General features: G+C 35.5%; 4 protein-coding genes across 4 annotated transcripts; 1 reads left to right on the top strand and 3 right to left on the bottom strand.

Moving 5' to 3' along the window:
* Positions 1-321: 321 nt before the first annotated feature.
* Positions 322-2,615, bottom strand: LOC132554623 (uncharacterized). Its single transcript, XM_060218944.1, has 3 exons — positions 2,357-2,615; positions 1,565-1,708; positions 322-695 (listed from the first exon to the last, which is right to left on the bottom strand). Exons 1-3 carry the CDS (start codon positions 2,613-2,615, stop codon positions 322-324), a joined length of 777 nt encoding a protein of 258 aa, XP_060074927.1.
* Positions 2,616-11,687: 9,072 nt separating this feature from the next.
* On the bottom strand, positions 11,688-24,618 carry LOC132554609 (serine/threonine-protein phosphatase 6 regulatory ankyrin repeat subunit A-like). Its single transcript, XM_060218929.1, has 10 exons — positions 24,573-24,618; positions 23,086-23,275; positions 22,432-22,527; positions 21,934-22,032; positions 20,755-20,853; positions 20,228-20,356; positions 19,438-19,536; positions 18,391-18,489; positions 14,909-15,022; positions 11,688-12,348 (listed from the first exon to the last, which is right to left on the bottom strand). Exons 2-10 carry the CDS (start codon positions 23,203-23,205, stop codon positions 12,001-12,003), a joined length of 1,203 nt encoding a protein of 400 aa, XP_060074912.1. The 5' UTR covers positions 23,206-23,275; positions 24,573-24,618; the 3' UTR covers positions 11,688-12,000.
* Positions 24,619-42,702: 18,084 nt separating this feature from the next.
* LOC132554602 (high mobility group nucleosome-binding domain-containing protein 5-like) lies at positions 42,703-43,224 on the bottom strand. Its single transcript, XM_060218925.1, has one exon. The coding sequence runs from the start codon at positions 43,222-43,224 to the stop codon at positions 42,703-42,705; it is 522 nt and encodes a 173-aa protein (XP_060074908.1).
* Positions 43,225-54,873: 11,649 nt separating this feature from the next.
* Positions 54,874-67,274, top strand: LOC132554601 (phosphatidate phosphatase LPIN1-like). Its single transcript, XM_060218924.1, is given in 16 exon segments — positions 54,874-55,083; positions 55,439-55,537; positions 55,997-56,457; positions 56,984-57,186; positions 57,458-57,620; positions 58,647-58,658; positions 60,974-61,276; positions 61,780-61,849; positions 62,298-62,499; positions 62,919-63,006; positions 63,429-63,558; positions 64,001-64,149; positions 64,542-64,781; positions 65,462-65,573; positions 65,908-66,011; positions 66,755-67,274. Coding segments are annotated over 16 exon segments (2,721 nt in total). The 3' UTR covers positions 66,930-67,274.
* The last annotated feature ends 3,667 nt before the right edge of the window (positions 67,275-70,941 follow it).

Raw genomic sequence — 70,941 nt, 5'->3', positions numbered from 1 at the left:
TCTTGAATAAAATAGTAGTATCAGAAATTCAATTCAAATTCAAAATATATACATCATGTATATATATACAGATATAAAACAGCCCACAATAAAATGTCAGTTTTCCATTTCAAACAATAATTGCGTCAATGCTCTGAATATGAATGTTTATGTTCTTACTCGATATAGAACCTACATATTTATTCAAGAAAATATGGAAGGATATCCAGATCCAGTTTCTCAAAAAAAGTTTCTGTACTGGCCCAATCACCTGATAGAACATAAATCCTACTTTTTTCTGCGGTAATAAACATTTTTTGAGAAAATGGATCAGAAAAAGAATTAGATATTGATTTCTCCGGGAGTTGTTCTTGTATACCCGATATTGGCGAAAGCTTGATGTTTTCCCGGGATCGGGCTGGAGCCTAAGTCGGGCACTTCCCTTAGCATGTGATATCGGGTGTCATGAAATTCCTGGCAGGTACAGCATGCCTGAATCCACATGAAGACAGTTCCAACAATAGAAAACACAACTCCAATACATGCCACATAGGTGCCATAGTTTAGGGAAATCTCTGGAACAATGTTCAGTACTTTGTAAAATCCAGCATATCGGTTTGGTGTATAATCAGGAACAGGTAGGCCATGCCATTCTGCCTGGGTGTCCGCAAGAACGGACAAAAACACCAGGATGATTGATGCCACTAGACAAACAGCTGTAAATACAAAAAAACCAAATTAATATGCAAGCTATTAATTATTTCAAAAAGATTAAATGGGATAAAATCATTACTTTAACGTTGTTTAGAATATGATATAAGAATTTTTAAAAATATAATAACAAAACCCTTATCAGCTTTGATTAGACATTTCAGTGGTGAACTTTCCCAGCGATACCTATTAATTTTCTTAGTATTGATCAATCACAACAATGCTTTAGAAATTCTGTTTACTGCTTTGAAATCTGTCATTTTTTTCCTTCAGATGCAAAAGTAATAAATGTTGAATAAATTGGTTTTGTACCAAAAGTTTGCTGTATACTCTGTGGTTTTTATCAAAATCTATGTCAGCAGTTTTGTAAGTAACATTTGTATGATGAAAAGAGTAAAATGGCAAAATAACATTTATTGTCTATTCAAAATAACAATGGCCTTTAATCAAACCTTACATCATAATTACTTTTGGGGTCAGTATCAAAGATAGTGTATACTACTGTTTCCAGCACTTTTCTATTAACACACAGTTTTGAGACCAGGGATGTATAATACAGTAATATACGTCCCTGTTTAAGACCAAAGCTCTCGGGCACCTGTTTTGTAATTAAAATCAAAGACTAGACAGAGTGACTTCCCTTCCCATATGTTTTGTCTTTATTTTTTTATGGTACGACAACCGAAATGGTGGAGAAGTTATCTTGTTTAACTAGGCCCTTGAAAATTTTACGAAGCAAACAGCAAAAATGTGAATGAGACAAGTGGAGAATTCCCAAAGAAATAGTTTTGGCATACATCAATACAACTTCATCATGTGAATTTAGAGTTTAGATTTCCTGAACTTAATTTTCGACCAATATTACACAACTTACTAAGAGGTGTGGTAGCCACAGCAAGACAGAGCTCTCCAGTAGTGGAGGCATATTTCCTACAGGCCAGGATAAATGTTGAGGCACAACACACAATCATTCCCAAAGATCCAAGCAGGAACAGCAGCTGGGCTATCTCAAGCATTGCTGTAAGGTAAAAATTTGTGTCATTATCACAGTAAATAAATAAGAATTATAATAAAATCGTTTTTCGTTAGACTTTTCCCTCTAATTCATAGGCAAACATTTCTCTTTTGAGCTACAAGTATACCAAAGATATATATTACATTGTTATATACATCCCTGATGTTTACATAACTTGGTATCCTAATCTACTACTATCTTTACACATGGACAGTTTTCTCGTAGTTACATTTACATGTAAGAGGTTATTATCAATTTTCCAACCGAGGACCTCTTGCTTACCAAGTCTTACTTTCAGCAAATTGAGCTTAACGGATCTCTACAGCAGGGCAGTATAATGTGACTCTCTACCAGTGTAAGTCAAATTTATACTGTTACCACTATAAAAGTACTGAAAGATATCCCCATCAGCTCATCCCACTCAGTCACATTAAGTTGTTAATATTTCCTCTAAAGACTGACAGATCCTAAAGTCTTCATCACCATAAGCGAAGGCTTAACTAACAGTTCGCTTATTAGGTGCAGCGCACTGGGACACCAGGTAAAATTCTACCTGCAGTATTAACCCAGCTACCCACAAGACAATAACTGTAGCTGGTGATCACTGTATTAAAACAAAACATTTTTTATTGTTGATTAAAAGACACTTACGTGGAACCAAGCCCTGGTTGTCAACTTTACCAAGCATCATCATGTTGAGAAATCGTCCTTCGTCAAAGAAAAAGAGACCCGAATTAATTGACCTCGTTATAGTCTGTGTACCATCGTCTGTAAACGGCAAGTTCACTTTCAGGACGAACCAAAAAGGTAGCAAAGCTGACAGAACGCATGCTACACTGCACAGTCCGTACACTATTCCTGTAAGAGCCAAAATTTTGGCTCGTAACAGATTACCGAGGCAGTCCGCCATATTTCAAATGCGCACCAACACTTCCGCCTTTTTCACCTGTCCACAGGTAATTTTGCACACCTGTGCAGTTTTGCCCAAAATATTCACTTGTATATAGATTTACTCTGTTTCCGAAAAGTCAGAAATTCTATGAGGGTGATATTATGATATCATATTCTATGGATATCTCCGAAATTCCTGAAATTTTACAGTGCTGACCGCCTTTCTACACCACCGCCATCTTTGTTTACCGTTACAGGTGCGAATGTGACGCTAGCTTGCGAAGGGGAATAACTCTCGAGAAGCCGCGCCCCAAAAGTGAATCATACAGCAAAAATCTGCGTGTCCTTGTGCAAGTCCTTACTCTATCTGCTTAAAACGAAAGACGGAAGGACCGTAAAAGCGGACGTTATGACAATTAAATAAATGAATTGATTAAAACAAGACATCTGGTATAATTAAATTCTTACCAAATTATCTTCCTATCCTTCAAACCAAATGCAAAAAAATTAAATTATATACAGTGTGTTGTTTTATATTTTTACCATAACGTTAAACCTAAAATCATATGAAAATCGAAATTATAGAACTCACACATAATCATTATATCTAGAGAAGGGTGCATTTCATCAAATGAAGCAACAAATTTTACCAGGTTTCTAGAGCTAATAGTATTATTGTATAAATATGCACTTTTTGATTTGAAAATGATATCCTATTATTTGGTTTTAACATATTTAATTGAACAATTTCAATTTGATTGGGCACAAGTTTTCCAACTTATATTAAGCCCTTTCGCCATAAAGTTTGACAAAATACATAACGACATGTTTAAATAATAATAATAAAATACACGAAGAGAGAGAGAGAGAAGGGGGGTGTAGTGGTGGTGGTTCATCTATACAATTTATGTCTTAAAGTGTAAATCAGTTTCTCCTAAACCGGACAACACAAGTATTAGTTACACTGTACACTTCTGACCGCCTTCGAGCTTTTCTAAATTTCCTCACACCCCTTGCTTTATCCCACATTCTCCAGTTCTATTATGTAAATTATATTGGGATTAGACGTAGACACGCTTGAATGATTTGTACATATACTTTGTTCTGTGATGAAATAACTGAACGGGAAATAAAATGAAATAAAAAGGTGAAATCATGACGCATCAGAATTGTTCTAACATACAACATGGATTTCGGTCATCTCAGTAATTTTATGACTTATTTTGGTCGGAACGAAGGAGAAAATGTGCGATGTATAAAGTCATAGCCATGAACAAAACAGGTTTGGTTTAACATATTTTATTGTTTATAAACAAAAGAATTGGACACCAGTTATGTCAACTGATTTCATATTACGCGTGTTGTGAACATTGTATAAGTCATATTTGCTTCTAAATTAATCGTTATGTTGATCGTTGTTAATTTATTTAGAACGATTCATGACTAATCTACAATGTACATGTAAGGTTTGCTGTTTAACGCTTTATCACACTTTTGTCCCTAATAATATACATTTATATATTTTGAGATACAGGTGCTGTTTCATGGTCATATCAGAGTTCATGCAAATGGACAGTCTTTAGCTAGTCCGAAGCTGATATTAATTATCTGTCAGAGTCGATGTCACGTCATCGGGATAAATTATGACGTCATCAGACGCTTCTGCTCAGTTGGCAGATGGCTGGCAGTCCGCTAACAGTGCGAAAATAGTATCAACGAGCCAGACGAAATGATGGAAGAGGAAGAAAGAAATAAATTTTGAGGACAGTGACGAGAAACAAACGACAACGATTGTAGAAAATATGGAGAAATACAAAACGTAAAACAGAATCTAACCTGGGCGACAGTATCGCGGTTAGCAGTCGTCAACAAAGGTAGGTTAATTCATACAATTCCACCTGATCAGGTTATTTCTGTCTGCCCAGAAAACAAATGGATCAGAGTATGAACCGAAAACGCGAAAGTTTCCAGAGCTGATATATCTGTCCACAGGGACTAGACTGTCAATACACTCGTACTTAAACGTACTATTAACATAAGTCTGGGTATATCGACAGACGAGGCTCCACGCTTTGTTACGTACAACAGTTACTGGTTAGATCAGATTTCTAGGTTTCCCTTGGTACATGATGTCACATTTCTATGTACAACAGTCACTGGTTGGATGAGATTTCTAGGTTCCCCTTGGTACATGATGTCACATTTCTATGTACAACAGTTACTGGTTAGATCAGATTTCTAGGTTTCCCTTGGTACATGATGTCACATTTCTATGTACAACAGTTACTGGTTGGATGAGATTTCTAGGTTCCCCTTGGTACATGATGTCACATTTCTATGTACAACAGTCACTGGTTGGATGAGATTTCTAGGTTCCCCTTGGTACATGATGTCACATTTCTATGTACAACAGTTACTGGTTAGATCAGATTTCTAGGTTTCCCTTGGTACATGATGTCACATTTCTATGTACAACAGTTACTGGTTGGATGAGATTTCTAGGTTCCCCTTGGTACATGATGTCACATTTCTATGTACAATAGTTACTGGTTGGATGAGATTTCTAGGTTTCCCTTGGTACATGATGTCACATTTCTATGTACAACAGTTACTGGTTGGATGAGATTTCGAGGTTCCCCTTGGTACATGATGTCACATTTCTATGTACAATAGTTACTGGTTAAATCAGATTTCTAGGTTTCCCTTGGTACATGATGTCACATTTCTATGTACAATAGTTACTGGTTGGATGAGATTTCTAGGTTTCCCTTGGTACATGATGTCACATTTCTATGTACAATAGTTACTGGTTGGATGAGATTTCTAGGTTCCCCTTGGTACATGATGTCACATTTCTATGTACAACAGTCACTGGTTGGATGAGATTTCTAGGTTCCCCTTGGTACATGATGTCACATTTCTATGTACAATAGTTACTGGTTGGATGAGATTTCTAGGTTCCCCTTGGTACATGATGTCACATTTCTATGTACAACAGTCACTGGTTGGATGAGATTTCTAGGTTCCCCTTGGTACATGATGTCACATTTCTATGTACAACAGTCACTGGTTGGATGAGATTTCTAGGTTCCCCTTGGTACATGATGTCACATTTCTATGTACAATAGTTACTGGTTGGATGAGATTTCTAGGTTTCCCTTGGTACATGATGTCACATTTCTATGTACAACAGTTACTGGTTGGATGAGATTTCTAGGTTCCCCTTGGTACATGATGTCACATTTCTATGTACAATAGTTACTAGTTAGATCAGATATCTAGGTTTCCCTTGGTACATGATGTCACATTTCTATGTACAATAGTTACTGGTTGGATGAGATTTCTAGGTTCCCCTTGGTACATGATGTCACATTTCTATGTACAATAGTTACTAGTTAGATCAGATTTCTAGGTTTCCCTTGGTACATGACGTCACATTTCTATGTACAATAGTTACTGGTTGGATGAGATTTCTAGGTTCCCCTTGGTACATGATGTCACATTTCTATGTACAATAGTTACTGGTTGGATGAGATTTCTAGGTTTCCCTTGGTACATGATGTCACATTTCTATGTACAATAGTTACTAGTTAGATCAGATTTCTAGGTTTCCCTTGGTACATGATGTCACATTTCTATGTACAATAGTTACTGGTTGGATGAGATTTCTAGGTTCCCCTTGGTACATGATGTCACATTTCTATGTACAACAGTCACTGGTTGGATGAGATTTCTAGGTTCCCCTTGGTACATGATGTCACATTTCTATGTACAATAGTTACTGGTTGGATGAGATTTCTAGGTTCCCCTTGGTACATGATGTCACATTTCTATGTACAATAGTTACTGGTTGGATGAGATTTCTAGGTTTCCCTTGGTACATGATGTCACATTTCTATGTACAACAGTCACTGGTTGGATGAGATTTCTAGGTTTCCCTTGGTACATGATGTCACATTTCTATGTACAACAGTCACTGGTTGGATGAGATTTCTAGGTTCCCCTTGGTACATGATGTCACATTTCTATGTACAATAGTTACTGGTTAAATCAGATTTCTAGGTTTCCCTTGGTACATGATGTCACATTTCTATGTACAACAGTTACTGGTTGGATGAGATTTCTAGGTTCCCCTTGGTACATGATGTCACATTTCTATGTACAATAGTTACTGGTTGGATGAGATTTCTAGGTTTCCCTTGGTACATGATGTCACATTTCTATGTACAATAGTTACTGGTTGGATGAGATTTCTAGGTTTCCCTTGGTACATGATGTCACATTTCTATGTACAATAGTTACTGGTTGGATGAGATTTCTAGGTTTCCCTTGGTACATGATGTCACATTTCTATGTACAATAGTTACTGCTTGGATGAGATTTCTAGGTTTCCCTTGGTACATGATGTCACATTTCTATGTACAATAGTTACTGGTTGGATGAGATTTCTAGGTTTCCCTTGGTACATGATGTCACATTTCTATGTACAATAGTTACTGCTTGGATGAGATTTCTAGGTTTCCCTTGGTACATGATGTCACATTTCTATGTACAACAGTTACTGGTTGGATGAGATTTCTAGGTTTCCCTTGGTACATGATGTCACATTTCTATGTACAATAGTTACTGGTTGGATGAGATTTCTAGGTTTCCCTTGGTACATGATGTCACATTTCTATGTACAACAGTTACTGGTTGGATGAGATTTCTAGGTTTCCCTTGGTACATGATGTCACATTTCTATGTACAATAGTTACTGGTTGGATGAGATTTCTAGGTTCCCCTTGGTACATGATGTCACATTTCTATGTACAATAGTTACTAGTTAGATCAGATTTGTAGGTTTCCCTTGGTACATGATGTCACATTTCTATGTACAATAGTTACTGGTTGGATGAGATTTCTAGGTTTCCCTTGGTACATGATGTCACATTTCTATGTACAACAGTTACTGGTTGGATGAGATTTCTAGGTTTCCCTTGGTACATGATGTCACATTTCTATGTACAATAGTTACTGGTTGGATGAGATTTCTAGGTTCCCCTTGGTACATGATGTCACATTTCTATGTACAATAGTTACTGGTTGGATGAGATTTCTAGGTTTCCCTTGGTATATGATGTCACATTTCTATGTACAATAGTTACTGGTTGGATGAGATTTCTAGGTTCCCCTTGGTAAAGTTCCATACAAGGTAATGCATTTAATATGTATTTACTAGTGTATACAATATTGTAGAATATGATTGGGATGACTGCAGACATGTCTGGATCATTTAGCCTTGACATCAAACGCTAGACATTTTGATGGACAGATGTCTCATGTTGTTCAGTCTGTCATTATGTCTAACCTCTGGTGTTGGGGTCAGAGGAAACTTGAAAGAACATGTCTAATGAAGATCAATGGAATGTAATTAGTTTTAAATCTTCACTGGAATTATTCATCTGCTTTGAATTCCAGCAACTCCTACTAAATATATGAATCTTTATTTTCCAGAAATCCATGCTGACTTAAGACCCTTGGTAGGTGAGTCAAATCAACTTGACTGGGCATAGTGCGCGAAAATAGAGCAGTTCCCTGAAAACCAGAATCAGAACAACTTTCATCAACAATGGAATTGTTTGGACAACCTGACAAGAGCACAGACTGGTAGTCATTGATTACAGGATGTGATATGTTTGGTAAGGGAGTAGTGGATGTACTTAAGGAAGTTGTGAAATACTTGAACCATAAGACAAAACATGACTTGTGAACTTGTTCAAAAGATTATACAAAGGAAAAGAGATCCAATGTCCGGTGCAATCGTACGGTAAGTTCAATAGTCCACACAAGGCGGATTCCGCACGGAATACCGAGTCCGGCTCCAAAATCGTAAGAAACAAAAGGAACAGACAGCCAGACAACGCCTTCGGTAGATTTCAGTCGAGTTCTGAGGACGACACACCTAGTGTGTCGAAACATGTAAACCATTAAACTCGACTGAAATGTACCGAAGGCGTTGTCTGACTGTCTGTTCCTTTTGTTCAAAAGATTGTTTTCAAGTTCACAGGGGTCAGATTTTTTTTTAGAAAAATTAACATAAACACCTTTTATTGGAAAAAAAAACAGAGTATCTAGTGAATTCATTCTTGGTTAACTGATAAACATTAACATGATATTATCTCTGATATACATTGACGTCTTTAACAAAGATCATGATTTGGTATTATTGCTTTAATATCCATGTGAGCGATACATGCCCTCTGGACCTCTTGTGATTGTCATGGCTTTCACATGGGAAATGATTTTGACGTTTACAGAAGCCAGATAAATATTACTTCGCAAATAAAATAAAAATGATGATGATTGATTTTATTTGTAAATCTAACTGAATATTGCAGGAGGGGCGGGCTCGATAAACAGAAACATAGCAGGTTCTGTAAGATCTTTCTTCTTTAGGAATGGTAGGATTTTGTCCAAATCTAGTCTAAATCATGATTTGATGATGGGGAGACAAGTATATATGAGCAAGCCTGACCACCTTAAAGGCAGAGGGGCGGGGAATACTATTTGAAATAGAGAAATCATTTTTTTAAATTTTCTGATATAGGAATGGCAGGATTTTATCAAATTTGGTCTAAAGCATCCTGAGGGAAAGGTTAACCAATTTTATATATATAGTTGGTGGGTCACAGCCCCCTGGTATCTGAGGGGCTGGGCTTAAAAAAGGGAGATATATATCATATTGTTTAAACCCTTTTCTTCTGTCAGAATGACAGAAATTTGTTCAAATTTAGTCTAGTGCATCCTTGCTTAAATGAAATTCAGTGAATCATTGAACATAGGTCAGATTGTGGATATTGGCAATCTGAATACAATATGGTTAACAGATACATAGATAGACATCCGCTTTACTCACTGTAAAACATAGTTGAAGGGTGTAATCTTTGAAATACAGCTAAGAGCATTTTACAGCAAAATGAAAATGTTTTTTCTTTTTTTTTCTTTTTTTTTCTTTAAATTATTTGAAATATGAAATAACTGCTCTTTATATATGTATATCAATATTTCTCTCCAGAGGCTGTTTTGCATATTTGAAAATTACTTTTCTCAAAAAACAACACGAAAATACCAACATGTCATCATAATTATAATCAAAACTAAAATTCAATAAAACTAGGGCAAACATGCACAAAAAAAAAAGATCTACACGGGGACCCCTGAAAAAGCATAAGGATAATAAGACCATGCGTACCAGATGAGTAGGCATCTTCTGCTTCATTGACGATAGACGCCATGTAAATCTATGTGGTGTTCTGAAAAGAGACCAAGGTATACAACAACTGAACAAACAGGTAAACTATGAGCACCAAGCATGTCCAATTCCATATTGCACAAAGAAATAAAATATTTCACAATAAGATCTCTATGACAACCATAAAACTTTTTCATTTTCATTAACCTGCATCTTATGAATATTTGTAGGAAATGCAGTAAACAATACGTCGGGCAGACATCCACTACCATTAATACCCCCGTTTATAATCATCTGTACAGCATACATATTAAAGAAGATGACAAACCAGTGGCAGCAACTTTCACATCGCCAGGTCACACCAATAATGACGTCAAAGTAATAGGTATTGTGAAGGACGTCACGGATACCAACCGTCAACTTCGAACAGAAGGAAGTTGGATAGTATCCTACAAACCACAACTCCTGATGGTCTCAAAATAATCTCATCATGGTGTATACCAAAACAATACTGAGAAAGCAGCCAAATACGAAACTGAGAATTTCTTGCATCAACTCTGGGAGAACTTCCTCAACTATGAGGAACCTACGGAGACATGCAGACACAGTGCATGGTCTCATAAAAACCTGCAAATGAACATACGGGCGCAAGGAAACATATGATCGTTTGAAAAACGTTTGAAGATATGTCCAAAATTAATACATTAAAACCTGATGATAAATAGCTATTCGAAGTGCTGACTAAGAACCAATTGGACCTGGTAAAATTCAGAGTAAAACCAGGAAGCACAGTTGGTCCTCAAAGCCGACAGTTCAGACCAGTCCTGGAGGAGGGCATTGAACTGCTTAAAAAGGACTTAGCACTGTCGGATAGAGATAGTGACGACACTGCATCCTCTTCTAAATCATCTGAAGTAAACACACAGGACTACAAGATGTTGGGATACCAGTAGATGTCTACGACCAAATCCGAAGTAGGAGGAAACAGCCAACAATATGAGTCGAACTCTGCTTCTACCATTTGTTTGGATGAACAAATCTTTTAATTTTATGAACTCTGTAACAGTAGTTGCAATCGTTGATAAATCCATTTATGATTGAGAAACTCCTAATTTACTGGTTAACGGGCACAATATCTGATATATACTTGTGTAGAATACATACAATGAACTGTATTAACCGTTACGGAAACTATAGAATGTAATGGAAGGTCACGTATGTGACCCTTAATGTGTACGTCATAATGTAAGGTGCCCACATTTTAAGTACTTCAGAGGAAATTTCATCACATTTGTTGTCCTGATGAAGACCACATAGTTCGGGCGAAACCGCTTGACAAGATTAATAAACCTTCTACCAACTTATCCTGAGCTTGCTGTGGTTGATACTTGCGTCTTTAGTCCCTATTTCTCAATCACCCTGCATACTGGTTGGTATCCCAGCAAGGGATATCAGGAACACCCTAATTTACACATAGCACCACAACATTGGCTCTAATCTGTGTTTACTTATATGAATATTTGTGTTACAAGTTTGCTTGTCAGTTGACAAATTCTTGCACAACAATGAGAGCAGATCCTTGAATATCAAATCAACAGCAACATGTAAACACCACAGGTTCGGGATGCAGCGATGTTGCTATACAGAAATGGAAAATTCACAATAAGGAAACTGAAAAACATCACGCTTATCATACAAGTAGTATGTATAGGCTCTCTATACTACTCATACAGATTGGTGGACAGCTGTTCATGTTGGTTTCCTTGTAGGAACGATCAAGATAAGTGGCTGATGTAAAAGAGTCTGTCGTGTCCTTGATTTCCGATTCTGGTATGCATATATAATGGATGTGGACAATACATTTCTTGTTATTTATTATAGTTTCATTTGAAGGTTACATTGTATGGGACAAATTTTTTATGATAATCCTGATTGTGTCGGATCATTCCTGTACAAAAATTTTTTGCAATATTGAATAAAATCAAACATACACTCATATTTTACATCAAACAAGGGCACATAAAGATGTGTAGAACATGGTTTGCCAGATCTATACAATTGATATAATCTGTACTAACTTTAATTTGTGCACAGAAAATTCAACTTCCTTCTTTCAGGCAGTTATACTGCTCAAAATTTCATCGAGGAATTCTAACTAGTTTTTAAATTATCAAACATCATCGGGATTTTTATCTAATTCATCAGTCTGTTCTGTAGCATTCTCTACTGCTGGGTCCATAATGTTTGTAGGATTGCATGAGTTATCTCCCTTCCCACTGGAACTCTTTTCACAGTTTTGCACATCCGAAGAGTTTGTAGGGTTTACTGCACTTTTGTCCTCCTTGTTAGTGGTATCATTGTCACTGTCTGTGATATCTGAAGAAATATCACTTTTTCCCTCTGAACTAATAATCTCTCCTGTCACAGTCTCCTTTTCTGGAGATTTGTCTCCAGTTTTTGACAAATCTCTTCCACATCTCCCCTCCTGTTTTGTTGGCAGTTCCACCAAATCTGTTTTCTTAAAAACAAATAAACACATATTACCTAGTAAATGATCAGCAAATATTACAGGTATTTTGTCAAAGTATATTACAACATATTTTGTTTTTTCTTTAAAGTTGCAGAAATCATCAACTTCTGCTTTAGCTATATTGTAGTGAAATCAGGAGGACTTATCTCCCTTGGTTGGAACTAACGTGAATGACAGCACACTCTTGACTTCTAATCACACAAGGACATGGACATTTATCTCCAACATGAGTCATTTCACTGTGCCACCTGTTGACTAGGAGCTGGGAACTACCCCTGAGAGTTTAGTATGCAATACACACTGAAAGTATCCATAATATTTAAACATGTTTGCTAGATCTTTTACTACACATGAGACTGTAAGTGAATAGTATTTCATGTCATTTTCATCACTTCAGTTTTTTTTTCGTGCAGTTACACAAATAATCTATTAGGTTAACCCCTAAAAAAATCAAAAAATCAAATTATTACTCATGCTGCTTTACTGCTTTATGAGTCACTGAAGTGACAGGATGTATTGTTAATTGTCATTATGTTGGACAAAACTATTTACATCTGAAGTGATTCCTGAACATCTTGTCACCTACCACAGCCCATAATTAATTTATTGATAGGCACAACCATGTCTTTTTCAATTCAATTAAAACATTCAACCCAGAGAAAAACTCTTACATGAGCTATCAATAACAAATTTGTATTGCTTCTTTTAAGAAGTCCATAAATTTGATATCAAAACACATTTGAATTGTCTGCCTTCCTTATCAATTGAATCAATTTTTTTCAGAAACAAATATAAAGCATATTTACACCATTATTAATTATCTATTGTGAACGGAGATTTTAATCATTTAACAATGCATCACAAATGATAGAGATTCCCTTGCAGTTAACCTTGACATAATCCCAAACAGAAGATCCACTTGTCTGAAGTTTGATTAGAATCCTTCCAGGAATGAAGCAACTAAAGTCTAAACAAGGATTTTCTTTAAATAGTAACATCGACCTTGACCCTACAACGCAATCTCATCTGATATCTTGGTTGTTTATGAATGTATAGTTTGACCTAAATCCCTCCTAGAATGAAGTCACTAGGGGGTGCTGACAAGGATTTTCTTAAATCAGTAGTAGTAACCTTGACCTTATAACCAAATCTGAATTTTATCTGATATCTTGGTTGTTGGTGAATGTAAAGTTTGACCTAAATCCCTAGGTAACAGTAACCTTGACCTTATAACCAAATCTGAATTTTATCTGATATCTTGGTTGTTGGTGAATGTAAAGTTTGACCTAAATCCCTAGGTAACAGTAACCTTGACCTTATAACCAAATCTGAATTTTATCTGATATCTTGGTTGTTGGTGAATGTAAAGTTTGACCTAAATCCCTAGGTAACAGTAACCTTGACCTTATAACCAAATCTGAATTTTATCTGATATCTTGGTTGTTGGTGAATGTAAAGTTTGACCTAAATCCCTAGGTAACAGTAACCTTGACCTTATAACCAAATCTGAATTTTATCTGATATCTTGGTTGTTGGTGAATGTAAAGTTTGACCTAAATCCCTAGGTAACAGTAACCTCCTTATAACCAAATCTGAATTTTATCTGATATCTTGGTTGTTGGTGAATGTAAAGTTTGACCTAAATCCCTAGGTAACAGTAACCTTGACCTTATAACCAAATCTGAATTTTATCTGATATCTTGGTTGTTGGTGAATGTAAAGTTTGACCTAAATCCCTAGGTAACAGTAACCTTGACCTTATAACCAAATCTGAATTTTATCTGATATCTTGGTTGTTGGTGAATGTAAAGTTTGACCTAAATCCCTAGGTAACAGTAACCTTGACCTTATAACCAAATCTGAATTTTATCTGATATCTTGGTTGTTGGTGAATGTAAAGTTTGACCTAAATCCCTAGGTAACAGTAACCTTGACCTTATAACCAAATCTGAATTTTATCTGATATCTTGGTTGTTGGTGAATGTAAAGTTTGACCTAAATCCCTAGGTAACAGTAACCTTGACCTTATAACCAAATCTGAATTTTATCTGATATCTTGGTTGTTGGTGAATGTAAAGTTTGACCTAAATCCCTAGGTAACAGTAACCTTGACCTTATAACCAAATCTGAATTTTATCTGATATCTTGGTTGTTCATGAATGTAAAGTTTGACCTAAATCCCTATAATGAAGTCGCTAGGAAATGATGAGCATTAATTATATGATTCTGAGAGAAGACATGATTTCTTGTTTTGAAATATATCCATATATCCAATATTCATTCAACTTTAAAATTATCATACAGAATTTTAAACTTTAGACACAGCTGGAAATAATGCCTGAAGGTTAAATTTTGGTACATTTTACATCCATTAAATATAGCACAAAATTACATACAAATTACCAACAGCCAATATTTCTGCATTTAATCAAAATTGCAAATATATCATCCTGTGCTGTTTCTTATTTAATTATCAGATAACCAAGGTAGCCGTAAATTTTACACTCCCAAAATCAAACAACTATTTAGATCAAACACTATTGAGTACCTTTGGTTTTCCGTTTCCTTCAAGAAGTGCAAGTTCATTAAACATATTAACAGCATTCATGAGGATATCTTTGATGTCTTGCTTGGAAGTACGATCTGATGCCAGCTCCCCTCTCTGTAATAAAACAACCTTGATACAAAATACACCAACACAAAAACTTTCTGTAATAAAATACTGAAAATTACTTTTGTGAATACCATTTTTCAAGAGCACCCCAGTACCTCTGAAAGACATATTAAAAAAACACATGATTTTCAAACGCTGATCGAGAAATTAATTTACATTTGCAACTGATCTATTGAAGACCTGGGTTTTTCAAGACCCTATAATTGTTAACTGAAGCAACATGGTCGCCGTCTAGATTTAATTTTGGATGAGAGGGATTAGAATTCGTGATTGACACAAAAAGGTGATTTACAGTAATAACAACAAAATGGAGCTGGCATTATCAGGGTTCTTCCCGAAAATACCTACTTGACCCCAAGGCCCAAGTTGCTCAATGCTTGCATAGAGATAATAAATAATACCAAACCATTCTTATCATTTTACAGATTTAGATATGTGGAGAAATATCAGATTGATATTTTTAGCGTAAGTTTTAATTTGAAAGTCATTGATTTTGCAGTCATGTCAATTTTCAGAATAAAATACACTGACCACTGTTTTTCTCTAACTAAGCTTTGAAAAACTAAAACTAAAAACAAAATATATCACTTTTATTTATAGTTTGGTTCTCTGTCTATTACTTCTAAACAAAGTCTAGAGTCCTTGGGTGGGACAGACATTTTAATGGAATAGTCCTAAACAAAACCTGGAGTCCTGGGGTGGGATAGATATTTTAGCTAATTAGTTCTGAACAAAACCTGGAGACCTGAGGTAGGACAGATGTTTTACTGGAATAGGCCTAAACAAAACCTGAAGTCCTGAGGTAGGACAGATGTTTTACTGGAATAGGCCTAACGAAAACCTGGAGACCTGAGGTAGGACAGATGTTTTACTGGAATAGCCCTAAACAAAACCTGAAGTCCTGAGGTAGGACAGATGTTTTACTGGAATAGGCCTAACGAAAACCTGGAGACCTGAGGTAGGACAGATGTTTTACTGGAATAGCCCTAAACAAAACCTGAAGTCCTGAGGTAGGACAGATGTTTTACTGGAATAGCCCTAAACAAAACCTGAAGTCCTGAGGTAGGACAGATGTTTCGCTGGAATAGGCCTAACGAAAACCTGGAGACCTGAGGCAGAACAGATGTTTTACTGGAATAGGCCTAAACAAAACCTGAAGTCCTGAGGTAGGACAGATGTTTTACTGAATAGGCCTAAACAAAACCTGGAGACCTGAGGTAGGACAGATGTTTTACCAAACAGCTCTAAAGAAAACCTGAATCCTAGGATTGGACATATGTTTTACTGAATAGGCCTAAACAAAACCTGAAGTCCTGAGGTAGGACAGGTGTTTTAATGAATAGGCCTAAACAAAACCTGGAGACCTGAGGTAGGACAGGTGTTTCGCTGAATAGGCCTAAACAAAACCTGGAGACCTGAGGTAGGACAGATGTTTTACCAAACAGCTCTAAAGAAAACCTGAATCCTAGGATTGGACATATGTTTTACTGAATAGGCCTAAACAAAACCTGAAGTCCTGAGGTAGGACAGGTGTTTTAATGAATAGGCCTAAACAAAACCTGGAGACCTGAGGTAGGACAGGTGTTTCGCTGAATAGGCCTAAACAAAACCTGGAGACCTGAGGTAGGACAGATGTTTTACCAAACAGCTCTAAAGAAAACCTGAATCCTAGGATTGGACATATGTTTTACTGAATAGGCCTAAACAAAACCTGAAGTCCTGAGGTAGGACAGGTGTTTTAATGAATAGGCCTAAACAAAACCTGGAGACCTGAGGTAGGACAGATGTTTTACCAAACAGCTCTAAAGATAACCTGAATCCTGGGATTGGACATATGTTTTACTGAATAGGCCTGAACAAAACCTGAAGTCCTGAGGTAGGACATATGTTTTACTGAATAGGCCTAAACAAAACCTGGAGACCTGAGGTAGGACAGATGTTTTACTGAATAGGCCTAAACAAAACCTGGAGACCTGAGGTAGGACAGATGTTTTACCAAACAGCTCTAAAGAAAACCTGAATCCTGGGATTGGACATATGTTTTACTGAATAGGCCTAAACAAAACCTGAAGTCCTGAGGTAGGACAGATGTTTTACTGAATAGGCCTAAACAAAACCTGGAGACCTGAGGTAGGACAGATGTTTTACTGGAATAGCCCTAAACAAAACCTGAATCCTGGGATTGGACATATGTTTTACTGAATAGGCCTAAACAAAACCTGAAGTCCTGAGGTAGGACAGATGTTTTACTGAATAGCCCTAAACAAAACCTGGAGACCTGAGGTAGGACAGATGTTTTACTGAATAGCCCTAAACAAAACCTGGAGACCTGAGGTAGGACAGATGTTTTACTGGAATAGCCCTAAACAAAAGCTGAAGTCCTGAGGTAGGACAGATGTTTTACTGGAATAGCCCTAAACAAAACCTGAAGTCCTGAGGTAGGACAGGTGTTTTAATGAATAGGCCTAAACAAAACCTGGAGACCTGAGGTAGGACAGATGTTTTACCAAACAGCTCTAAAGAAAACCTGAATCCTGGGATTGGACATATGTTTTACTGAATAGGCCTAAACAAAACCTGGAGACCTGAGGTAGGACAGATGTTTTACCAAACAGCTCTAAAGAAAACCTGAATCCTGGGATTGGACATATGTTTTACTGAATAGGCCTAAACAAAACCTGAAGTCCTGAGGTAGGACAGGTGTTTTAATGAATAGGCCTAAACAAAACCTGGAGACCTGAGGTAGGACAGATGTTTTACCAAACAGCTCTAAAGAAAACCTGAATCCTGGGATTGGACATATGTTTTACTGAATAGCCTAAACAAAACCTGAAGTCCTGAGGTAAGACAGGTGTTTTAATGAATAGGTCTAAAGGAAACCTGCAGTCCTGGGTTAGGACAGATGATTTATTGGAATAGACCTAAGTACATATCATATATAATGTGACAATTCATAATGGTGGATACAGAACCAGTGTAAAGTGTTCTGTGATAGGTGTGGTCTACTCTCAAAAATTCACATCATGAAACACATCCATATTGGAACTAGACTAATACTTTGTCTAATGCTGTAATGCACAGTCACACGTCACCTTTTCGACAAGTTGAGATGCACTACTTAACTAGTAGCTGTCAACTACATCCACAGCAGATACAATGATTTAATGATAAACTTGTCCCAAAGATCAGGCATCACCACAATACTGATCAATATACTGACCTATCTTGTGGTTTCTTACTAGTTGAAGTGATTTTAGTCGATCATCTGACTTATCTTTGCTAGCATGGCGAAATAAAACTATCTAAACATGATGCTGGCTCTAACTTTAATTAGGTTTGATAACAATGTGACCTACCACAGCACGTTTGGTGGGGTCAACTCCCTCCTCTAGAAGAACGTATACCATTTCCTCGTTGTTGCGATCAACTGCCCAATGTAGTGCTGTCCAGCCATTCTGAAAGGAGACATAACTAAGATGCAACAGTATTACACTAAAAGACATCATGACAGTTTCCAGTATAGTTCTGGAGTGGATGGGGGAGGATGACCTTGAAGAGCAGATTTGCTCTTTGTTACTGCCAAAATGCATCCAGCCCCTCTCCTTCAACAACCTTAAACAAGGGGCCCAAAACAGTCACACACACCATCATCAAAAATTATCCTAAAAAAGGATTGATAACTACTTCCAATAGCAGCCTGCCCTTCTGCTCTTCATTTATTAAATTAAGTTCCTTTCACACAAGGATACACCAGACCAAAATTCCTTTCTTATTTTAAGAAAAATCAATTTAAATAATGTTTTGTTTAAATTTTCAATTACTAGATACCATTCCAATGAGCTCCAGGGAAAATGCCCAACATTTAAACAGAAATTGACTCAAATTTGAATTTGTTCTGCACCTATATTGGGCTGCCAAAAGGGGTCCACAACCAGTGATTTGTAAAAATTCTCTTACAGCTGAAAGTGTTTCATGATTAAAACATTTAATCTAGATACATCTTAGTAATCTAGATGAAAACACTTTAACTGTAAAAATCATACATTTTTGTGGCTTTATAAAAAAATTTCTATTTCATGCGGAATTTGTGGATAAATTTAAATCAATAAAACTGCTTATACTAATTTCAACAGTTCGTGAACATATGAATTTGTTTATTTAAAGTACTCAAAAGAATGAAAACAAAACCCTCATGAATATTTATAATATCACAGAATATCTTTTATAGAAGAAAACTTGCAGAATTTTAAAGAATATCAATAGATTTTTGTTTATTCTATTGGGCCCCGTACCTTGAGCTCTGGGGTTCTTAACCCATCTTTCTGTAAAATTTATTTATTTACTCAAGGACGTTTCAGTATATATTTGGACAAAGTTACTAGTTGTACTATAAACATCCCTACCGTTCCAAAGGCATTTATATCACAGCCACTGTTTATGAACGCTAAGGCCACTTCAGGATGATTGTGGTAGGCAGCAAACATCAGACCTGTGAAATCCGCCTGTACAAAAAGTGCACAAGATCTTAATTTTCTACATCAGGTTAGAATGACTAGATAAAAATGTATCTATTACATGGAGAGAAACATATTCATATTATGATTATTTAGGCTAATCATTGATCTACATAAGCAACCTAATGAGAAATGAAAAAAAATCTCATAAAATCAAAATGAAATGAAAAAGTTAAAATTTAAAATATTTTAAATCATCAATAGGGTTTTTAAACACTGTCAATATTTTTGCCTTACATGTATTCTGAACACATAGAGAGAGGAATATATTGTTAGTTACAACCAACGTCAATAATTTCTTCCATACATATTACATTCACCTTATATGTATCCAAACACGTACTGATAAGAATAACTCACGTTAATCATTAGCTTCAAGGTGTATGTGATGCTTCAATTTCTATCAAGCTATTCAATCAATACTGATGTTTTTAATTCAATAACACTAAATCTAATCGAAATCTACTGTCTTGCAATATGTAGTAGTCCTGTCTAGAATAAATACAATGTCTATATATGTAAAAACACCCACTTTTCAAAAAATTTATATAAGTGTTTGAAAATTCTAAAATTGCAAGATTTCAAATTCATAAGCATGGTTTATCAGCAAAATATTATGTAATATAATTTTTAATGAATTTCTTAAAAATCAGCTTTAAGTTTGAAGTTTGGTACAAACCTCTCCTAAATCACTACTTTTGGCATTAACATCAGAACCTGCATCGATCAGAATGGTAGCAATCCCCCCAAGCCTTTCCTCATGGTAGTCCTGAGATCGAGCAGTTTCGTGAAGTGCTGTTCGTTCATCCTTTGAGAATGAAAAAGAGACAATTAATCAATCTACATGCTTGTTCTGAGTCCTGTTCTACTGAAATTTTCATTGGACTCATTGAATTACTGGAAATATTTTAATTTTCTATTATTTTTGACAATAAATTTGAAATGGGCTCATGAAAATAAATTGTTGTTCGATCCCTGAGAGTCCAAAAACTTCAACCCCAAAATATAATCAATTTCTTTTCAAACGCATTTCTCAGACACTGCCGACTTTGAAACAAAAAATGCCTGTATATTCACACAAATGTACTAGTTATTCTTCAAAGCCAACAAATGTTTTTGTGGTATTACCACCAAATTCCTGCCGAACCAAAATTAAAAATTTGGGTCACTTTTTGCCCCAACCTCATGGTAATTGTCAAATCCTACCTTGTTTTTGGTGTTGACATCAGCTCCTTGTTTAACTAATACTCGTACAGCCTCCAGGTGGCCCCAATAAGCTGCACAATGTAGAGGAGTCCAGCCATTCTGTAATTAACACACAATGATTAAACACAGATTGATTTTCAATTAAACTTTCCATCACATAGCAATATTTATCAGTCAGGTCAATAAATCAATACAGGGGTGGTGGCACAACGTCCTGAAGAGTAAATTTCTGTGGAAATCCTGATGAACTAGCCATGGATCTAATAGTACACACAAGGTCTCACTAAACATCCGGGTAATGAGTACAAAGGTGTGAGTCCAACATGGTAGTTTTTCCGTATACTGGATGTTTATTGCGGAGCATTGGAATATCACTTTCACTATAAGCTTTACCTGAATAAACTGGCTTATTATGATTATAACCTACAACTTTAAATATTATCACTCATTATGCAGTTACTCTGCACTTCATATCAACTTATAATGTCTACTATAGCCGCTGTATATATTGTTTACCCATTGTTCAATGTAATTATTGAATTATGACATCACAACTTTTGCTTGCTTACACATGTATCCATGACGTCACAATACACTGCCTAGAGTTGTTGTTCTGATGACAGCTCACCTAGAGCCAAAACAAGTTAACAACGCTCCGCAATAATTATAAATTACACAGAAGAACTGCCGTCTTGGACTCACTCCTTTGTACTCAAAGTTCAATAAATGTAATGAGGGATCAAATTCCCAAAGTATATGGGAGCATGAAAAATATAGCAAAATTACAGCCTGCACACCAAAATTTTTGGCAAACATAAAAGATCCTACAAAAATTACAGCCTGCAAAGCAACAGGTTACCTTCCTAAACCTAACAAATGAACCACAACACACATATGAACTTCTCAGGATGTTGGTCCATGGGGAATTTCCCTATCTGAAGATTCTTTTAGTCTGGTTTTATATCATTACAACTAGTGCAACCCTGATAAATTACTTTCCTTGGGTGCACATTGTTTCAGTTCCCAAATGGACAATTCTAAAGTCTATCCAAAGGGAAACCATTAAATTTTAGAACTTTTGTTTTAACTGACAATTCCTCTGTAGACAATGTCAATAGCTGTAGCAATAATATAATATTTAAAACCAACTAAAATTGATGATAATATTTTCTGTCAGACCTTGTCTTGTGTGTTGATCTCTGAACCAGCAGCTATCAGACTTTCTATGATATCAGAGTGACCTTTCATGGCAGCATGATGAATTGGCAGGTTTCCTCTCTATAAATAAAACAATCAAGCTCTGTTTCTTAAGAATATTTTTCCTCAATTTCTTCATTTCACAAATCACATATCATATACCATTACTATTTTTATACACCAAATTTAAATTATCACTACTTTTTACGATCTTTCACAAATTCTACACGTTTTACAGAAATACAGACTTACATTATCTTTAACAGACGACATCTGCTATAGAGTTATATTTTCTTCCATAAATAATATTTATCTAACTATCAGACTTATATCATCTTTCACAAATTTTCTTATATATATCTGACGTTCAGACTTTTTCAAATTGTATATGTATAAGACCTTCAAACTTTCAGAATTCCATGATTTGTCATAGGTAATATGCACATTTACATCATCTATTATAAATAACACCTGACTTACATTATCTTTCACATTTACATTACAGTTTGCATCCAGCAACATCTGCACAATGGCTGGCTTTCCTTGGGAAGCTACATGGATTGGACAGCAGTCATGCTGAAAAGTCAGCGGAGCAAATAACATCAACATACTGCTGGCTTTCCTTGGGAAGCTACATGGATTGGACAGCAGTCATGCTGAAAAGTCAGCGGAGCAAATAACATCAACATACTGTTGAATCCTATAATAGCAGGGACTCAAATAATTTATTGTTCTATTCTTAAACAATCATTCTTATGATACTTTATTTTGTCATTAGAATGTTTCAATAAGAATCCATCAAAATCCAATAGGATTTAGTCTGCTAATTATAACTGGTTTTTAAATTGACTTGAAAACATAAAGATCCAATCTATAAATTATAGCTAGATTTACATGGAATTAATTTTAACATTAAAAGATAAAAACAAAAACCAAAAAAAAAAACATAATCCACCAATATCTCTCATATCAATCATGAAATAAGCCCTTGGAATTTCAAAGTACAGGCTTATAACAGGACAAAGATGTGGCATTGTTTGGTTATTCTACAGCAAATCATTACATATGACTGGACTTTATAACATACATTTACAGAAGCACAGTAGCTATACTAATAGATAAATGAAAACTTACTGTATACGAGACCCAATTTACATCTATGTCACCCTCCGAGAGAAATTTCTGCACTCTATCTGTATGACCGAATCCACAGGCTTCCCAAAATGCCTCCTGTTTGGATGCTGCTTGCCCCATGATGAATACTTTTCAGCACTACAAGTGGATCATGTTTTGTAATCTTCTTACATGGTCGATGGATCAGAATCTGGTCACAATTCAAAAAGAACATTTGAAATGTGCATAACAAGCACACATGTAAACTATAAAGAGAACATCTGGACCTTAGTCAAACAAGGGGTCCAAAGAGCCTGTATTACCGTCTACTTCCCCAGTTTTTATCTACTGCAATGCACGTATGCAACATTTATTAAAATAGGATCTTTCCAAGACAAAGAGTAAGAAAAACTTTGCAAAAAAGTTTTACATGCAAGCCTTACCAACAGAAACCACTGTTAAATGCTTAATTACTGTGTAAAATTAAAGGGATATGTGTACATGGATTTAGTAGTCTTTCATAAACATTTATTACCATATATTACCAGACAATTAATGTCTTATTGACAGCTGAGGTTAGTACCTTAACCTATTTTGAATTCCTCCTTGGAAGACGAGTGATATTGTCAAATGTCTGATATAAAAGATTCCAAATTGAGGAATTCCAAAAAGGATTAGCTAGTACCTATGTATTGGTCTATATAAGGAGTGTAATATTTACAATAAAATACACTGACTGGGGTACTCTGTACTTCAACAATGCCAGAGGTTCAACATGGAGAGTGTCCAGGTGACAAAGCTTCTACCAGGTTTGAAAAATATGGTATATGAGGATAGAATGAGATACTTAGATTTGCCATAACTGAAATATTGAAGGGACAATTGAGACATGGTTGAAGTGTACAAAATACTGAATGGACTTTATGACAAGTATGCAGCATAAAACTTATTAAGAGTGAACCAGAAAAATGTACTCCAGGGAACTCACTATCACTTGAGAAATACAGATGTTGACTGCACATCAGAAAATATTTACACAGAGAGTTGTGAATAACTGGAATTCATTGCCAGAAAAAGTGGTCTGATCGCCAGCCCTAAATACATCTGCGAATCGATTGGACAAGTTCTGGGAATCAGAAGGCAGAATGTCCAGGGTAGTGGACAGCCAACCGAACATTACATCGAATAGGAGTGACTACATGAATAACTTAGCAATACAAAATTTCTGAGTATAGAGGCCTAATTAAGGTCTACATTCAGAAATCGACTTAGTAAGTAAGATGACGAGGAACATATTTTAACAGACGCCTTGTCGCATATCCGCCAATACAATCATGCAGATTGAGAACTGTCATGCACGGGCCTATACTGGATACTCGGTAGAATCTTATTTCTCTTTCCTATTGTATCAGTAAATTATCTATTGTTTGTATTAACTATACAATGTAACGTTATTATCAGTGAGATAACGCCACGTGAAAGATGTAAAACTGCAAAATGATACTTACTCAGTGGGGAAGCAGACAGTCTGAGGCGACAAATACCGGAAGTAGCCTCATAGTATACTAAAATAAAAACCCGATCCGGACAGATCCAGGAGGATTTCCTTAGTATCATTGTATCTTTGTATATATTTATCTTATACTTTATTTTATTTTTGATTGAACAATGACCAATCTCGTAACATTTATAAACGGAATTCAAAATTATTCCACTAACTTTATCCAACAAACTGAGTATTAACATTAATCGAATATAACTTGTTTGAAGATCTTACCACCAAACTCGACGAAGATGTTGTCAACCGGAAACTCAATCATTTCTAGGATTTTGTCCTCCGTATATTCCTTCTTTGATTTGGACGCATCTTTAAATATTATGAAATACGCTTGTATTTATACCACTGTTCACCTTTCCTGGGAAAGAAAACTCTGTTAACAAGAGAACGAAGGCGTTCTTTCGGTTTAGAATGGGGTATGGTGATGTACAGGGTGAAAAAATTGAACATTCTAATAGAATATTTTGAAAATACTGTCTGTTTTTAACCAATAAATAATTTTATGAGTTTTATCCTGTAAAATACAGGTATCTTATCATTATACTTATATTTATACATATACACCTTGTTAGACGTATTTAATATTTTGATTATGATTGTCATATGTAACATTTTGATGTTGGTGTTGTTTTTATTATACATTGTATGACATAATTAACATTGTGTTGTTTTTGTTGATATATGTACAATGTAAATACATGTTTACTATTTATGATTCATACATATATCACCATGTTTGATTGCTTTAGTGAAATTTTCTACATTGTAAATAAACATATTTCTAATTTCTACTTTCTCTGTTATATATCTTCTACGATTGTATTTTCTCAGGGATACTGTATTTGTAGTTCTGGGAGGGAAAAAGGATACAAATCCCAAAAGTTATTATTTTCCATTGACCTACATTACATTTACACCTTGTTATTTACTTTGATTATCGTCCTTTGGTTTTTTCGTTGTTTTTCCTCCAGCCTCCAGCATTTCTGTCGGAGGTGGTGGTGTACGCACCTCTTCGGCCATCTGTCTCTATGTACGAGACATTGACGGAGTTCCTGGTCTAGAAACTTGTTGAGGGTGGTCATGGTGCTGGTTTTAGTGCCTCTCTTAGTGTCCTTTTTGTGAATCCTGTGTTTCTTTTTCTTAGATGACTGTTCACTGCCAGATGGTGTCTTAACAAGACGTTCTTTTTGTTCAGCAACTTAAGTGATGGGTTCAGTTTCTGTTTCATGGTCAGTGATCATGGCATTCTCATCACCCGAATTTCATCTGAACTTGAAGAGTCCTGTTCTGATGATGAATTCACTTCTTCGTTGAGGAATACCGACTCTTCTGACCACCCTTGTCTACATTCTGAAACTATGTACTTTACGGTTGAAAGATAATTGAACTAGAGTTACCACATGGAAATTTATTTTCTATTTACATTGACTATTGACCTTTGACCTCGATATGAAGGTCAGTGACTTTTCGGTAGTGCTTTATACATCTCCCTCAGTGATAAAGACATCTTTTATGGTTTAGGAGTTATGGCTCAAACACAATATTCATGACCTTTGACCACAAGGTCAAGGTCAACGTCACAGTATTGACCTTTCAGTAGCACTGCATATCTCCTTCAGGTGATGCAACTACAAACCAAGTTTTATGAAGATATCTTTTACAGTTTAGGAATTATGGCCTAGGCAAAATATACAAGTGTGTTCAAACATTGAGTTTTTTGAAAATATTTATAAAATTATTCAAATAATGAAAAGATATATATTGTGAATTTTTGTTGATCCTACAAGAATTTGTTACCAATACAGTTAAGCAATATTTCTCTCTGTATAAATCGTTGAATAAAGTTAACCTGACATAATAATAACACCAATGCATATACTCTTGTCCACTTGAGTTTAAAACAGAAATTTCTTGTTTCCCGACAAAGAAATCTACAGCAACAGTCACTCTGAGTTTGCTCCATATACCAGTCTACAGTAACTCATTGAGATATTGATTAAATTTGTTACTTACAAAATAAGAACAAAAACATGAATTAATATCATATGATTTATCTGGTATTAAATACATGTAATAAAAAGTAACATCAAATGTGTTTACAAACAAAAAGTCAAAATTACCATATGGTTTCTAATTGCTCACCTGCAATGCAGTGTTAAAAAGGAAAAGCTGAAACAGTATATATATATATATTGGCTCAAATTTTATAGCATCCCAGTATGCCACAGACAAAACAAACATCATGGGTCTTCAGATTTTCAAAATGTGACTTGGAAATTTAGACAATTTGACCTAAATAATCTAAAAAGCAATTGAAGGTCATTTCTTTGTGGTAACAAACATAAAATGACTCAATTACAGTATGTTATGTACAAAAAGACTTGAATCAGGTATCTTTGTGTTATTGAAGATGAATGGAGATCTCAAAACTGACACAGACAGATGGATGCCACAGCACAGTATAGATTCATTTGTCCTTCAGGAATCAGCCAAACTAAGTCACAAAATTAATGTTACTAGAATACTGAGGCAAGAACTGTGCCAAATTTGACAATAAATCAACATATTTTAAAACTGTTCATGAACACTATTAATAATTCTGTTTTTAAAAAAATTCAATGTTCATTCTTTATCAAAAACGTCTTCTGAACATCCCACTATATCATATCACAAATCCGGGTTATGAAACAGGCCAAGATAAGATTTACTTCAGTCTACTTTTCTGTTGCTTTACGAGCTCAGACATTGGGGGAGGTGGTACTGGAGCTGTGGTCTTCGCAACCCGTCTTGGGTCCTTTGGTGCCATAGTTGGTCCTTCCTTCATCCCAACTCGATCTGCCAAACGGTTCTCCACTACAGATTCTAAAAGTCCTTCAAGATGAGTGTATGATTTCTCTTCCTTGACGGCATTTGCAGCCCACCTGCCAGACTTTTTATTGAAATTTCTGTGGTACCTGCAAATAGATTGTAATACCGTTGGTTGGTAATGTTAAATCCAGAAGTTCAGAGATGAACTGTATTTTTCTATTGTTCTAGTACTTCAGTCTAAAATGCATCTACTATGACATAACCCAGTGAACATGTACATTTCTCTACACCGAGTTAAATACTTTGATATGTATTACCATGATATGTAATCTACTTGTTCAAGACACAACTCTTTACCAAGGGAGCATTATCATATGTCACAATGTAATCTATTGGCGTGCGTTTTATATTCTACATCAATTTCTTTTCCAGAAGTGCTGGTGCAATACTGATCCGAGTCCTCGCCGATTGCCATATCTTATAGCATGTATAGCATTGCAAGGCTCATTGTTCTAGATATTGTAAACTTTTACTCAATTTCATATGGCACAAAGTTCTACAGCTGCAAACCAAATCAGAAGATACCTTATTGTGCCGTCTTCATATCTTTTCATGCCTCTGTCCACATTTTCATTATAGTCCAGAGCAGCCATAAGGATCCTGGCATGGTAGACACGTGGCACATACGAGTATCGTGTGGCACAATACATCAAAACAAGCTGATGAAAATTTTCAAGCTCTGAAGTACTCCTGTGGAGTGAAAAAAAGTATGTGTGCAAATTGGAAACCATGACTTCTGGTCAAACGTTCATACAATAGATGTACATAAACAAGAATTTCATAGAAAAGTGTCGCGTGCCTAGGACAAAAATCTATTTATACTAACATTGACCTTGACCTTTGACCTTGAAAAGCAATCCTAAGCAGTTACTTTTGGTGAGGAATCACTGTAAGGAGTTTGAAGTTGATCGGCCAAAGGGAACTCAAGTTATCGTTAATAAATCTTAGTGCAGACGCCAAAATCACCATACCTATATGTCGACCTTTGCAGGCGACACAAAATATGATTGCAAATCTCATTTGAAGAGTGTGCTTCAAAAATTATAGATCTGCACTCTGACTTTTAGAGCAAGTGAATTATCGCCCCACATGGTCATGACAATTTTTCTCATAAAGCAGCACAAATATCTGATACTGTGACATTGATAGAGGGCCAACGTCCGCCATTTGAACAAACCTGGCGAAGCTTCATTACAACATGCTACAGTCAAATATCTAGCTTGTTAAATGCAACATAGAATCCTAGGCCTTCAGGTTTAATCTATAGACGGCACATGAAGGACGAAGCAGAAAATATGGACTCTTGGTCATCTCGACCCGTTGTTACCACATAATGCTATGTCAACTAAACTACACGTCATTGTTAATATTACATATGCACAATCAGTTGTCCTAATGCTACAATCACTACTTATTTTTTTTTTTTTTGCTAGTTTGAAACACAAATACCTCACATTATGTTTTGAAGTGAAAACCTACCTGAAGTTTAAGTAGTAAGGCACTTGATGAAGAAACCTAGTATCCAATACAATCCTTCTGAGTACATTGTGAGCTGCACTTCCCTTTTCTAACCATTCCTGGTCTCGGTCTGCTTCGGCTATTTGTCCGTGACTGCATTGACCAAAAGCCTGATTTGCCATAAGCCAAGGCTCACTTATATTCGTTAACACAATGATGTAGAGTAGCTCTCCATCGTTCCTGAAGAATGTTGCAAGTATTATTGTCAGTTATCAATCATGATTTTTTAAGAAAAGGAGGTTCATAAATTTCTTTCCCAATTAAATATATAGCTTTATAACAGTATATTTTGTTTTATTTTCCCCCTTAATGATAACTTTCCACAAAATGTGTACATTATATAATACATATTGACTCTTTATCTACTTATATAACATATTTGTACTATCAATAAAATGGCTGACTAATACACCTGCAATCAAATAGGAGACATAATTTATTAGTACTTAAGATTGAATACTAAGATTGAATACTATATAATTTCTCAGCAAGAACTTACCCATGTGAGGTAGACAGCAGATCCTTTTTGGAAATGAATTGTTTCCACCAATTCTTTGCAATTTTTCATGTTGCATTTTACATCTATTTTGGTTTGAGCTAGTGCTGTAAGCCTTTCTATATACACTATGCATGTAGAATCCTTTGTCAGATGGAAACAAGACTCCTCAACCAACACGATCATCAAAATCATCATCATCATCGTCATCTCCGCTCTCTTCTGCTCCAAATTCTAGGTCTGCCAGCGACACTTTTTTCCAGCTATTCTGTGTTTTAAGGTCTGCAACAAAATGGTTATGAGATTACCAAGTAAGATCTCGGTAGACAGCAATGCCTACCTGTAACTCTTGCCCAAATTTATTCTTATAGACATTTGTAATGTTTTATGTCTTATTCAGAGTCAAGGTCTTTGGAAACTTTCATGGTGAAGGAAAGCCAGAGTGCTAAAAATGGTACCGTACATTTCAACTGATCCGGGGCGATTGTTAACTCAGTGCTCAATAGGTTCATGTATCAAGACAAAAACCTAGAAATATGTTTTAGTGATTATGTCTCCCTTTCCAACAAAAATATATGTCATTTGACCTTTGAGCTCGTGGTCAGGGTTATAGTGAACTTTTGGTAAAGCACTGCACATCTTCAGATGAGGCAACTACACATCAAGTTTGATGTAAAGATATTCTTTACATTTTAGGAATATGACACTGATAAAAATCCTTCGGCAAAAACATAATATTCACACAATAATCGGACAGAATTGATGCAAAACTGTTTTAAATTACATTCTAAATGATAGCTGCCTAGAAAATACCTGGAGAAAACACATCAAACACTTGAAATAAAGGTATGTCTTACTCATTATTGCTCCAATGCCAAGATGTGCATCGGTAACAACTTCAACAACCTTGGTCTTATTCTGCAACTCCTCCACGGCCCTTCTGAAGGCGATTTTTTTCCCATATTTGTGCTTTTTCAACCAGCCTCTCGTTAGCTTCTAGTGACGTCGGCCTCTCCCTGTCGCCGGACCTGCAATATATAAGTCTGGAGAAGTGTGAATATATTTGATTAATTGATAATAACATCGTCTTACCAAAGATAGGGGGGGTAAAACTGGCGATAACCGAACGCCTCTATTGGAAAAAATCGATTACCTGTGGCTTGCAGGCCGCATACTGTTGAAAACAAAGCTCCGCTGCTTGTATCAACTTTAACACTGTTCGCAGGGGAAGAAAACATGTGTACAGAAAAAAGCTCAAATTCGGCGCAAACAAACACCATACCTTCTCTCGTCACAATCGAATTATGAGCTCAGTCGATCTATCAACCGAGTCGCACCGTATTCAACTCCTGTTCCACAACCCCTCAAAGCAAGCAAACCCTGCTAAGCCACATACAAAAACATTCTCACCCCATGAGTGTGTATGGAATAACGAGTTCTGCACTGAATTCCCACATGTTCGGAGAAATATCTGTATACGACTCACGGACATTTACCTGCCGAAGGAACTTGCGATGTCGGAGAAGTACACAGTTTGAGCGGACCTGATGAAAAAACCAATTTCGTCCAGTCCTCGAATTGCTATAGTTTCCAGTAGGGTCTGGATGTAGCCTTGTAAGAACTTCAATCCGACACACGATATAGACTTCATTCCTACAACAGGTTTAGAACAGAGAACCTACCTACCTCTATTTTGGTAAAAATGAACCTGACCGACCAGTAAGCTTCCAGCGACGTCGGCCTCTCCCTGTCGACGGACCTGCAATACATAAGTCTGAGAAGAGTGAATATATTTGATTAATTGATAATAACATCGTCTTACCAAAGATTGGGGTAAAACCGGCGATAACCGAACGCCTCTATTGGAAAAAATCGATTACCTGTGATTTGCAGGTACAAATGTACCTCACTGCAACCTACAGCCACGATCCTCCAATCCAGTGCAGCCATGCGAGGTAATCAGCTACAACAGTCTAGTACAGCCATGCGATGTCAGCTCATCCCAGGATTCAGCTGTAAAATATTCTGAGAGGATTTAATATTTTAGATTATCAACAAAAACACTGAATACCCACTAGTTTTGGTGAAATTGGTGATGCTCCACCACCATGGTGATTATTTCGAGAAAAAAAAAACTAAAAAAAAAAAAATCACACACAAATGATTTTAGACGATTATTCAACAAAACATTCACACTATTTGACATTCATCGCGATCAAATTGAACACCTTATCAGGCCACCAATTATTAAATTAATCAAAACATACCTAAACTCGGTACATATGTACCTCACTGCAACCTACAGCCACGATCCTCCAATCCAACCATTGCAGCCATGTGAGGTCTAGTACATCCACACTAGATCAGCTCATTCAAGGACCATCTGTAAAATAATTTTGATTGGTGTTGAAATAAAAATTTTATAAAATGTTGAAATAAAAATTTAGTAGTTAATGTTACTTATCCAGAGAATTGCAAGGCCTTAGGGTCATGGAATTCACCCATATTCTCCTAGGTCAATCTCACATTGTGTATCTGATTTTTTTTTTCTCTTCGAATTTTTTTTATCAAAACTATACAGACATCACTTTCCAAATAAAATTCCACTTTCATTCAGTTGATGCCATAATTCCAATTTGTCAGAAACAGGGCTGCAAAAATTGGAAATCCAAATGCCAATTGAGTCTGTGTCCCTCATCTTTCATGTGCTGAAGCTAATTTTTTTTTTTTTTTTTTAAAGAGCAACTGATCGACGTTTTCTCTTTAACAAGAGGCCCCCCGAACCTAAACAGTCATGTGACCAATTTCAACAATGTCCTACAGAAATAAAACAGCGAAGGGCCATAACTCTGTAACTGAATCAAATCGATTCCATAATACCAAGGTTGCAGACCCAGGTTTCATCAAAATATATTCATATTTTCATGGATATTTATAGATTAACAATTGATTAAACAGCTGCATATAGAGCGAAATTAAATCCTTTGCGAATATTACCAACTACACTATATATCAAAACCTCTAACCATCTAAACACAACAAAAATGTAATAAGTCATCTGTCTCGAATCCCTCTGGTCTTTATTTCTAGGGACAAATCTGTTTACAATGTTCAGTAATTACATAAGGTATCAGGTATGTTTCCTTGTACATGTAAAGAATGAGACACATAGAAACACAGTCAGATACTTTCTGCATCATCCAAAGAAAGAAACTGTTGTCATGTGTATACCAATACATATAATTGAGAATTAGAAAAAAGCTCAATGGCCACCGTAAAAAATGTATCGACCTGCTCTTGCCGAGTAAGAAATTAAAAAATAATGTAAAAAGGTAAAATTAATTGCAACAATCTCAAGTGTCACCAGTAAATTTGATACCTTACAGTTGACAAGAAAGTATCGAGTAGTTTGTGCTTCTGTGAATTTAGATAACTGAAAAGCAGATTGGTACTACATATATATAGTCTGATATTATCATGTCCTGGTAACGACTGATGTCATCAGTACTATGACATCATCAATTCCTAATGACGGCTTCACCAATGCACTGTAATGTCATAGTGAAGGCTAGAAATCCCACAAAAACTTCAAATTAGCATTCATCACATTTCTCGAAAGTAATTAACAGTGATATGACATTAGATATTCTTAAATGTCATGTGTATGACATCACAAACACATATGCTTACTGTCCCCCACCCTTCTTCAAGTGTGATATTAGAAACACTGACATTCCAATATTGTTCGAAAAATCATATTTTTTACAGCTGTAACTATGGAAACACAATTTTATAACAATATTAACGTGATTGTATGCCTAGTCTATGAGAAATACATTATTTAGTAAAAATCATCAAAACAGAGAATTTATCCAAAATTTAAAAAAAAAAATACTCTCCTTCTTAGTTACCATGGATACCACACATTTTACTATTGGAATTGCTCTGAAATCCAGTCTAAATACATTCTAAGCTTGTTATAACCGAAAGCAGTAATGTTCCTGTCGATTAACCTTTATAGGACTGGGGACTTCATACATCTTAAGACCAAAAAGTTTCTTTATTATACCAGAAAACAGTCATTTCCCTCCCAAATTATTTTCTTGTTCTCACAGTGTTTTAATTTAAACTACGACATGACTGTACTCAAGACTCTCTTTAGCTGTAAGAACTCACAAATGTTCTCTTATTCCCGTGAAAAGAATGATATATCGACACTACAAGAGTACAGTAAGATTTGTATGGCCACACCGGGTCACACAAAGGGACAAACATGTACATTTTCTCGTGCGTGTATACGCTACAGTCACAACATACATCTCAAAGGTATATTTAAAACATAAAGGAATTCTTATTTCTTCAAGATTTACACTTAGTACATAAATATATATATGAGAAAAAATGTCACTTATATGTCCGTTTCGCAGCAGGTGTTTTCTGAATGACCAGTCTCGTGCCCATCGCTAAAGATTTTGTCGCAACACTGAGTAGATTTGATAATAGTCCAAGCTCATTGGTTGTCCCTTTTCTGTAACGTTTTCAGTGGTCAATACGATCTTGAGACGCAAAAATCTTGCACGTGCCCGACGCACAGCTCAGGCGCACACTGTGTTACTGAAACAATAAAGCGCCCCAGGAAAGCCTGGTTCTTAAATCTATCTGAAAAACACATTGGACGAAAAGATGAACATTTCAAGAGTTTGATGACGATTATGTTGATTTTTTGTATTTATTGGGATTAAGGTTGGGATAGGGGTGGGGGAGGGGTCGACTGTATCCCCGGCCCGCTTAATTACAAACTAAATATAGGCACATAGGAAATTAAGATATGTATCCACATCTTAATGTGTCAGCTTAAAAAAGAACAGGAGTTTCAAAAGATATTTCATATATCTACGGTACTCTGTATCTAGCCTCATTGTGTTCGTTGTATATTCAATGAAATTTGACATATTGATGACACATTTATATTAACTTCAGTTACAAAATCAAGAACACCGCAAACGGACTTACGACATCCGTCTGACCAAGGATGTGTAACATATATGTCACTGATCTGACCCAGGCTGATTTTTTTTCTCTTCGATTAGGCGGGTTCTGCTAGACAGAATTGTTTGAAATGTTGTTGTTTTTTTTCTTCCTCCAAACATTTCATTTCTCATGTTCTTAATGTCCTTAAATTAGATTCTGTACTTTGTGCTCTTTTACTTTAAAATGTTCTGCGTCGTTTTTGGAAGTCAAATTCAGTAGTACCCATACTTTATGCCACACACGTACCTCCCTTTACACTTAATGTAAAAGGGCAAAGGCCATATAGTTCCCCTCTGATAAATGATTACTCAGAAATGCAACTGGTCAGAATCCATCATCCTGGAAGCCTTGAATCCTCAACAGTTTACTGATAACAATTACAATGCATACAAGTTTGGCTAAACATTATTTCAGGAACCAGTCTTTGGCTCATTAGAATACAAAACAAGGAGAAAAAAATCAGTCACTCTATCATTTCATTTATTATGTCGCATGTAGCAGAAAGCATCAGGCTTTATAGAATGTGTACAAAAACAAGAGGTCCAAAAGGTCTGTAACGCTCTGGATCTGAAAGCCCACCAATGTCACATATGCCTATAGGTTGGATATTTTAAATATTTCCAAATTAAAGCTCTGTCACTTAGCTCTTTGATAGGGCAAAACCAATGGGTAAATTCTTATGTCATTACTGTCTTTATCTCTTGATGTCCGTTTTTGCTATATATTGTTAAATATAAACCACGTTCCCTCTAGATATTATTCTGATAACCATCATTATATGTACCTTGCATAGATAAATGATAAATCTTCAAATTGAATTTCACAGTTGGCTTTCAATTCACGGCTCATGAATACAGATTAAAGGTAATTCATTGTTCATGCATATAATTTTCGATATTCGGTTTAATTTGTTGTAAGATGATACAACTTCTTTGGTAATTTACATATCGGTGTGGCGAGGAAATGAAACTCGGGACAAAGTTCATAATTATTTTCGTTTTAATGCACCGACGCGAAATCCTACAGTCAGCATGGAAAACAGACGCACATGCGCATACGAAAAATACACAACATCACAACTGCACCATTGTCAACCTAACCAGTTTTTATTTGACAACAGTAAATACGTACACCCACTTGCACCGACGCCCAGCAGCAGAACGAATAGTTGGAGAGACCGAAAGCTAGAAGAGGCGTGACGTAAGCAGATGTGGAAACGCATTGAGCATGCAATGCAAGTGCATTTGATAAAATGCTGAGCCTCCACTGACATACAAATCAAGAGGGGATGTGTGCGCCCCCTGGAGATCTGCTATTGTCCATAATTCATTTATGGATATTAATAAATGATTTATGGATACGAAAAAGGGATAATGTATGAATATCCATAAATGAATTTTGAATTTTTAATTGAATTACTCTTTCATATTCATAAATGAAACAGAATTATTGATATCCATAAATACATATCGTGTGTATTAGAATTATATATGGATATCCATAAATTGATAAATGGACATCCATTTATAGTGATTTTTCCCCACTTGCGCTTTCCGTACATCCATGCAGTATTATGAAGTTCTGTTTCAGCACTGGCCAGATTTTATTCCGATCTCTGATTCTTGTTGTTATATTTTTAGGTTGGCTAAGGGGATCTCTCTAACTGACACTTCAATACAAGACTGGTGTTAGAGGAGATCGAAATAAGACGAGAACAATAAGTAAATAAATATGATATAACACAGATGATATTCCACAACCATCATCAAAATCAACATCTGTCTGTCTATCTGTCCCTCTCTCTCTCTCTCTCTCTCTCTCTCTGTCTCTGTCTCTCTCTGTCTCTCTCTCTGTCTCTCTCTCTCTCTCTCTACATGTTTCACATGTATCTACAGAGTAATGAAAAATGAATCTATCACTAAGATTTTCTTTGAGTTTTAATCAGCGTTTTAATGCATTGTCACGGCTAGGTCAATGCATGTTTGCACTTTCAAGACCTATTTCAACTTACTAATAAAAGTGCTGGTTTTGTTGGTTGGTTATAGAATCAATACAAATAGCAACGAAAAGGAGACACAGTCGTGGTTTGTTGAATAACATATTAAATCTATTGTTCCATAATGCATCCAGTAAGTATTCACTTGTACATTGGATGTATAAGTATCAATTCTTTCGATTTTAGACAAGATTCTAACATAAATATCTACCCCTTTACATGGACGAACGTTCAGCAGCCTACAAAGTATCCCGTTCTTGGTAGAGTGTGCCACGAAAAAGAAATTTGGTTTAAACATATTTTATTGACAATGACATTGACAATAGGATTAGTCAGTAAGTTTTACCAACTTATGAATGACTTCTCCTACAACATACACATAAACATTTACATAAATATGATCACGTGGTGACATGAAACTATTATAATAGTCATTTTTATGTAAAATGTATAAGTGGACAAAAAATAAAGAAAGAGACAGAGAGATAAGAACAGGGTATGGCATAGGGAAAGAGAAATAGAAAGAGGGATGTAGAATGGGAGAGAAAAAAAAGGGGGGGGAAGAGAGGAGAGAGAATTTAAGTGAATCTTCCTGACCTTCCTAGGAATGTTTGGACCGATTTGGCCATTTTAAGGTTATCATCCACAGAGATATTAGAGTCACCATTGCAAAGAATATTTACATTAACAATACCGTCATACCATATTAATTCTTGGTATAGTGCTCTACGTTGATCAGCATATAAAGGACAATTTAAAAAAAGATGATAAGAATCTTCACACGGGTGCCCACATTGACACTCTGGTGAATTTACAAGATTAGCCCTAAAAAGATCATAATAGAGTGGACTTGCACGGTTTCGGAGACGACAGTGGATGATATTTAATTTTCTGGAGCCATAACTAATAAATTGCTTGTGGAGAGTACTATTCACAGACATAGATTTTTTAAGATTTAGCTTGAAGGAATTTAAAGTGGGTGAATTTCTAATATCATTGTTCAGGTTGTTCCAAAGATTAGTTGCAGAAGGAAAAAAAGAATTATGAGATATTTGTAAACGGAATTGTTGATCTCTCATTAAATGGGCTCGTCTTAAATTATAGGGGACTAAGTTACCAACAATATCAGGTAATAAATCAATAAGGAAATCAGGTGCCAAGTTGTTAACTATCGAGTAAAAGAGGGAGAGCTTCCTGGCTTCTCTTCTTTTTGAAAGAGGTAACTATCCTGTTTCTCTATATAGAAAATCTATTTTTGTGTAAATAGGTAAACCTGTGACTATTCTGGCAGCTTCTAATTGGATTTTTTCTAATGACAGGGAATTTGTTTCACTACAGTTGCCACATACCTCACATGCATATTCAAGAAGTGGTCGGATATAAGTTAAGAATAATTTCTCTAAATTATGTCTATTCAATATGAGTTTTAATTTACTTAGGGTTGCAATATATTTTGAGATTTTACTAACAATATAATCTACATGTAGGTTCCATTTACCGTCGTTAGAAATAATAACACCTAAGTGTTTATGCTGATTGGTGATTTTGATAGGTATGTTGTCGAAAATGAAAGAGGGGACAAAAGGAAGTTGAAGATTTGAAATGATAAGGGCTTCGGTTTTTATGGGATTGAAGGACATCAGCCAATCTTTAGACCAAGTTTCAAGTTTTCGGAGATCAGATCTTGCTGCGGATTCAATTTGATTTAAATTACTAGAGGAATAAGAGAGGGATGTATCATCAGCGAAAAGTCTAGACAAGTTCGCAAGAAATATCATTTATGTACATTAAGAAGAAGAGTGGCCCAAGGACTGAACCTTGGGGTACACCGGTATTTATAGGTTTGTAAGAAATTTAGTCTGGACCTCGAATGTTTATTATTATTTGTTAGTGTCCCAGATTTTATGTATCAGATATTGTCAGTTAAAAGTTCCGATAGACGAGGATATAATTTTAGAAGAGGCTCGCCCCGCGTGCATCCCGTCTGAATCCAGTTGGTGCAAGTGATATCACTAAATGAACAATAAAACGGCACAGCAATCTTCCTTTCTTTGACTTTAACCAATTCTGTGCGCTCACCAACGTTTGAATTGGTAAGTGACATAGCATTAGGCACCTGTGAGCTATATTATGGACTCATGAGATACATAGCATTAGGGACCTGTGAGCTATATTAGGGGCTCGTGAGATACATGGCATTAGTGACATGTGAGCTATATTAGGGACTCGTTAGGTACATAGCATTAGGGACCTGTGAGCTATATTAGGGGCTCGTGAGATACATGGCATTAGGGACCTGTGAGCTATATTAGGGGCTCGTGAGATACATAGCATTAGGGACCTGTGAGCTATATTAGAGATACATAGCATTAGGGACCTGTGAGCTATATTAGAGGCATAGCATTAGGGACCTGTGAGCTATATAAGGGACATAGCATTAGGGACCTGTGAGCTATATTAGGGGCTCTTGAGATACATAGCATTAGGGACCTGTGAGCTATATTAGGGGCTCGTGAGATACATAGCATTAGGGACCTGTGAGCTATATTAGGGGCTCTTGACATAGCATTAGTGTGAGATATTAAGGGCATAGCATTAGGGACCTGTGAGCTATATTAGGGGCTCGTGAGATACATAGCATTAGGGACCTGTGAGCTATATTAGGGGACTCGTGAGATACATAGCATTAGGGACCTGTGAGCTATATTAGGGACTCGTGAGATACATAGCATTAGGGACCTGTGAGCTATATTAGGGACTCGTGAGATACATAGCATTAGGGACCTGTGAGCTATATTAGGGGCTCTTGAGATACATAGCATTAGGGACCTGTGAGCTATATTAAGGGCTCGTGAGATACATAGCATTAAGGACCTGTGAGCTATATAAGGGACTCGTGAGATACATAGCATTAGGGACCTGTGAGCTATATTAGGGGCTCGTGAGATACATGGCATTAGGGACCTGTGAGCTATATTAGGGACTCGTTAGGTACATAGCATTAGGGACCTGTGAGCTATATTAGGAACTCGTTAGGTACATGGCATTAGGGACCTGTGAGCTATATTAGGGACTCGTGAGATACATGGCATTAGGGACCTGTGAGCTATATTAGGGGCTCGTGAGATACATGGCATTAGGGACCTGTGAGCTATATTAGGGGCTCGTTAGGTACATAGCATTAGGGACCTGTGAGCTATATTAGGGACTCGTGAGATACATAGCATTAGGGACCTGTGAGCTATATTAGGGGTTCGTGAGATACATGGCATTAGGGACCTGTGAGCTATATTAGGGGCTCGTGAGATACATAGCATTAGGGACCTGTGAGCTATATTAGGGGCTCGTGAGATACATAGCATTAGGGACCTGTGAGCTATATAAGGGACTCGTTAGGTACATAGCATTCGGGACCTGTGAACTATATTAGGGGCTCGTGAGATACATAGCATTAGGGACCTGTGAGCTATATTAGGGGCTCGTGAGATACATAACATTAGGGACCTGAGAGCTATATTAGGAGCTCGTTAGGTACATAGTATTAGTGACTTGTGAGTTAATTTTGAAGACTTTCTCCTATTAAGGGCCAAACGTTAAAATTACTTTCATTTAATGTAACATACAACTGTATACACATGCTTGCGTGAGCAAAAATCTGTCTGTGAGTATGACTGCATTCGCGTAACCCGGTTGAAACGGTTCAGGTGGTCTGGAATTATTCCACTATACGCGAACGCGCTTGTAAAACTTAAAATGCACTGTCATGCATAATTCAATTAACTTAAATTAAGATACTCTATTTCTGGAAATATGTGAGTGCGCCGACCCTACTTTTTTTGCTGAAATTAAGAAAAATATCGATATTGAGCAAATCAGTTTCTAACAGATACGGCTGGTTCCGCAGTCTAGCCTCGATCCCGATCTGTACCTGGCGTTTTTCTCGCAGGTTCATCGGATCCAACCATTTCAACTGCTTACGCGAAAGCGCCCTTAATGATGTCGTGTCTTCGTATATTATTACAGTTAATAGTGCCTCGTCTTTTAAACAAAGGGAGACAACTCCTACAAATGTCAAATCTCAGTATAACGGTCAGAAGAGGGGGGAAAACTCGACTTAACATAATACAGTCCAATTACAAAATATTGCATTGAATTAGACACCTAAGGACACAGCTGGAATAGTTTGATTTTGTTTGGAAATTATTGACTTGATTTCGTAAAGCTGTTACTGGAGGAAATGAACATTTTTTCTCGTTTCCTTTTGTGTCAAGTTGTTGACTGAGCCGAGCGAGTTTCATAAAGACCTGACAACGCCCTCGCAATGGTGCGTTTTGATTGGCTGAAGTTGGGGGTGTGTCAGGTCGCTATGACTTTGACATATTAACCTAGATCTAGATCACAGTTTAGAACACGTGAGTGTGTTATGTAAATACACATTGCCCGAGAAATTTTTGTTATTAGTCCCCCTCTTGTCCTACATAGGAGATCGGAACACGACGGAGGTAAGAGTAAATTCGAAACATATTCTAGGCTTGATAGGCCCGTAGTTTTCATAACGTATACAGTGTTATCAGGGACTAGTGAAAAATGATGTGTTAGCATTAAATATGTTTTGATAGGAAAGGAGGAAATTTGGAGGTTTTTAATTATACAGAATTTTTGGAAGTAATTTTTATCTGTCAGAAACCACTCGAGTGCAATATGGTTTGTAAGCAGAATAGGATGTGCACAGCTTGTGGGTGTATGCTTCTCATATAGTTATAAATGGCTGTCAAGAAACATGTACTAATTAAGCCAGCGCTGCCGTACCGCTTAGATAGTGGATCATGTGTCCGGTATCTATTTCAGTCTCCATACATCAAAGCTATATCGGAAAAATCAATACGTTTGCAGAAATCAGAGATCTTTGATAAGACTTACACAATCTAAATTTACAATATTAGTCGCATTCTAAAGCTCCTTATGACGTCATAATATCCATGACGTTATAATAATGGGGGTTATTACACCAATGCATCTTTATAACCAGGTAGATATATATGGTAGTACAGACTATCATAACAGTTGGTTTGGTGTTATAATGTATTCCTATAAAGTTGTTTTGTAGTCATTTCGCCATGCACTAGTTACACCCGAGTCACAGATGAAAAGGTAAATAGCTTCATTTACGAGAGAACACGCTTAAGCCTGATATAATATGCCCCCTCCGCCTCCAATACGTTTTTACAATCTACTGTAACTATATATATATATATATACATATTTCAATCATATCAATAAACAATGTATCAATAATATTACTTTATTAACTTGATTCGTTTTCCTTAAAAGGTGGTTACAGACTTTCTTGATTAAAAAAAACATTCCAAATAGATTTTGATGTTTCAAATATCAAGGAAACGCATTAAGCATATGTTATATATGTTGTATCGTTTATGGTAGAGATTGTTGATTACGGGTCCCCGACTTTGTGTTGTTACGTCCTTTGGCAAGGCATCTTACCTGAGCCAATTCATCTAGAACGTGCGCGTCGGTCCTTCCATATGTTGTTCAATAAATTGGTCACTAGCTACGGATGTTTACAGAACTGTAAAACAACGTTACTTTTTAACGTAGTATTTTTTTTAATTATAAACAACGTACATAATGATAACAACGTACATAACTGCCTGATGTAGATATGTATATATCCTATATACATTAAGTCCGCGTGACATGAATAAACAAACAGTATAGTTTAATCGGTTGAACTCGACAAGAATGTTAGTTAACTACTAACATGAGTGTTTTTACCACTGGCATTTCCGTGACCCCTTTCCTGAAGCTATATATAACGTTAAGCTTAGGTTTATAGAATTTGGATCGCTTAAATTCGTCTCATTAACTACGGTTGCTTAAGACCGGCCTCCGGTTTATGTGTTTTACAGAGGCTCCGATATATTTGGTCGCGGTATCCAATTCCATACACGTTACGTTTGAATGCAATATATGGTTTCTTTCCCATCATATAGTTTAGCTCTGATGAACAAAGTCGGTAATCGACGTTCACGTGGTGAAATTCTATGACTCTTCTTTCTTCTGAAAATGTCAAGCTTCCGATACGAATTTTCTGCGGAGAAGATTTGTCAACTATTCAGCATGATGGTGTTTTTAAAAACATTTAAACATTTATCAAGTAATGTTGTATATCTCCATCTTTCCGTCGTCTGTCGGGATCTTCATCTTTCCGTCGTCTGTCGATATCTCCATCTTTCTGGCGTCTGTCGGCATCTTCATCTTTTCGTCGTCAGTCGATATCTCCAACTTTCTGGCGTCTGTCGGCATCTTCATCTTTCCGTTGTCTATCGGCAGCTTCATCTTTCCGTCGTCTGTCGGGATCTTCATCTTTCCGTCGTCTGCCGGTATATTCATCTTTCCGTCGTCTATCGATACCTCCATCTTTTCGTCATCTATCAATATCTCCATCTTCATCTTTTTGTCGTCTCTCGACATTTCCATCTTTTCGTCGTCAGTCGATATCTCCATCTTTCCGTTGTCTGTCGGCATCTTCGTCTTTCCGTCGTCTATCGGCAGCTTCATCTTTCCGTCGTCTGCCGGTATATTCATCTTTCCGTCGTCTATCGATACCTTCATCTTTTCGTCATCTATCAATATCTCCATCTTCATCTTTTTGTCGTCTCTCGACATTTCCATCTTTCCGTCGTCTGTCGACGTTTTCTTTTTTCCATCGGCTGTTGACACTTTCACCTTTCAATCGGCTGTCGGTATTTTTCGTTGAAATCGTAAACATTATAGTAGAAGAGACGATCTATGATTATCATTACGCATTCCAAATAGCTGTCTCTGATGTTACAACTTTTAGCTAACGCGACAGACGACGGCAACATGAAAATGTCAACAGATACCGGAAAGGTAGAGAAGATAAAGCATTATGACAATGCCAGTTTGTCAAAAGTAAAATTTTGGTTGAGTTTGTAAGTCTCTACATTATAAAAACATAAATCGTTTTAAGAACATACATTTCAGACTTGTACATGTATTGTCGTAAATCACGTACAGAAAATATTCAAGAAATCACAAAAATATTTTAGGCAATAATTTGTTTCATTCATTTGTTTTTATCTGACTTTGATTAACTTGTCAAGTTAGAATTAGACATATATATTATAATACTGGTTTGACTCTGGTTGTTATTCAAGGTGACCTTCTGTTGTAATGGGAATATATTTTAACGCAGTGTAAATGATAATGACATACATTTTAATGCTAATTTGTACCCATAACTACAACGACACATCCTTGCGTGCTTCCGGAGTAGACAGTCTGAATACCAGTACGGCCAATGTTTATTGTGTTATACGTTATTGAAGGGAAAAAAATAATGCATGTTATTGCCATAAACTATTTGTCTTTATTCTGAAGTGTTTATGATATTTAGAAAAAAAATTGTCGTAGATTACAAACTTAGATAAAGTTTTTTTCTTCTTGTTTTTTTCCCCGTATATTTGTTTACTGTCTGTAATTGATATCGATGAACGAACACTCTTCACTAAAATGAGTCAACATAATTTTTTATCTCTTCAATGACTAAATCGCATTATCAATGTTACCAATCCGTGATCTCGCACTGTGATCTCCGTTATCATCCAAATGATGTATTTATGTTCATCACGAGGTCCTTCAGTTATTTTGTCTGTCTCAAACCTGACACGTATCCACGATATTTCACAATAATTGTTTATCAGGTATTGTAAACAAACATTTCGTCAAAAGTGGCCCTGACCACAAGGCCTGTCCAATAATCCAGGTAGATAATACAGATATGACATATATCACTTTATGTCGCGTGCACGTATATGACCCGACCGGAATAGTCTGAGGTGAAGTGTTGACTTGTAGTATTATGTTTAAGAATTAACTTTAGGTTAAGGTAACAGCTACCAGAGTGGACATAATATTTCGTATTCCAATCCCCAGTCAGTCTTTTAGTCATGTTCTTATGTCCCAGGAGGCACCGGTCACAATTTATTTAATTCTAAGATATTTTTGTCCGTCAAGAGTTGTTGCCCTTAATAATTTTGATGGAGGAAGAATGTGGTGTAGGCTGGAATTCATACGCTATCTCTGTTGTATGGAGCGCAGATAAGTTTTGATAATGCTAGACAATATTTATTTAGAATAGGGAATCTGGATCACCATAACGGCTGCATGCTGAGGCTTAAAATGACTCTGTATGATAGTAGTCGTTACAAATTGCTCGAAGCGATAGATTTGGGATCCGCTTCAGGGCAAAGGGTTTTTTCACAATCTTATTGAGACATGGAAACGACAGAAATAATTTCGCTACCGCGATCATTTTGGATGCTTATTGTCTATCAATTGTCTGTTCGTGTTTCTCGCAGCTAAGGTCCAAGTTCCTCCGTCCTCGTCACCAGACGTTAGACTAATGAAATTTCACTGGTGCTAGGCCCGGACTGATGAAATTTGGACAAATGCCAACCAAAAATATGTATAGTAATGATCAGGACTGTACTGCAGTTGTAAACTAATACACAATGCACTTGTTTATGTCTGTACCGAGATATACTGGAATTTTGCCAACAATTGTTTGACATCACCCCGATCGGTGTTTGTTTTTAACAAGAGGCCAGCTATTTCTCTACCTTCTGGAAATATTGTCTGCAATCCATGGTTACCAGGTGACCACATGTAGACAATGAATGGAATTCGATTACCACAACAATCACGTGGTATTAGATGCACGTGTCTCAGGTTCACGTTTATTCCTGTCACGTTACTGACCAGTGTTTAAGTTTGACAATAATATAAATAAATCAGGACGTGAATAGTCTGGTTACTGTCTAACTATTCTTTAGATTTTACTCGCTATAACAGCCGACAGAATCCGCTTATTGAACAATTCGATCGAACTTTTTCTTGGCAGTATGTAAAATATAGGACACGGGCGCATGATACAAATCACTGCGAAGTCGTTCTTTTTCCGGACTTTTTCGTTGGTTTCTACGTCCACGAACTGTTAAAATCAGTCTGTTTATTTATTTATTTATCCACGAAATCAAATGTTCACGAAATAATGATTTTTGAAAAATCACGAAAATTGAATACCACGGAAAGATATGATTCTACAGTATACGTCCCTACATTTTTCAAGAATTGAAGTATTACTATCACACAGGAAAATAAATAAATTGGCCAACTCGTAACCAACCATATTTGCTTTGTATATTAAAATAGCGTATTATATAAAGGTCCGAGCCTTGTTGTTAAAAGTAATTCATATAAGTTTATTTCCTTATTGCTAATTTCCTAAAATTCGTATAATGAATGTAACGTAACACGACAACACCATTAATTATTATTCATATATTTTGTTACAGTTATAATAAAGAGACATAAATCTTATCCTTTTCACAATTATAATTTTTTTTAGATATTTTCTTAAACTATTCCACTTCCTCTTACAGTAAAAACGTCTTTGTGTTTCGTCACTTTATCTATGAAATATTATGATATACACGTAGCGGTATTTGCCTGAAATCAGCTTGCAGGATGTTTTACGTACGTTATATAGGCCATACGAGATAACGCCAGTTTAAAATTCTGGTTTCTGTGGAATACCGTCAACAGGTCGGTGTTTCCTGAGAGAACACATACTACAGCGGGCACAGATCTCGGTGTAGGATGGGAGATTTTATGTTTCACTCATCAAGAAACAAGTAATATTGTGTCCTTTTGTCCTTTTCATTGATAAAATTTGTCGCTGTGTCGATTAGTGTGATTTAGGAAGTTCTCCGCCATATAATATACTTTCACATTTGAGACTGTATTGTCCATTTTACTTGTACTGGAAAACTCCTGTAGAAGCAGGACTTTTTAAACTGTGTTTACAGGTTAATCACCCTTCCGGATCGCCTCATTTCAATGACGTACAGTCTCAGTATGTACTAACATCCTATAATTAGTGAAATGATGGTGAATGAGTTAAGTATTGTGGGATATATAACTTGATAGGCGGTTGCATGGCCCTATGATAGAGCAGTTCTGGTATTGGTATACAAATAACATGGTGAGGGGAAACGGAATAAATGTATTATGGAGAAGTAGACGGGCAGGTTGGGCTTGGTGTTATATTCTTAAACGTCTTGTAAACAAAATATATGGCCTCTAGGTGATATAGGTTAACGGAATCATGTGCATGTGTGTGCTTGTTTGAGGCAGGGGAAGGGGCAGGGGAGTGCTTGGTTTATCTGGATTACGTCATTTAGAGGCGGGGTCACCTAGTATCAGCTGGTGGCTACCTCACTGAACACTATACTGGAGGCCCGTCTCATGACATCCATATAACAATTAAGGTAAAATACCTTGTCCAAGAACAAAACCACGTACAGCACTGACGAATCCATTTTTCATTTGTCTGAGAAAAACCGGCGAACTGCCACGAGAGAGTCGAACCATACACAGGGGATTTGATGAAGATGTATAAGGTTGAAGGAAGTGGGCTGAAATAGTATGGGTTGGGAAAAACAAACAAACTATAGATATTTGTATGTGTCTCATCTATATTAACCCATGTGTCACCACTGATACGCGTGTCACTTCCTTATGGTATAGGATGGATGGGAATACGACGGATATTTGTACTCGCGTTAACGGTAGAGTGGCGTGATCTGTAGATCAGTCGATCCTCGTCTGATCAGTCACTATGGTTACTGTATATATATATAAGTTACATAAAACGTGTTAGAGGGAAAGTCTGATCACAATAGTCCAGAACATCACGGGTATGTATATATATATCATAATCTATGGAATCTAGTAAGTAATTTCGACGGTATGGTCCAATATTGGTACTGGATCCTAACAAACAAATGTTCGTTGGATGCGTATTACTGGAATAGATATATGATCAATGAAGTAACAGTGCGGACAAGAGAATTGTCATTTTTTTGAGGCATTGATCGTATAACATAATTTATAGTATAGGAGTCCTTTCTCCTTCCTAAAATAGTCACCGATCGCGATATTAGGTACTGTCTTCTGATAGCTAATATCTCTAAAACATTAATCATTACATATATCAATGTAGGTGTTTCGGTTGCAGTTTCCCAATGAAAGTCGAAGCATTGTTTATTTATTAGGTTCAACAGTGGCTTTTGCTGATATTTAAAAAAAAAATCGTTTTACAAAACAACAAATTTTAACAACAACAATAACAACTTCATTTGGAATCATGCCAATGTCAATGATAACCCTTAGGAGAGCGAAATAGCTGTATAATTTGTTATTTGGGTGTACTGTATCTAATTGTATTGAAATGTGTTATTCACCTGTTTATTATTATTTTTTTTACAATCATAGTTTCAAATTCCTTGTGATCTGCTACGTCACTCGTTCGTGTAATATACAGTTAAGTACAGCGCATATACAAAAATTAAAAAGTGTGGTTAGTAATATCGATGGTGTAGTCCAATAGACAGACGTACAGTCTGTATCCGATGTACTCGCCCCGGGTGACTGATCCATCTAACTATACACACTAACATCGTTACGTCATCGGATCAGCGAACAGATGAACATTAATGTTTATGCACGTGTATCGCTTGATGCACTGTACAATCTCCGTTATATTATCGGTAACAATTGCTTTGTCACATAATCCATTAGAAACATCGATTCCTGCTGTGATACGCTTGTATACCTAGCTAGCTTCGTTTGGATGCGACTTATGTGGGCCCCTCTCTATAATCGGAGACGGGGAGGTTTACAGTATACACAGTACTTGCTATTATGTGGCTGATGGGGGTGGGCGGGGGTTAGATCGAGTGTTAAGAAGGATTGGGTGTTGCATGTACATACGGCTTGTATCGGGTATTTGGGATAGGAAATGTACTGTGTTCTGGAGGTGGGATGTCCGTTACTCCAGGGTGATATTCTGTGTTGTTTGTATGAATATGGCGGTGGATGAGAGATGTCTGATTTTCTAAGAGGTTGGGCTATTTAGGGGTACTCTCTCTCCTCCCCCCACCACCCCTCCCCACCACCTCTTTCTCTCATTTGACTGTTACATGGTATTATATAGGTAGGAATTAATATGTGTATTGTGTTAAGTTGTAGACTTGTATCATATGCCTTCTTAATCAAACTTCTGAATCTCAATGTCAAATAATATATGCTAAGTACGTTATAAGGACAACAGGGCTCCTTTTCTAATTCCAGGTATGATATATAATAGCACGCTCCTAAGATAGTATAGGGATCTGTCAGTCGTTTTATCGTTGATCATGAAATGACGATCTATTGTTGGGATATTCGTGCAGTACCACGAACTAGTACAACAACGGTCCTCTCTAACTATCGATATTATAAACTCGTGCGCCATCAGTAGAGGTCTGACTTGTTGTAATCTTTTGCCGCCTTTTTCCTGGATCATGTGAATGCAAATAAAGTATACGGGCCTAAACCGATAAAGATGACCATTTCACAATTGTCATATATTGCATAACGCTTTGGTCACTAGGCGATATCTGACAGCTGTCCCACATGTTTGTGTGTTTGTGAGTATATATATAGGGATTCACCTTTGTTGACCTCGTCTCCCCTCCGGGGTTCTCGTGTGTTGTATACCTGTCACTCGTAGTACATACCTACCTACAGATGTAATCAGTACCGTTTGTAATTACCTCACTAATACGTGTGTACCTCTCTTCAGGTATTGTCACTATAGGTAACGAGTAAACGTCACTGGTGACCACGCGAAACGTAAAACAGATTTCTTGTTGTAAACCGCTTCCAAATGCACCTTTTACTGATAAGAAAAGAATTAAGTGGATATATTCGTTTTTCTTTAAATCGAGAAGCTGAAGGTGGTGATGATAATGATAATAGATGTGAAGTGTAAAGCCCATCCCCTAAAAACAACAACAACAAAAAACAGAGAAAAAAAATCTTGCATATAGATCTATATGCCTGGATATGAATGTTTGTATATAGACATAAGGGGATATGAGATACTACGTACACATCATGCGTATGGAAAATTGCGAATTCTGTCCGTCCGCGCGTCACTCATAAAACACTCTTGGAATAGAACCAGGTGACAAACGTCATATGCACGTGTAGATAAACAAATTTTGCACGTTCCCTCCGACTCCCACGCTGTATCTGTGCATGCCAAATGTCACCGTGTTGTTCAGATTTCATCGTCTGCTTACCGTTAAGCGACGCTATCCACAAACTCGCCAATAGGTAACCTGTGCTCATGTTCCATATGTCTGTATTATGATTCGGATATGTAGTTGATCCACCTGCTTCTAGGAAGCATTACGCTTAATATTATTCCTCATCGTTAATATTTGATGTTTTCGTTTTACAGTGGAAAAAAAACGCAACATAGATGGGGATTCGTTTTGACAATGAAATAAAGTTAAGAATGTTCAATTTCATTTTTTTCGCGCAATTGACAACTCAATTTGAATGAATACCGACGTTCGTAATTACGTAACGCATGATAACCATAGGTTTTTTATTCTTATTAACATCTAATTTTAATGAGATTGCTAACATCCATTCAATGGTACGAGTAGCGTAAGTAGTGAGAATAGTTTGCGGTCACGTGCCTTTCATAGCGACTCGGTTCACCGGTATTTATAGTAAAGTGTATTACGTTGTGTTCGTAACCATGAACGCTTTTACAGTATGTTTGGGCTTACCATAGGTTTGTTTTGATTCCCAATGTATATATACAAACCCGTCTTTGGTATATTACCTATACACGCCTACATTTTTAACCAATGAAAACGCGTCGATCTCGTGCCACAATATTCACGCCTCCTCTCTGACCTCTGCCCTTTGACATCACATGATCGGCTGATCTAAAACGGACGGGAAAAGCACGTTGACAGTTTGGCGTGAAAATAACACCGTAGGGCCTAAAACTGGTAAACATTTTGGAATAGGATACTGTATACTGGAGATGTGTTGACAAATCTGTTATTGGATTATTATAAAACGTAAGTATGATGCATCAAAATGTGGAATATTTTCAATGTTTTGACCGACATCTTTGATCCATTCGAGGTTACGATAACTTTGAACGAGATGTCGGAGGGATGTTTTGTGAAATACCTCTGCAGATATGTTGTATTATCATGATGGCGTGATATTGACTAAATCCCTTATATCGCTGTTTACTTTAAAATGTGTAAATACACAACATGAAGATGACGTTAATGCAATACTGGACCACACACGATGGGAGAATGAAAACGCATCCATGATCCAAAATGGCAATAAATATTTAGAAGGCAAGCGGAGGGATGTTCTTTGTTTGATCTTCATGATAGAGGGTCCTTTAGTCAGCATCATTACGGAAGGGACATTATTATTCTTAGCTAGTATCAGTCATATTTCGAACGGACTTTATCAGCGTAATAAGAAGTACGACCTTTTCTTTGTTTTCTCATTGGGTCCATCACTGAACAGACACTTTGGCAATAGGCCCACAGGCACACTGAAGGGAAAGTGAAATATCAAGGTAGGAAGATGTATAATGTCCTTCCTAGCTAGTTTTTAAATTGGTTGATAAGAGGATCTCTATCAAGTTCGGTCAGATCTGTAAAAAGTTAGCCAGCTCATTAAACTATTTTTTTGCATGACTTTTAAAATGTAAACTTACTTTCCATAGTCTGTCTTTTAAGTTAAAATTATCATTAAAGTAATTTTTCTTTTGGTATCAAGTGTAGACATGAATAATCATTCTGCCTATTCTGATCATGTGATGACCTAAATATTTCATATATAATGTCTAGAGATAATATTATGTATCCGGGATGACTGATTCAATGTGTAATATATTTCATCCCCTCTGGATAGGGGTGTCATAAAGAGAGGAATTCAGATGAGCTTTATGAAGTATGTAGTATTATGATATTTCTATTCTACAAAGTATATGATGAAGTAAACACTGACATGATAATTTCAAGTTTCGTAAATCTCTTCTGGAATGGCTACAAATCATAAGATCATGTTTACAGGGCTCTCACACCCCATTTTGGGCCTGGGGCCCTTAGAATTGGGAAAAATAGCTGTGTTTTCCTTAGAATTGGGAAAACTTGGGGTCTAAATTGGGAAAAAAAGATACTATTTTGCATTGGGAATGAATATTGGCCCAAAATCTGGCAGATCGAGAGCCCTGGTTTATCACATCACTTAATTGCTTGTAAAGTTTACTATCAGAATACCATACTTGTGGTCTCATTAAAAATTATGTAATGAGTATTATTGTACTGATGTTTGTGTAGTAAAGAAGGATCTTGACTAAGTAGAATTTGCATTTGCCACCTTACCTTTGCCGGATGATTAATACTTGAGATTCAAGTGGGTGAATAATTATGTTTCTCTTCTGTCTATTTTATGCCATTTTTCCCATGTTTTGTTTCGGGGGTGGGTGTGGGGTTCAGAAGTTGTTTATCATTGACATTATTGAATATTATTGAATTGTTGATGTGACTTCAGTTGGTTGTGATACTTTTGACTGTATACAATGATGTTATTATGGGGGAATCCTCTTTTCTCCACCCTTCTGTTCAGTCCATTTTGCTCTGGTCAGACAAAGAAATACCTTGTATATGTTTCCTGTAATATGTTGGAAAAATTTATGGTAGGTGGGTGACAAGATAGGCACAAAAGCTTATTTTTTTCACAAACGATTATATGCAGGAAAAAGATATCTTTACTTTAACAGTGCTTACCACAAAAAGGCACAAAATATTAAGGATAGATATAAAATTATCAAAAACAGGAACTTTTTTTGTTTGGCCTGCCCAAGGGCAGGAAACTTCACACTAAAAATTGTGGATAAGGATATAACAATATCAGATGAATTTGAGGATTAACAATGGAACACCTTCATCTAACTTGTGTCAAAGGTACGAAAAGCCTGACTGACAATTTATATATAAATATATAGATTTATTGTCGTTTCTTGTCTCAGATGTTTAACAGCTGTTACAGAGTTAAACAGTAAGTGGTGTTATGAGTATGAATCATCAGAGAGCTAGATTTGAAAAAAAAAATAATAAGTTTGGAAACTTATACCAATACCTGTGAAATTGAGCATAAAATCTGACATCTGTATCCTGATACTAAAATAGAAAACTTGTTGACGAATGTAATAAATTGAAGATATCAAACTCTGAAGGGGTTGTGGCTGTATTACACTAGACTGATAAATAATTCAGTTATTTACTGTAGTGCAATATTTTTAATTCTTTTTAAAGAAAAAAAGGTGTGTTGATATGGTTCTGGATCATGTGCTTTTATTGCTGCATTCCTAATGTATATATGATACGAGGCCAAGTGACGCAGTTTAAATCTGGCTATTCATTGATCTGAAGTGCACTGGTGTATACGAGAAACAGAGCAGACTGTGTAACAGGTTAAGCGGCATTATGTAGGTTTTGTGGTTAAAAGACATGTTTGGAATTTGGCCAAGTGACCTGTTTGTACGTAAGGTATTGTGATTAGTAAACAAACCAAAGTCTATTCAGTAGTCGAGACCATTCATCAAGTATCCTTGTACGCTGCGAGTGAAATTACTCCAAGGATTTTATACATATAGGTTTTGATATAGGTATGTATGAAATTTAGTGATTGACAATAAAAGTGATATTTGTAAAAAATTGTATTCATTTAAGACAACTTCTGATTCAAAATTATAAGAATGTATTTCAAATGCTGCATAAGAATTTGAAGTAGATCATCCTAGATATGAGTCATAATCATGTAGCATTGAGTCGCATATAGTACTGTACTTATTGCCTAAAATAGCATCATACATGTAAGTTAATTTTCAGGACTTTAAAGTTCCACTACGTGGTATGTGACTAATGGTTATTCAGTCTACAAAGCTTGTGTTAGTATATATAGGTATGGTGTTACTTTGAAGATTGAAGACTGCTTTTTCAGAGATAAATGTCCCTGGTATTGAAAGAAGTAATTGATATCTGTTTTCTGTATGTACATGTTTGTTATATATCAAGGTAGGATAAGAAAAATAAGTATTCTTGACAAAAATATATATACCAACCATATTAATACTTCATGGTACTGATGAGGTCACATGCTGGTCAAAGAGAGTTCAGATATGTTTACCTTTCCTGTCCTGTTTTAAGGGGCAAACACATACTGCTTGGGCTGACCATTTTGCAGGACATTGAAACACAAATTACTACTTAAACAGCAATCTTTCAGTGGATTAACTTATTACCAGACATTGGCTTATTGCTGACTTGTCATGTTGTTATGTCAGTTAAAACTGACTGTGATTGCAGGCTCCAATCGTCGAACCAGTAAACAGACAACTAGTCAGAGTCTAGGAGCCCTAATAAAATTCATATTTTCTTATCTGCTTGATGAGAAATTCCCATATTATGTTTGGAACATATAGAAAAACATATTAAAAGGGGCCATTAGTTAACTTGATGTTGTTTTCAATGTTTTCTTGTTAATTCATGCCTCAATCTCATTAAAATACAGATTTTTTTCTTGCTCTGTTACTCTCTGCATACATAGGAACTGACAACATCCCTTACAGAATCTTGAAAGTGAATAAAGTTGGCAAAAAAGCTTGCATTTTATAATTCTATTTCTGCATTTAGAATCAAATTCATTTTGTCGCATCAAATTTATATACATCTTGTTACAAAATGACTTGCGGTACATCAATTTTACAATTTCAACAATTTGTCATGCCACAGAAGTATAGATCATGGAAATGCCACCAGGACATGACCTCTCGTGGGATCAGATCCTTTCTGTAACCGAGTAGGAGTAAGGATCTGCGTTTTGATCAGGTGTTCACCTCTATAACCAGACTTATTGATAGCAATAACGTTTTAAATACAAGCACTATACATAATGTGTAATAGTGTGTAACAACACTTACCTTGTGTTATTTAACACCACATTTTAAATGTCCTCAAAGTTTATGAATGAATTCATAAATAGGTCACATTATGAATGGATGTTGGATATAGTGCGGTGTTGTGTAAACAGTCTGGAGAGATTGGTTAACCATTTACACTAATAGTGTTTGAACATTCATCACATGTACATCGTGGAATGTTATATGAAATACACATTATGCTACATGGTAGATCTTAGCATCATTTAACATTATGTAGCTTTGTCTTTTTAGAATTAGTTATATTTTTAGATAGTTATTGGTATGTAAATTTGTTATTTACTTACCCATTCTAACTTGTATGTCTTTTCAGAAGCCAATTAAGCAGTGATACAAACATTTACTAGCAGCAGTACACAATGGCTCAGTAGAGAAGCATGAGCAATTATTTCGGTTACGTAGGAAAGTTGTTCTCGAACGTGAAAGGTTTCTACAATGAAATAAATGCAGCTACATTGACTGGAGCTATTGACTCCATTATCATAGAACAAGAAGATGGCACATACCTTTCCTCACCATTCCATGTTCGATTTGGGAAGCTGGGAGTGCTTCGTGCGAAGGAAAAAGTGGTACGTATCTGAGAAATAAAAATAGACTTAGATAGTTAGCTATCTTGTCTATAATCTCTTGTTCATAATTCTAAATACAACTACAAGGACACTTTGTTGTTAATGATTTTGGGTCAAACTCTTTGGGGGAGCTAGGAATGACTTTGGGTCAAACTTTTTAGGGGAGCTAGCAGTTATCCTTTGACTGGGTTCATTTTAGGAAGACATCACTCAGGTGGTTAATGAAAAAATAAATCTTTAAAGCTCTTTAATGATATCTTGCATGGCACCCTGTAAACTTATAACACTAATTATTTTATATCTTCCTTCATCGTGATAAGAAAACAGGTGATGATGTCTTTCTGCTGAATTTTAGGTTGACATTTCCATCAATGGACAGCCGGTGGAACTGCATATGAAGCTAGGTGATTCGGGTGAGGCGTTTTTTGTCACGGAAGTTGAAGAATCAGGAGAGGTAAGACAGGTGTTGATGAAATGTTGTTTATTATGTTAAATTTTTAGGCTTAAACTCAAAATAAGGCTCCATCCGTGCTTCAGAATTCATCAGGAGTGTGAATATTTAGTACACAGCACATACTGCATATTAATTCTAGTTTGAACAGTGAAGTTAACTTAGGGTTATCATGGACTACAGAGTGTATGTAGTTTGTATGGTAAATAGTAAAGCATTGTAAATAATGGTTTGATGATGAATTTGTTACAGATAGCATTTACTTATTTCTGAAATCAGTGAATTTTCTCTCTAAAGATCGTTAATTAATATTAATTATTGTATCATGACAAATTTTACAAAGACATGGTAAGACATACACCGTTTCTCCAGTTAGATTATTGAACTAAAATCAAGGAGTTATCTCCCCATAGAATGTCTATTATACCATAACATCTATAATTAAACAAATATGTTTTCCAGGATGTACCATCCTACCTGGCCACCTCACCCTTACCATCACAGGAAGATCTAATGGAGCAAGGTGTCAAAGAGATGAAAAAGAAATTTTTTGATCAGGACCCAGAAGTCAGAATCAAAATGGAAGACCAGGAAGGTAACGGGGAAGAGGTGAAAGACAATCACAGTAAGCGTCGAAAGAAAAGACGCGTTCCAAAAAAGAGAGTATCCTCTGCAGATTCCTGTGATAAGACAACTGAAGTGGAAACTGATATTCCAATGTTTGACATTGATGATATATCATCAGATGAAGAACTGGCCAATTTGCCACCCATGCCTCCGCTTGGCTCATTGGGGAAATCAGTGAGTCTGCCAATCATGGAGGAAAACAGTCTACAACGAACAAGTGACTGGGCTAACACACAATACAACACTTACAGTTATCTTCACCCTTTCAGTGATACTGATATGTCACCCCTTAACAGGTATTGAATTTGTGAATTTTAGCAAATCAAAATGCACATTTTTATTTGAAATCATATCATAATGCACTGTTACTTTCAGTGCAGTATTTAAATCATGTAAACAGTTATTTACTTTACATGTATATCATAAGGAATTCTATTGCTCGTCTCAATGGTTTTAACAAATACTTGATTTTACCGTGAATTCTGTTTTATTTGAAACATCTCTTAAAAAAAATTGTAGAAAAAGAAAAAATGTTCGCTGTGTTTTCCTATTCAATATATTTGAGACTTCAGGTGAAGAGAATGAGAAAATGTCTTTATATGAAATTTCTAACCAAATTTTGATTCTATATTGAAGGTGAAATAATGCACGACAAATTTCTTGTGTGAATCCACATCTTTCAAACCTTTTTTTCCCTCAACATATCAAAATTATGAGATAAGAAATGAGAAATTCTTCATAAAGAGTACCGCTTGGACATCATTTATGTTTTGTGTTAACAAATGTTTTTGTTTGATGAAGAATAAATACCTTTAACTTCAGTCCTGCGAGTACACGACCCCCGTCGCCAAAGAGTGATACAGAGGTCCAGCGACGACACCAGGAAAACGACAATGAGATGATACTATCAGAGGAGGACAACACCATGTGGGAGTGGGGCGATCTGCCGAGGAAAAGCATTGACGAGTCTACAATAGTCCTGTCTGATCCTCAGACCCCAGGACACCTCACGCCAAATGACCAGGGTAACAACCTCTTCTGATTTTATCATTGGATTTACATTCCAGCAAAACTTCCTTATTATAAATATAATATCCTATGTTTTATCAATATACTGCTATAAGTATAATTGCCTGACTCTCTCATAATGTTCAGTTAGATAGCCACCAGCTGCGAGGAAACTCCACCTCAAAATTACTCTGGCTTGTCATCGGGTGAAAAAAGCCTTTAGTAAACAAACAAGTTTAGACTGGTGTGTTGTGGTTATTATCAAGCAATTGTATGATTTTTATGAAGGTACCTCACGAAGTAACACAGCAGAGACTTCAGGAGGTCTGTTCCAGTTCATTAGGAAGACAAAGGCGGTTCGACACAAACCTGAAGAAGAAGGAATCTATCTAGATGATCTTAAGTTAGAGGAGATGGATCCTGAAGTTGCCAAACTCTACTTTCCTAAACGGTAAATTTTATACCATTGATCATGTAGCTCAATCAGACCTGACTATTATACGACTTTTCAAGTGACCATGGTTTTATCAGAAACCCTACAGAACTTGGTTCATACTCCAAAATTTAATTCCGAACTCATTAACTGTGCAATTGGTGCAGTATTCCTCTCCTTTCATTTGCATTTTCCCATATTTCTGAATCCATTCATACTCCAGAGTCTTTCCCAGTGGGACAAACTCGCAGCATAAATTTTTTTTATGGATATTTACATCAATACTCGTCCAACATGATACCTACTTTATAAATTCTGAAATGTACCAGTTTCTGTGGACTTGTCTAACAGAGTCCTATTTACCACTGACAAAACACATGGTAGCAAAAGATTTACATTTTGTATTAAGCTTCTAAAAATCTGCAAATTTTAAGACTTATTCTTTTCTATGATCTAAGTATTTCAAATATCTGGTATTTATAATCTCTTCTACTTATTAATCTTCTATCCTTCAAAAAAACTGGATACACATCATATAGAACATTTAGCTGTATTTTAAATTGTAGATGAAGATATAGTCTGTTATATTTTTAAGAATCTTGTATAGAAAATTGATGTATTTCGTACTCTGTAGGCTTTCAATTTACTAGTTTTAGAGCTGAATGTTGATGTAAAGCTTTGTGTAGAATAGACATGCATGACAAAAAATTGTAAAGAGACATTAGTAATTGTGTTAACAATATTTAATGCTGCATGATTTACAACATTAACAGGATTAACAGTGGAGTCAGAATGAGATTAATCATTCATTTCGTTGAGTGATAACTCTCTGTCTGTATGAATATAATTACAAACATTGTTAGATATAAAGTCTTGTAAGATGAGGGCTACTTTTCTTCTTATTGATTTCTTGAAGTCTTACGTTTAGACCACTTTTAAAGTTTTACAAGATTTCTGAAAAAAAGGTTAGAGAAAAGTGTTCATATATTTGCATTGCTTGCAATAGATTAATTGTCATGTTGCTTTCTTTTTCTTGCTCTACAGATTGTCAAAACAGTAAGTAAACTAACCCCATAACCAAAGAAATACTGTTTCTTTTCCTTTTAATCAAGCATGGATGAATTAATAAAATCCCAGTGTGTTTGATATGGCCCTGTCACACATTTATGATTTGCAGAACATATGGCAAGATATGATAAATTCATTAAAATTCTCTAAAACGCTGGTATATGCTGAACTAGTGATTGTTTTTTCCCTGTTTTTGGAGAAAACATTACTGTATTTATGTGGAACTTCATCATGACAGTTACTTATTTTGTGATTTGAAGATACTAACACATAAACACATGAATTGGATGTGCTAGGACAACCACAGAATTTACTGAACATATTGCCGACCTATAGCTACCGTGTTATGGCATATTAACAGTATTTAAAGTAGTAAGTATATAGGGTTCACACTGGGAACTTGTCTGTAGTCAAAGTTATCTAAGAGATGGATGATGTGCAAGTTATGTCATTCATATGTTGCGAATGCTGGCAAAATGCTTAGCATTTTTTACTTATAGTTTAGAAATAAATTTTGGATGACAATTATCTATACAGATTTTGACTAATGCATAGCCTACAAGTAATTTGTATGAACGATAATATAACTTACCTGAAACTTTGTCCTGGAAAGAGTAAATCACTTAGATTTCGTGAATACTTCATTTTTGTGGCCTTTCCTCTTCAGACATATTCGTTGATACCTTATATGGCAAATGCCAGCCTAGAAACGACTTTGAATTCATGAATGATGAGCTATTAGAGACAAGGACTCTGTATTCGCGATACTTCGTGGTAAACACATCAAAATGGATGACATTTCCATACAAATAGATTTGAATTCACGATTGACTTTCTTTTCATGTTAATGCGAATATAAATCATACACAAAATATAAGTGATTTACAGTAGATGAAACGAATAAGCCATAAACAGCCATATGTGAAGAAAACTTTCAGGAATCTTGCCATACTACTTCTTATGCCAGTGTGTACCAGCAACTACTGGTATACAAAACTTACCTGTAACTTATCCAACACACAGCAGTTTGTTAACCATTTATACATTGACATATAAGCTTGCTAAATCAACAGTATGTGACAGATCTGTCAAATTTACATATTCACCCAAGAGAAAGAAAGCCCTATCACAACCTTGTTTGACCACCAGATTTCATGTATTAGCCTGGTCCATCTTCCTCTGTGCTAATCACCAAACCACTCTTAACTGTGTACAGCAGGTGGTCAGTTTGCTTTCACAATGTCAAGACCCTGTTTAAAACTGATGGAAAAAGAACTTTGTTTTGTTCATCAGTATCTTTCATGATACATATCCTGAGAAGAAAATTGTGAATTGGAGTTGTATTGAATTAAAAACCATATTTACTAATTATTGGAATTAATTTTCCTTGAGTATTAGCTATAGGGTGTAGGTCACAGTTCATATCATTTTTCATTGGAAACCTTTTCAGTAATATGGGTTTGTGCAAAAGTAATCATACAAATACTGATAAGTAATTAACTATATGTTGTTAATCACTATGCGTAATTAGCTGTTAGCCACCTATACATAATTACCTAACTGGAAATATTTGTATGTGTGATGATGGTCACAAACATTAGTTAACTGCACTGTGATTTTAAGTTGTCAATGAGATCATTCCTTTCATTGGAAAAAAACTTTTAAAAAACAATCAACATGTTTGATGGGACTTAGACGGCAAAGTTTTGTTACATTGTTTTAGGCCATCTACTTGTGACTTGTACCCAGCCTTCTTTCCTCCAAACTATAAACCTTCCTTACACAGGGCTTTTTATCCTTTAAGCAATACAAGTTTTCCACCATAACTATATAGATACAAGAATGATCTTAATCTTTGCTTTCCATGGCACTTGTCTATGAATGCTTTACCTGGATGTGATAAAGAGCCATATGTACAGTTTTACTTTTGTTGTGATTTTTTCTGGCGAATCCTGTTTGTTGAATCATTCAAAAGTTGTTATTTTTATCATGATCTGTCATATTCTCTGTGTTTTATATATCTATGTTTTATGGTTTTGTTCTTTTGTTTTAAGTGACTTAATATTTCAATTAATTACTGAAATATCTATATTTGAACTAGGAATAAAAAAAATCTGATGGTAATCTTTTTCTTCATGGGATAGTGGGGGAGGGGGAGGGGTAGGGGGGGGGTTTGAATGGATGAAATAATTTCAAATTTTAAATTCATATCATTTTTCAAATATATTGGTCTTGACCTAAAATTGCAACAGTTATCGTGAAGTTGTTTTTCTGACATCTGAATGTTGTTATTTCATTTTCAGATTCCATCAGTCTCCATTCATGTCCATCAAAGACAAGGAAGAGGATACCGAGTCTGGCAGGGGAGCATCACTTCCTGTTTCACCCAATTCTGTAGAGGGCGCAATTGGAGGTCCCTCTGTCAGCTTCCTGCAGTCAGAAGTTAAACACTTAGGGAACTTCTCCATGTCCTTATGTGGTGGGCTGTCGGACCCTGAGGGTGTTACACTGGAGAAATTCATGCAGAATGTTGTGACATTTGATGACCTCTGTGAAAACTACAATATGATTTCAAGTCCAGAGTTGGTCATCCGTATCAATGAAAAGTATGTTGCATTTTTTCCCCATCGCCACATCATAATTCTGTAAATTAAAAAAATGAGATGTGTTGTTTATTTTCAGTGAAATTTGCTTGTTGTAGTTAGATAAAACATGATGGCAAGTGTTTCCACTGTACAGTAATCATACTCAATCTATTCTTAGTGAAGTTTTCAAACGATACTTTGTGTATATTTTTTGTGGATAAAAATTATTTTGAAATTGTACATCTTTAGAGATGATTTGAAGCCTCACATTGATGGGTATTTTTTCCCATTTTTTAGGCTAAACGTACTCAGTACGCATAGCCTATTGCTATGGCCTTTCAGTCAAAATTTACTGATCCTGGCCTTCTCATTGGCTGAAATATCGAAAAGAGTTAGAGCCCTCTAGCGGCAGTTTTCTGCGTAAATAATGCCGCGATCATTCAAATCGCTATTTTAAAAGCATCCAAAATTAGTTTATTTTTTTAATAACAATACGATTACTATATATTTATATTTTAACATAGGTATTACAACTGGCAGACAGCAGCTCCAATTATTTTGTCACAAGTTGTTTTCAACAAGGATTTACCTGAGGTATGCAGTTTGACTTACAGTCTCTCATTATATTTCTGTATTTACTTTAATATTTCCCAAGATATAAATCACATATTACATTTTGATGCCTTTTTGATTCAGTCAGTTAATTATGATTTGCAGTTTATTCACGTGTAAGGGTTATTCTATTGAAAAATATTAAACGTTAACTACAATTAGTAAACATATAAAATCATAGAAATATTTCACCAGATTGGTACTTAGGTGTGTCCCATTTATACAGTGGTGTAATAGGAAAGATTTATCAAAAATACCCTGCCCTCACTGAGGTTTGAACTATTGACCCTTTGGTCCACTAGCTGGACACTCTACCGCTCCACTGATCAGAAATTCCCACTAGCCAAGACTTGTAAGGCAACCTATACACTGAATTTCTATAGTAGAAAAAATATTTGTGTTTAATTCAAAATGTATATTATTTTATTAGATAACAGTTGACAAGCTTACCTCAGAATACATGCCAAAAAAGAAAGATAAGAAACAGGGAAGTCGTGTCTCTTCCTGGTTTTCCTGGCGACGTACTAGTACAACTCCCGAGACAGGCGTGACAAAACTAGACACGTCAGGAAGTACAATTGACAATCTTAAAACCATGTCTGATTCAGATCTAGTCATGAACAAAACAGTAAGTCAAAAAGAAATGAGGAAACCATTTTAATGATTGAATTGTCCTGTTTACAGCCAATTAAAAAAAGTGGGAGGATGATCCCTAAATTTTTTTTCAAGGCTTCATTTGTGAAGTTTATTTTTCTAATTAAAGATTAATTTCGACATAAGACTTATCAATATTAAGTTTAAAAAAATGCACAACATTTGTATAAACCTGATTTTTAAAAATCATGTCAATGTAAGAGCAAATTTGTAATAGGAAAATTAATGATTTACATCAGTTGGAACTTTACAATTAAATCATACCTTGTAATATAAATTTCCATAGTCTGCCAAGTTTGTTTTTGATTTGTTGAGTATAAATCTGCCAGCCAGTTTTGTACATAAGTATCAAGAGCCACGTTTTAAGTCTTGTTGAATGTACTGTTACAGCAAACAGACGTGTCTGTTTCTACTAGTCCTGCATTGAGTCCACCTCCTAGCCTCACTAGTAGTCCGAGGAAGGAGAGATGCATCACAGAAGAGAGGTGAGAACATCACATACTCCAGGTCTTTTATATCTTCTGGTTCAACACCTTGTATAGGCAGTGTTAGGTGTTACAAGTATTAGGTCGCATTTAAAAAAGAAGAGAAACCTCATGACAAGGGAGATAATCAGTTAAGTTATAACCCTTGCTGTTGGTGAAAAAAAAAATTCTTTGAATCATCAATGTTATACAATATATTCCTATTTTTAACAAAACATGTTTGTTTTGTACTATCAAAACTTTCCTTGATATCACCTATAGGCATTCATTGAAATTAAGTATGCAAGGAGGCAAATTTCCCAAGTGTTCCTTGATTTCTCTTTTTTTGGAATGAAATGTTCAAGTAATTGTTTACCCAGGCTTTGTTCATGTTTTAGTATTAAAGAAAACGAGTAGTAACTTATATATTTGGTTGATTTTAGTGTAAAAGCTGATGATGAACATACATCAAGTGAAGCTGATACAGACTCAGACAGGATGTGTCTAACAGTTCGTAAGCAACTTGCCAGAGACATGTACAAGAAGACACTACGTTTGACATCAGAGCAAATCGTAAGCTTATAATCACCGATAATAATAACAGATACTTACATGAAAAGTATGGATAATTTAATAATTATTATTTTGTATAGATTTGAAAATGTTTGTTCATCTTAAGTTGGACACTGATAAAGCGAATTTGTTAAAGTTTTCATTAATATTCAAACCATTTGAACTTGATACTCTTAAAGCAAAAAATTGTATCATAGATGTATTTCTAATGATACAGAATATCCCAGTTCCTGTGGAAATAGTCCTAAACCAAACCATCATACTGATGGCTCCAGAATAGTATTGTTGATTTGTTTGTCTGACAGGAGATGTGAAACAGTTTCCTGTTTGTAGCATTGTAGTGATAGTGTTTGTGAAATGTGCACCAAAGACAACTGTCAGAGATTTGCTACTAAGATACTGATACAAGATTTCTATCAAATTTTCTATTTATTTTCAATAGAAAAAATTGAACCTCAGAGAAGGTGCCAATGAAGTGACTTTTTCTGTGACGACTCAGTACCAGGGAACGACCAAGTGTACATCACATATCTTCCTGTGGCGTCATGACGACAAAATTATCATCTCTGACATAGATGGAACTATCACAAAGTAAGTTTACACATGAAGAATATCTTACTGTTTTATTGAAACCATTTTACAAGTTACAGTAACATATTGAAGTCGATGAAGATTGATTGATGCATGTTGAGGATCATATAATTTCGAGTTTTTCCTGTGGGACAGATGAAATTAAATTTTTCTGTGGGACAGATCAAATGAAATGAAATGAAATGTCCCTACAGTCATATTGGTGTGAGAAGCTATTCTTAGTCCCTTTACATTTTTAGAACTTTATTTTGTCAAAATTGTTGTCTTTTTAAATAAGTTAAGACACCTGAAAATTAAAAATAAATTATTGTCAGACAAAAAAAAAGTGAATTGAAATCAGGTCTTCTCTGTTATCTGTAGACATTGCGGAATGTATGTGTTGAATTGTTTAGGTCTGATGTGCTGGGACAAATACTTCCCATCATTGGTAAGGACTGGTCACAGTCTGGTGTGGCACAACTCTACACCAACATCCAGTCTAACGGGTACAAGTTCCTGTATTTATCTGCTCGTGCCATTGGCCAGTCAAAGATTACTAAAGACCTGCTGAAGAGTATTAAACAAGACTACCATGTGTTACCAGAAGGACCTCTCCTGTTGTCTCCTACCTCACTCGTCAGTGCTTTCCACAGGTATGTATATAACCACTAACTATACTGATCATTATAGAATCAAGATTATCGATCACAAGTAACAGTGAGCTAATTCTGTCTGCTAGACATCCCACTCCAAATCTTTGAAGTTTTCTTGGGTAAAATTTTGACAAGTCCTCAAAGTCCATAAGTATACATCCAGCTCTCCTCTAAGATGGAGTCAGTAGAAGTCCAAGATTGATATTACAATACTTTTTTGTTGGTGGGAGGGGAGGGGGATTAACCATGATTTGGCTTGATTTCCACACTGAGCCCAAATAACTTCAGATGTCAATATACAATAATGATACAATAAAAAAGGGGTGATGTGAATGAAGATTTTGGATGGATCAGTCTTAAAATCTTATCTGGCCACCAGCCAGTCAATATGAGATCTCTGGGTGCACTATACATTCCTTCCACTTTGAGATTCATACAATGAGACTTGTTTTACAAAATTGGTGCAAAACGAAGATTAATTATATTTATATCATTATACTGTAAAATGAAAAATTTTGTGGGGTCTAAAATTTAGTGGTTTTAGAAGAGTATGCATTTTCGTTAACATTTCATTTTGTGTATAAATAGTATTCACTAAATTCTATTGTTTTAAAGTTCATGTCAATTTTTATTTAATGATTTCTTATCAATGTGTGAAAAGAGCTGTCTTGTGTTTTAAGGGAAGTGATCGAGAAAAGGCCAGAGGACTTCAAAATCGCCTGTCTCAAGGATATAGCAGAGTTGTTCCCTCACAAGAAGCCTTTCTATGCTGGTTTTGGAAACAAGATCAATGTAAGACAATATATTATTGCATGTGCCTTCTTGAATTGGGAAAATTCATGCAAGATCTTTAAAAATTGAAATAATCCCTCACTTTTTTCATACATTTGTGAATTTACAAACACTTACTGGGAAAATAGTGTGTATCACTTTCCTGAAGAGATCTTGTTCAGGCTAGGCACAGTAAAAGAGGAATTTTTTTAATTTCTTGACTTACCTATTAAATGTTACACTTGGCTGTTATTCCATCACTTCTTGTGTTTCACTTTGGTATTTAACCCAAACAGTTGAAATGAAATCTGAAATAATAAAATTACTATACCTAGATGTGTTTTTTATGTTCCAGGATGTCATAGCCTACAAAGCCATTATGATCCCTTCATTCCGGATCTTCACTATCAACCACAAGGGAGAGCTGAAACAAGAGTCTGCGTACACCTTTCAGTCATCGTACGTTAATTTTGCTATATTGTTGGTCAATAAAGTTTGTGCAAATTTAAGAACCCAGCAAACATTTCTACATAATGAAAATTTAAGAAAATATCTGTTATGCCTTATATATGGACACCAGTTCATCTGCTTGTGTGAAATTAAATACTTTTGAACAAGCCTAGAGAGTGACAACTGTGAATAGTTTGTTCTGTGCTTATCAACAACTATACAATATACAAAAATGCTGAGAGGAGTTGTTTACTTCTGTGTAAAGCTGTACATGTCTTATATATTGAACAAAAACATGTCGCTGTTTGTTGATCAATATGCATTGGACACATGGTACATCAAACTGTCACGACCTAGCTTTATTGAAGTGAAATGTGATTTATTATTTTTTTATGATGAAGCTGTTTGTATTGTCTCAAGCATAGAGGGAGTTATTTCACCTGTGTTAAAACGTTGATCGATTTTCAGAAACACATTGAATGTGATATTCAATCAGTAGATAATTATACAGTCACTATGGGAAGTTGTTTTTATAACTGCACTTTTAGAACACATAATTGTGACTCTTTTCTCTTATCTCATTTTACATGCTCATTGTTTAAAGACCAAGGCGTTGTACTGTCTTTAGAAAATTTGAGAGTATTCCTCTATTGTTTTAGAAAGAGATACCATTGGTATCGAATTATAAAGGAGAAAAAGTTGAATATTTTTTGTTAAAATCATGCTGATCAACTTTTTTTTGCTTTTTATAGGTATCTAAATTTAAATGACGTAGCAGATCATTTCTTCCCTCCTGTTCAGCGACTACCAAGTGTTGTAGCTGCAGAATTCAGTTCAGTGACATACTGGAGAGATCCCTTACCTTCTCTCCCAAATATTGACATTTCAAGCCCGGTGGAGATAGAGCCCCCACCTTCTGTCAGATGACAATCACCGCCCATGGACATCCTGTCTGTATCACTGCCACCAACTCTCCACCAACCTTGTACCAACAGTATTCCAATTCCACGCAAATCACAGTCCTATGATGATAAAGCAGAATCCTATGTGTTACCAAGTAAAAACAGTCTAGACATGCACTTTGACTTATCAGATTCAGACAGTACTGATTGTGAGGAGTATACTGCGGATGCTTTTCAAGACTTAGGTGTGGCATTGAAGACATATGGAAAAACTCGGACACCAAAACAGAAAAAACGATACTGGCTGCTGCCATTTTACATGTATCTGTAGAACTTCTAGATTAACACTTAACTACAACTTTCACTTACTTTCTCACTATGAATCAAATCCAATGTCAGTATTCAGATATAGAATTTGATATTTGGAGTGTTTTGAATAATTTCTTTCATGAAAGTCTTGATAAATAAGTTTTTAAATGTTTTACAGTAATATTCTGATGAGAAATTATTGACATTAAATCCATTTATGTAACAGTGAATAAAAGAAATTGAGACTATACAAGATAAATAAGATTACTAAGTTACTGATGTCCTGAGAATTTCCTTTACACGTCATATTGAAAGGACTTTGATACTTTTAAAAGCTAGATTTAGTAAGAATAATATTCAGATGCCGTGTAAAGTCCAACATATTAATGTATAATTTTCCTATAACATCATGCAAGAAGACTTGTATTTTCTGATACAAGTTGTCTGATTGCTCAGCGTAGCAGTGTCTAAATATAATTCTATTAAAAGGCACTTTGTCAGAAAAACAGAAAGTTTTGAAGGAAAAAAACTTTCTCTAAATACATATAAGACAGACTTGTTCACGGTATTTACATGCGATAACAAAGCCGTATTGTATAAACTGCAGACATCAAACACATTTTGTTTGGAGTATAAACAAGTGTATTGTCAAAATTTTCTCCTGATGGGAACAAATTTGATAGTTTTTTTTTATCTTCGTTTTTGAAATTAAACTCAGTTTGTAGTATAAAATCATTATAGCTCAATTCAATAATTTTGCCTTAAAATTAATATATTTTCAAATCTGAATTACCGCTGTCTTCCTGTTTTGAATGAAATATTAAACTGCTGTATACTTTAACATCATTAATTTTTACAGTTCAAATAGAGACGTTCTGTTTCCACTATTTCAAGTTTGTAGCCTTAACTTTGGTATCGATGTTTAGGGTGTCTGTGTTGAGATGTCCATGGATAGTTCCTATATACATAGTGTATAGTATGTTATCATTTCATTTAAAAAAATCATTGAATCATTTGATTTCAAGAATGTTAAATTGTTTCATGTTGAAACTATAATCCTAGAGTCAACAAATGAAAAAAGTAGAAATCATCACCAAAATTCATTTCATTGCTCTAAGTTATCAAAATCACAATCATTTCAAGTTGTTGAATATGATATCGCCTTAAATTCCTTAAGCAACTTTGTTTTCATTGAAATTATCTCCCCTTAGTTTTAAGATTACTCACAATCCTGCATATCGGTGTAAGAGAGATGAAGAGCCAGTTATTGCTTGAACGGTAGAGCCAGATATTAATCCCATGTTAAATGATCTTATTTATTTGAAAGACAGACCATGAACGGAATGAGAGTTTAAATCCTGAAAACACAAGTAAGGTCATAAAATTAGAATGCTTGTTATAGTTGTATTTGCCTTTGTTTATATTTGTTAAATATATCATTGTTTTATGTTATTCATTTTATGCTGTAGAAAATTTGACTATAGATTATGTATATATAGGGTTTTTGTTGTTAACATCTAGATGTGTTACTCGTAAATATCCTTTAACTAAGGAGTTCAATTTGAGAAAATAACAAATTATCTTCTCTAAAAGATCTTCCACAACTGAATTTCACTAGATGAGCAGGTGAAAATTTGTGAAATACTTTCATTTAGTGCTTATTGTTTTGGAGGAATCTGCCAAGGTTCCACTTGAGAAGAACCCAGTTGACCATAAACAATTGATAGAATATTGAGTAATGCGATTGGTTTATTCAAATGAAGTGTGATTTTCTTGGAATTAAGATGAAATTGAAGAGCAATTTGGCACCATGAGTTTTTGTGTCAGAGAAGTTGTAGATGTTAAAGTAAGAAAAGTAAGTTATCTCTCAGGGAGAGTTAGAATGCAAAGTGTAATTTCTCAATCTTCCTTTTTTTTTCTTTTTTAAACTTTATTTATTTTACAACAATTTGAAACAAATATTTCAATATATATTAATTACACTTGTTGACTCTGATGAAAACATGCAAGGGGTCTTACTGTAGAAGGAAGCTGGACGACCAAGGGAAAGCCCATGTGGTCGGTAGATGACCCCATTACCTTTTCATATCTGTTTTGGGATTCACACCCTGGATGTTTGGGGTTTTTTCAATTTTCATATCTGTTTTATGTCTATACCTATTAATTTGAACACTATTTAACAATTTTAGTGCTATGATTTTTATCAGATGAAAAGTCAATACGATAAGTGTTGATTTCATATGATATTTTGAACTGGGATAATTGTTTCATTCTCTGTCAAAAGTCTGCATACTTTTAGTTTCTTTATAAAATGTGTTGAAAATATTTGAATTATACATCATCAAATGTTTCAATTATTTTAATTTAGCAGTGAAAAAAAAGTCACTTCCAACATAATTGTTTAGCACAGAAACTTGGTGAAATTATACCATTTTTCCTGAAGTGCAATATCATTCTGTCTCCATATAAAATATTGTTTTAATGCCCCAACCCCCCCTCCCCACTACCCCATTTTTTATTTTTTTCTATCCCAAGGGAAACCGTCATATTTTGTTACCTCGTCAGAAATGCATATTTTACTAAAAACTATTTAGAACAATGACAAACAGTGAAGTTTGTCAGACTTGTTTATTTCAGTCTCTTGGAAATTTTACAGAATTTCTAAAACAACGTACAAATGCTAGTTGAAATATTTAACTTTCACGTAAAAGATATATATTCTAACCTCATTATCTTCAATTAGAGCAGGGCCATGGGAAACTTTTGAGTTATCCGAATATTCAATGTCAGCGATAATGAATGTTTGGTGTCAGGTTTTCCAGGGCCGATGATATACTTTCAATGAAATGGGGTCTTCAAGTTCTTAGCTTAATACAACTGACTTTAACAGTAGTTATATACTGTTAAGTGTTGTACAAATTTTGTTAGGTTTATAGATACTCTTATATATTCCTTAATATGTGTTAGTATAGTTTTGTTAAGTATTGTGTTGAAAAGATTATTTATATATATATATATATATTTGTGTGTATGAAGTTGTTTTACAGTGTGAGTAAACAAATATGCATTGTTCTAAAATTATTTTTTCAAATACTACAAAAGAATCAAAATTTATGTCATATAAAACTGAAGGCTCTGGTCTTTTCAATTATTTAATTTTTTCTTTGAACATAATTTTTGTTTATGAAGTATTATTCATTTGAATATTATTTTTTAGGCAGGCGATTCAGGAATTTATTTTTTCAGTAAACTGCCAGTTTGTGCTGAAGATTGGTTACTAGGAAACTATAAAATAAAAAAATTTAGTACAATATTCTGTATATAAGATTCAGAATATCCAATTACTACTTACAATAGTGATTTGTTTCTGTGTCAGGTTGATTTCTGATCTATTTAAAAGTTAGATTTTAGGATAGAAGTTTTCCATTTAAGTCTCATCTACGTGCTGATACCTGGTAGTTAGATAAGGAATCAGTAAAGATATATTAAGCTTGGGGTATCTAAACTTTCCTGCTTTTTTTTAAAAAGAGTTACCAGAAATTTATTTATGATTCCAGATAAGAAATGCTGTCCCTGTGCAGTACAAAATCGTTACTTACAGGGTTGATACTGTATTTTGACAAGGACTTTAAGTGAATATTTTTTGTCCAGTTGTCTTAGATTGTCTGTACGGTTTCGTCTGTCAATCAGCTACAAGGAATTTCGATTCTCTGATCAATGAAACACTA

The sequence above is a fragment of the Ylistrum balloti genome, unplaced genomic scaffold, assembly GCF_031769215.1.
Source record: "Ylistrum balloti isolate Yb309-2 unplaced genomic scaffold, AGI_CSIRO_Ybal_v1 Utg370418, whole genome shotgun sequence".
Lineage (NCBI taxonomy): Eukaryota > Metazoa > Mollusca > Bivalvia > Pectinida > Pectinidae > Ylistrum > Ylistrum balloti.
Note: the sequence above shows the minus strand (reverse complement) of the source record. Positions and strands in the feature narration are given on the sequence as shown.

Coding starts and splice junctions, on each gene's coding strand:
- LOC132554602 (XM_060218925.1), bottom strand. CDS start 43,224: ATGGAAATGTCGAGAGACGACAAAAAGATGAAGATGGAGATATTGATA.
- LOC132554609 (XM_060218929.1), bottom strand. CDS start 23,205: ATGGGGCAAGCAGCATCCAAACAGGAGGCATTTTGGGAAGCCTGTGGA. Junction 22,528..23,085: donor TAAATTGGGTCTCGTATACA/GTAAGTTTTCAT, acceptor CTGACTTTTCAG/CATGACTGCTGTCCAATCCA. Junction 20,357..20,754: donor ATGTCAACACCAAAAACAAG/GTAGGATTTGAC, acceptor TCATTCTCAAAG/GATGAACGAACAGCACTTCA.
- LOC132554623 (XM_060218944.1), bottom strand. CDS start 2,615: ATGGCGGACTGCCTCGGTAATCTGTTACGAGCCAAAATTTTGGCTCTT. Junction 1,709..2,356: donor CAACCAGGGCTTGGTTCCAC/GTAAGTGTCTTT, acceptor TTTACCTTACAG/CAATGCTTGAGATAGCCCAG. Junction 696..1,564: donor TGTGGCTACCACACCTCTTA/GTAAGTTGTGTA, acceptor TTGTATTTACAG/CTGTTTGTCTAGTGGCATCA.